The 72,089-nt window shown below is 40.2% G+C and overlaps 1 long non-coding RNA gene and 1 pseudogene across 2 annotated transcripts; one reads left to right on the forward strand and one right to left on the reverse strand.

The window, feature by feature from the left end:
- The first annotated feature begins 17,044 nt into the window (after positions 1-17,044).
- Positions 17,045-17,161, forward strand: LOC124723960 (annotated as a pseudogene).
- Positions 17,162-25,359: 8,198 nt separating this feature from the next.
- Positions 25,360-54,139, reverse strand: LOC124767937. Of its 2 annotated transcripts, none has more exons than XR_007012973.1 (4): positions 54,043-54,139; positions 40,296-40,359; positions 35,335-35,415; positions 25,360-26,994 (listed from the first exon to the last, which is right to left on the reverse strand). It is a non-coding gene; the product is annotated as an uncharacterized LOC124767937 (long non-coding RNA). The 2 variants fall into 2 exon arrangements; XR_007012974.1 differs by lacking the exon at positions 25,360-26,994 and adding an exon at positions 34,278-34,488.
- Between the last annotated feature and the right edge of the window lie 17,950 nt (positions 54,140-72,089).

A 72,089-nucleotide genomic window follows, 5' to 3' on the forward strand; every position in this document is an offset into this window, starting at 1 on the left:
GCTTGGCGTTTTCGCATATACACATCATATTCAGAGATGAAAGAGGACAGAAAATTCCTAGGACGAATTAAGCTCTGAAGCTGGAACATTTTGATTTATGGTACAGGTTCCATAGCAAGGCATATATGTAGCAGCCGAGCTGTAATACTTGAAGACTCTTTATTCAGTTCGCTGGCCTAGCAGCTGTGTTGAGGAAAAATACGTGATTTGGCGGTCGTTTTGTTGGTTGATAGTTGTCGCCGTACTGTAACGGTTTTGGATATCACAATGCTTGCGAGTTTTGTTATTGGTGGCTTGTAGAAGGCGCCTCAAAAAGGGACTTAAAACCTTGAAATCGACTGAATGTAAGTTGCTATTTCTGTGAAATTAAAGTTGATTGGTAATGTGACTTTGTATAACAGTATATAATGTAATAATTTGATAAATGAAGCTATACAGTTATTTGGCAAAAACCGAGACCCGTTTTTTTTATCGTGTAGCCTTCCTGAGAAACCAGCTCTGAAACTGCGCCAACATGCCTGACAACGAAGGGAACTTAAACCGTAGAACAAAGACATATAACGAGTCAGCAACGCCGAAATCATGCATGTACGCTTTGTTGCATTAATTGACGCAAATACGGACGCACTGTAAAAATAGCCACGCAGTGTCGGTAGGAATGGCAAAGTTTCGCGCTATTTTTCAAGCCTACGCACTCTGTTATTTCAGTGTTTCATTCCCTACCGTATGAAAGCATTGGCACGGATTTTCGCACTTAGGCGGAAATTATGTAGTGGTACAAGTAGGTTAGGTCCCATGTTCGGAAACAGTTAAATTAATGATAATTATATTTGTCATGCATAATATATTTGCACTAGAGTACAGCATTTGCAATCAGTTAAGTGAATAGAAGGATTAAGAGTACCAGCAAAAAATATTACATTACAATAGTTTTATTTGCATAAATTTCATTTATGAGGTCTAATCAAAAAATTCCGGAACTTTGCCTCCAGATTTTCCTACTCTTACCTTTACCTTATGAAACGTCCCCTTAGAAAAATTGATGAATGATTGTGCTGGTAAACCCCTTACGTTATTTGATTTTCAAACAGCTGAGCAAAACTGAACATACTCAAACATTTCTCTCTTTACTTATTCTGATCATCACTAAACCGACACACAGTATTTTTAGCGCAACGCAATCCGACTTTCAAAAATTCCTAGAAAAGAATGGCCCTGACTAACAATAACCTATACCTTTCATGAATCACTTACCTCACAAAAATCTTCGTTACTCGAACTATTGCAATGCAGCGAGCGCCAATACTGTCAGCTAAATAAAAGATTCTAACTACTGAAGGCACTAACTACTGATAGGCATAGTTAGCAAATGAAAGATTTTTGTAGAGAACGAACAATGTATTTACCTTAATAGTGCTCAAAAGTCACAGTTCATGACATCCAGTCTTACAAATTTACTGTCTCTGATGGACACACGTCCAGATCATCCGCTCTCAAAACTCCGCCATCTCTCTCCCCACATCCCCCACTGCTGCCGGCTCACCTCCAACTGCGCAACGCTACGCGCTGTTAACATCCAACTGCCCAACACTACAATAGCAAATATTGCAACAATGCCGACCAGCCTCAGACTGCACACAGCACAGTCAGTGATTTTCATACAGTGCGCTACGTCGCGTTACCAACATAAAAACCTAAACAGCCTACTTACACTTATTGTGCATGATCTCAGAAATACTCTCCCCCACAATTGATACAGCGCTCCCAACGCCGTTTCCACTTCCGGTACCCCTCTTGCTGGATCGCGCGAAGCGCCATGTACCAATTTTCTTATTATCTCGTCTATCGTTGCAAATCTTCGTCCTTTCCAAGGGGATTTCAACATAGTAAATTAAAAAAAAAGACCACAGGGACCAGGTCTGGAGAGTACGGAGGATATGGCAGCACACTGGTTTCGCGTTCTGTGCAATAGTCACGCACTAACAGGCATGAATCCGCGGGTGCGTTTCGTGATGCAGGACCCATTAATTGTCTCACCACATTTCATGCCGTTTCCTTCTCACATGTTCTCGCAGGCGTCGCGATACGTCCCGATAGTACCATCAAATGGTTCAAATGGCTCTGAGCAATACGGAACTTAACATCTGAGGTCATCAATCCCCTAGAACTTAGAATGCCGGCCGCTGTGGCCGAGCGGTTCTAGGTACTTCAGTCCGGAACCGCGCTGCTGCTACGGTTGCAGGTTCGAATCCTGCCTCGGGCATAGAGTGTGTGATGTCCTTAGGTTAGTTAGGTTTAAGTAGTTGTAAGTCTAGATGACTGATGATCTCAGATGTTAAGTTCCATAGTGCTTAGACGATTAACAGTTTGTCCTTGTCGAACGAATTCATGATGAACCAGTCCCTCAAAGTTATAGAAAACTATCAGTATGGGTTTGACGTTTGACCGGACCTGACAAGCTTTTTTTGGTCTTGGACAACCTTGCCTGACCCATTGTGAGATCTGAACCTTGTCCTCAACACCATAACCGTACACCCACGTCTCATCACCAGTTACCATTCTCTTAAGGAACAGCTTGTTCTCATTTGCGCGATCCAAAGGCTCTTCACACACTGCCAGCCGAAGGTCTTTCTAATGTTCTCTAATGAGCCGCGGGACGAATTTGGCGGCAACACGATGCATTCCAAGATACTGTGTCAGCACTTCGCGATAACATCCAACTGAGATGTTGCATTCTTCTGCAACCTCTCGGACAGTCAGTCTTCGATTGGCACGCACAATTCCGTTGACGTTCCTGACCTAGCCGTCGCCGGTAGACGCCGAAGAGTGTCCCGAACGTGGGTTACCATTAACTTCCGTCCGGCCATTTTTAAACCGTGTGAACCATTCCTAACGACGAGTACGGCTTAAGCATTCATCACCGTAGGCTTTCTCCATCATTTGGTATGCCTCTGTAAATGATTCCTTGAGTTTCACTCAAAATGTAATGCAGACGCGCTGCTCCTCTAACTCTGCCCTCTAGAAATTCGCAGACTGTACTGAACAATAGCTAACAGACATACAACAATGGAATTTCCGAAAGTTGGTCATTAAACACAGTCGTGTACAGGGATGCCAATGGAATTCCGCTCCAACACACCATTCGCGCGAAATTACGAATATTCCGAAATTTTTGGAACGGTACAATTTTCATCACTATAAAAAGAACATACTAATAAGCCTACTAGGCTGGTTGTATTAAAGCGACTGTCTCAGGGTTGCTTTTCAAGGTTACTACACTACTGGGCATTAAAATTGCTACACCAAGAAGAAATGCAGATGATAAACGGGTCTTCATTGCGCAAATATATTATACTAGAACTGACTTGTGATTACATTTTCACGCAATTTGGGTGCATAGATCCTGAGAAATCAGTACCCAGAACGACCACCTCTGGCCGTAATAACAGCCTTGATACGCCTGGGCATTGAGTAAAAACAGAGCTTGGATGGCGTGTACAGGTACAGCTGCCCATGCTGCTTCAACACGATACCACAGTTCATCAAGAGTAGTGACTGGCGTATTGTGACGAGCCAGTTGCTCGGCCACCGTTGACCAGACGTTTTCAATTGGTGAGAGATCTGGAGAATGTGCCGGCCAGGGCAGCAGTCGAACATTTTCTGTATGCAGAAAGGCCCGTACAGGACCTGCAACATGCGGTCGTGCATTATCCTGCTGAAATGTAGGATTTCGCAGGGATCGAATGAAGGGTAGAGCCACGGGTCGTAACACATGTGAAATGTGACGTCCACTGTTCAAAGTGTCGTCAATGCGAACAAGAGGTGACCGAGACGTGTAACCAACAGCACCCCATGCCATCAAGCCGGGTGATACGCCAGTATGGCAATGACGAATACGTGCTTCCAATTTGCGTTCACCGCGATGTCGCCAAACAGGGATGCGACTATTATGATGCTGTAAACAGAACCTGGATTCATCCGAAAAAAGGACGTTTTGCCATTCGTGCGCCCGCTTCGTCGTTGAGCACACCAGCGCAGGCGTTCCTGACTGTGATGCAGCGTCAAGGGTAACCACAGCCATGGTCTCCGAGCTGATAGTCCATGCTGCTGCAAACGTCGTCGAACTGTTCGTGCAGATGGTTGTTGTCTTGCAAACGCTCCCATCTGTTAACTGTGGGATCGAGACGTGACTGCACAATCCGTTACAGCCGTGCGGACAAGATGCCTGTCATCTCGACTGCTAGTGATATAAGACCGTTGAGATCCAGCACGGCGTTCCGTATTACCCTCCTGAACCCACCGATTCCATATTCTGCTAACAGTCATTGGATCCCGACCAACGCGAGCAGCAATGTCGCGATACGATAAACCGCAATAGCGATAGGCTACAATCCGACCTTTATCAAAGTCGGAAACGTGATGGTACGCATTTCTTCTCCTTACACGAAGCATCACAACAACGTTTCTCCAGGCAACGCCGGACAACTGCTGTTTGTGTATGAGAAATCGGTTGGAAACTTTCTTTATGTCAGCACGTTGTAGGTGTCGCCACCGGCGCCAACCTTGTGTGAATGCTCTTAAAAGCTAATCATTTGCATATCACAGCAGTTTCTTCATGGTTAAATTTCGCGTCTGTAGCACGTGATCTTCGTAATGTAGCAATTTTAATGGCCAGTAGTGTAGATACTTTCACTGTGAGAGGAACGGAAGATTGACAGGCAGAGTCAACGGAAGGGCGTTACTGCCTGTCATTATTAGCAGGTGCTTAGGGCCTGCTGGCGACGAGGAATCTTCCAGCTGCGCCTTCAGAACGAGAGCGCGCTTTCGGGCAAGATTGCGGGCTGTGGCGGTGGCGGCGGCGGAAGACTTCTGACCAGCAGCGTACTGCTTCTCATAAATAAAGATGGTAACATTTGCGTCGTGTCGAAATATCGACTAATAGATAAATCATCTGGATAGTATCTATACTGACGATACATCAATGTTTTCGAGGTCTCGAGTTCTTCGTATGTCAACAATTATAGTTATTATTTTAAAACAAAGTTAGGCTTGACGTAAAAACTTAAATCTAATGTGTGATACCTCTTTTATTTGCAGTGTCAGAAAGCTATTTGCTACATTCATTTCCCTAAAGCCGAAAGAAATGTATGTACGTCACATTTTATTCAAGTTTCATTATATTCTGAATTGTGTGTGTTGTGTTTTTTCCACGTAACGGCTCATGGACGGGAGATTGCGTGACGCTTCTGAAGAAACACCCGTGGCGAATGCCTTGTCGCCAGCTGCAGCAGCGTGTGGAAGGCCGTCGCTCCCCAGAGAAGCGCTCGCATATTGTCCCAGTAATCTCCGACCAATACGTTATTACGAAAAATTAAATTGTACAATTTCTCGTTTCTGGTTGATGAATTTTATCAGTTATCGACGCGATGTTGCTGTGTCACGGTATGAATAAAAAGAAAACATTGGCCTCAAATTGGTGAAGTTAAACTATGTTTCAGGATAGCAGACCGATTTATCAATATCGCGAAGCCTATTTTCAATAAACAACTTATTTAATTTTTTCATGGTGCAAAGTTAAAGTAGTATTTGTACAGCATTCTAACAGGAAGTGGTGGTTGATTTTGTGAAGTGTTACAACGCATTTCAATTGAGGAAAGACTTTTTATTAATGGTAATCCTTGGAAATTTTTTACATATATATACTTTTTGTTGATCTGAGACGGATATTTAACTCAATCGTAGAAGTAAAACCTTAAAGAGCAAATATCACTAAATACAACTTTATTTTGATGACAGGTTTCGGCAGTCTAAGTTGTCATCATCGGATGTGTAAAGCATATAGTTCTAAATTACAAGCATAATAAGATATAACATGGTGTGGTACATATTTACATTATATAGATATATACAACATATTTTATTGAAATACACTAACATGCATCTGCGTCATATGTACAGTATACTGTGTCACATCATAAAAAGTCATTCTAGGAAAGTTAAGAACGTTATATATCGACATGACATTCATAAAACTGTACTACTGGCCATTAAAATTGCTACACCAAGAAGAAATGCAAATGATAAACGGGTATTCATTGCACAAATATATTATACTAGAACTGACTTGTGATTACATTTTCACGCAGTCTGGGTTTATAGATCCTGAGAAATAAATTCCCAGAACAACCACCTCTGGCCGTAATAACGGCCTTGATACGCCTGGGAATTGAGTCAAACAGAGCTTGGATGGCGTGTACAGGTACAGCTGCCCATGCAGCTTCAACACGGTACCACAGTTCATCAAGAGTAGTGACTGGCTTATTGTGACGAGCCAGTTGCTCGGCCACCATTGACCAGACCTTTTCAGTTGGTGAGAGATCTGGAGAATGTGCTGGCCAGGGCAGCAGTCGAACATTTTTTGTATCGAGAAAGGATACTTTCCTCATGTAAGTACATTGTAGGTGTCGCCACCGGCGCCAACCTTGTGTGAATGCTCTGAAAAGCTAATAATTTGCGTATCACGCATCTTCTTCCTGTCTGGTAAATTTCGCGTCTGTAGTATGTCATCTTCGTGGTGCAGCAATTTTAATGGCTAGTAGTGTATATATACTCTTTGGTGATCTGAGATGGATATTTAACTCAATCGTAGAAGTAAAACCTTAAAGAGCAAATATCACTAAATACAACTTTATTTTGGTGACCGGTTTCGGCAATCTAAGTTGTCATCATCGAATGTGTAAAGCATATAGTTTTAAATTAGAAGCATAATAAGGCATAACATGGTGTGGTATATATTTACATAACATAGGTATATGCAACATATTTTATTGAAATGCACTACAATGCATCTGCGTCATATGTACAGTGTACCGTGCCACATCATAAAAAGTCATTTCAGGAAAGTTAAGAACGTCATATATCGGCATGACGTTCATAAAACTAGGTTTATGTAGAACGTCTTACATGTTGCACCGACTACACACGCTCATATTCGTACAACAGATGAATGAAGGCTGAGATCACAAGTCAACAGCAAAGAAGTTATGAACCACCATCAGTGGCACCGTAGTAGTGAATAAACAGAACTACATCGTTACATGTAAAGCATAAGGGTGAAGATGCATACCTACACATATTATGATATACACTTTCGGCATTGTCTCCATATTCATATCAGCTGAACCTCGAGTAAACTTCTGTAAGCTTCTTCGATTGCAATATATTTTCTACATTATGCTTACAAATAACTACTTTGACTGTAACACCGTGACTCGCATCTGGTAATTTAAGGGTGCAACAGTGTATTGTTCCCTTTTGGTACACACACCTTGTGTTACGCTAGACCTAGAGGACGAGCACCATTTTTAGGTTAGAGAGTCTCGGAGAAACACAGAAAGGGCTTCAGTCTCAAAGGGTGCAGGTCGAACACAGGAAGAACACAGATATAGGAACCATCGGTATAACAGTTGTAAATTCTCGTAGCTCTATAGGAAAAGTGCCATAGCTCCAGTCGCTAATAGAAAGCACTGAAGCTCAAACAGCTACAGCGCAGATAAGTTCAGGCGAATTTGTTTGCGAAGGACTTAACGGAGTTCAGAAAGCATAGGTGTGGGTGGTGGTGGTGTGTTTGCTGCCGTTAAAAGTGGTTGGAATGAAAGTGAAGTGTACAGTCCGTACAAGCTAGTACGGGCAGAGGTCATTCTTGGCACCCGTAATAAAATAATAACTGGATCGTTTTACCGAGCACCCAACTCGGGTGATACAATTGCTGAAAGGTTCAAAGAAAAATTGAGTCTCATTTCAAACAGCTGCCCCAGCCATACAGCTATAGTTCATAGTAGCTTCAATCTGTACTCGATATGGTGTCGACAATACTTGTTTAAAATGAGAAGCAGTCATAAAATGTCGCCCGAAATCGTTCTGAATGCATTCTCAGAAAATTATGTTGATTTAATAGTTCAGGAGCCAGTCCTGAGGCGTTCATCCAGTGTGGTTTCTTGCCCATCTGTAACAGAGTCCGTGGTGTTGTGGTGTACGATGTGGTGCTCGCAATGGTCATCGGGAATGGAGATCCGCATCATGCAAAGAAAACTTGAGTCCAATTTCAAACACGCGCCTGACTCATAGAAGTATGGTTCGTGGTCACTTCAGTTTACCCTCAATATGTTGGATGAGAGACATATTTGAACCCGGAGGTACGCATAAAACATCATCTGACATTGTACTAAACGCATTCTCTGAAAATAATTTCGAGCAATTAGCTCATGAGCGCACGCCAATAGTAAACTATTGTGGAAACACACGTAACCTCTTAGCAGCAAATAGTCCTGAGCTGGTAATGTGCATCAAAAAGGATATAGGGATTAGTGAACATATGGTTGCCGTAGCGAGACTGAATACCTTATCTCCCGAACCCACCAAATATAAAAGAAAAATATATTTATTAAAAAAAAATAGATAAAAATTCGCTTGACGCCTTCCTGAGAGACAGTCTCCACTCCCTCCAAATTAAAAATGTAAGTGCGGGCCAGATGTGGCTTAAGTTCAGAGAAATAATATCGACAGCAATTGAGAGATTTATACCAAATAAATTAACGATCGACGGAGCTGATACTCCTTGGTACTCAAAACAGATCAGAATACTGTTGCAGAAACAACGAGAAAAGCATGCCAATTTAAACACAAAATCCCCAAGTTTGGCGATCTTTAACAGAAGGTCGAAATTTAGCGCGGACTTCAAGGTTAGAAGCTTGTAGTAGTCTCCACAGTAAAACCTGATAGAAAATCTAAAGAGATTCTGGTCGAATGTAAAGTATGCTATCGGTCGGACACAATCCATTCCTTCTCTGTGAGATATCAATGGAAACACTATCGATAACAGTGCTGCTGAAGCAGGGTTACTAAATACAGCCTACCGAAATACCTTCATCAAAGAAGACTAAATAATTATTCCAGAATTCGAATCAAGAGCAGCTGTCAACAGGAGTAACTTAGAAATAGGAGCTCCTTAAATCAATTAACAAAAGCAAGTCTTCCGGTCCACACTGTATACCAATTAGGTTCCTTTCAGATAATGCTGCTGCAATAGCTTCACACCTAACAATCATATACAGTGGCACAGACGGCGAAAGATCCGTACCCTAAGATTGGAAAGTTGCACAGGTCACACACGCCTATATTCAAGATAGGCAATAGCAGTAATCCATTAAATTACAGGCTCATATGTAGCAGGATGTTGGAACATACATTATGTTCGAACATTATGAATTACCTCTAAGAGAACGGTCTATTCAGACACAGTCAACACGGATTTAAGAAACATCGTTCTTGTGAAACACAACTAGCTCTTTACTGGCACGAAGTGTTGCGTGTTATCGACAACGGATTTCAAACTGTTTCCGTCTTTCTAGATTTACAGAACGCTTTTAACACCATACCTGACAAGCAACATTTAATTAAATTGCGTGTTAGTGGAATATCGCTTCAATTATGCAACTAGATTCGTTATTTCCTGTCGGAGCGATCACAGTTCGTAGTAACTGACAAAGTCATTGAGTAAAACAGATGTGATTCCTGACATTCCCCAAGATAGTGTTATAGATCCTCTGCTGTTCCTTATCCATATAACTGATTTACAAGACAATCTGAGCAGTCATCTTCGGGTGTTTGCAGATGATGCTGTCATTTATCGTCTAGTAAAGTGACCAGAAGATCAAAACAAATTGCAAAATGATTTACGTATGATATCTGTATCTTGAGAAAAGTGGCAATTGACACTAAATAATGAAAAGTGTGACGTCATCCACGTGAGTGCTAAAAGGAATCCGTTAAACTTTGGTTACACGATAAACCAATCAAATCTAAAGGCTGTAAATTCAACTAAATATCTAGAAATTACAGTTAAGAACAACTGAAATTTAAAAAAAGAAACAGATAGAAAATGTTGTGATGTGGGCGAACCAAAGACAGCGTTTAATTGGCAGAACATTTAGAAGATGCAACAGATCCAGTAAAGAGACTGTCAACACTATGCTTGTCCTTCCTCTTTTGGAGTACTGCTTCGTAGTCTGGGATCCTTACCACGTAGGATTAACGGAGAACATCGAGAAAGTTCAAGGGAGGGCAACACGTTTTGTATTATCGAGAAATATGGGAGAGAGTGTCACTGAAATGATACAGGATTTGGGGTGGACGTCATTAAAACAAAGGCGTTTCTCGTTCCACAGAATTTCAATCACCAACTTTCTCCTCCAAATGCGAAAATATTTTGTTGACACCAACCCATATAGGGAGAAATGACCTTTGTAACAAAATAAGGGAAATCAGAGCTCGCACGGAAAGATACAAAAATGGTTCAAATGGCTCTGAGCACTATGGGACTTAACTTCTGAGGTCCTCAGTCCCCTAGAAATTAGAAGTACTTAAACCTAACTAACCTAAGGACATCACACACACCCATGCCCGAGGCAGGATTCGAACCCGCAACAGTAGCGGTCGCGCGGTTCCAGACGGTAGCGCCTGGAACCACTCGGCCACACCGGCCGGCCGAAAGATACAGGTGATCGTTTCTTCAGCGCACTGTTCGAGAATGAAGTAATAGAGAATTAAGAGTGGAAGTGGTTCGATGCACCCTCTGCAAGGAACTTGAGTGAGATCTGCAGCGTATTCCTGTAGATGTGAACTTAAATAACACCTAGACCTCCTATTGTACAGTTAGTGGTCTACAACACTATGATTTCTATATCGTAGTTTAAGAGTGTAACAGTTAATTGTGCCCTTTTGCTGCCTACGTACTTTATGCCATGTATTTTCTTCACTATCTTCGTATTTTTATTACCTAAACCTCCAGTGACCTTCAGTAAATGTATTTTACCGAAATATTTTCTGCCCTGTAACTGGCTTGATTCAATATGCAGTAGATTAGTACAATTGACATACACCTTTTTCATATTTCTTAAGATTTTCAAGTATAAAAAAATTAAAAATTTAAATACATTTTATAGGGTTTTAAGAAAAGCAATTTTATTATTACATTATACTCTAATTTGGATTATTTGCTTATCTATTTTCACACGAAAGTGTATATTCTGCATTGGTTTGTGTATTCCCAGCATGCATCTTCTCTTTTACGTTTTATATGTTGTGATGTATTTTTGTTTGTTCATGACTGCAGTGCCACCTGGTGATAGTTTGTAACATCTTTGCTGTTGACTTACGAATCTCAGTCTTTATTCATCTGTTGTACGAACATGAGCGTGTATATTCGGTGCAACGCGCAAGACATTTTAAGTAAGCGGTGTTTTATACTTGACATGCCGATACGAGGGTGGGAACTTTAATTGTGGCAGCTTTTTACTTACAGCTCGTACAAAATAGATACGTGTTTCAATGTTTTACTGACCTTCAAAGCAGATACCAGCATTGTGTATAATCCGTTACCAGCGACGTGGAAGTCGTAGGTTACTCTTAGCAGTGCCAGTTCTGTTGACAGTATGAACGGAGCAGTCTATTACCCGACGAATTTGTAGCAGTTCTGAAGCAAATGCCGTGAAGTGTTTCCTTCAGTTTGGAAATCGAGTTGAACTAAGTCAGGGGAATGCAGTATGTGGTATAGCACTTAGCAGCCCCATCAGTCAAACAAATCAGTAACAGCTTGCACTACATGTGCTTGAGCATTGTTCTGAAGAATGATGGTCAGGTCCTGCAACAAGTGTCTGTCTCTATGCTGTTCATTTTTGGAACACAACCTGCGATGAACTTAGAGACAGAAGTGATGACTCTTTCTGCAGGACCTGACTATCATTTTGCAGAACAATGCTCAAGCACGTGTAGTGCAAGCTGTTACCGATTTATTTGACTGATAGGGCTGCTAAGTGCTATACCACCTAATGCACTCCCCTGACTTAAGCCCTCGTAAGTTCAACTTGATTTCCAAACTGAAGGAAACACTTCACGGCATTCACTTCAGAACTGCTACAAATTCGTCGGGCAATAGACCGCGCCGCTCGAACTGTCAACACAACCGACACTGCAAAAAGTATCCTACGACTTCCATGTCGCTGGCAACTGATTATACACAATGCTGGTGATTACTTTGAAGGTCAGAAAAACTTTGAAACACGTATCTATTTTGTACGAGCTGTAAATAAATAGTTGCCACTACTAAAGTTCCAACCGTCGTATATGACGTACTTAATGTTCCCGGAATGACTTTTGAACATATGATGGAGATTCATTGAGGTGTATTTGCATAACTATTGTATATATATCCATGTAATGTAAATATGTATCACATCCTATTATATCTCTCTCATTTTGCTTATAATTTCGATCTACACTTTATAGAACCGATGACAGCACGAACCGGTAATCAAAATAGTTTTATTTAGCTATCTTGGCTGTTTGAAGTTTTTACTTCTATATTTTATATTATTCCAGATCGCCCCTAAACTTGAATAATGTCAAGCATATAGAATATTTAACTAATGGCAGAGCAAGTTGAAAAATTTAATCACTGTCGCCATCGCCATCAATCTTGTCCCACTGGCGTATGCAATGACGAAAAGCAAACTAGGTCGGGAACAGAGATCACAAACAGAAGATAGACGGAACTTCTTTGATGATGGAAATAATTTTGATCTGATCAAATTGCTAGGTCATTTCAAGATTCCGAATAAACATTCGCCAAATAAAAATAAATATTTAAAGTAACACAACGTATTGTTGATTTACACATAAGTTTTGTCACGAAATGTCGATTGTTTGAATAAAAGACCACTTACATTACCTTTAAATTTTTTTAAAAAATTTATAAAACTGATTAGGTTTTTGTATTAGTAGATATCATTGGGACAAAGGTTCCTCTAAAGTGAAATAGTATCTGTAAATCAGCAGCATTAGCATATAGTGAAGTTCTGCTGCATTCTTCGTTGAATGTTGGGATAAAGATGTGATATTCAAAACTACTGTCAGTTTAAACAGTAACAAAACATTGGCAATTCAGAGTAGGCATACTCTTAAATAACTTGAAGATATTTTTGTTTCTCCAGAAGGCTCATTTTTCTCAGAAATAAAAGTTTTGGTTACAACAGTTTTGGCTTAATTTGAATAACACTTAGTGATAGACCAGTTTGTATAATGTGCTGCAGAAGAACAAATATTTAAAATTCTCACAGATTCAGTACTTGAACTTCTTGACACTGGTGGCAGGGTATGTTTAGGGGTGCAAAATCATTGTCTCGTATTTGGGTGCCTTGTGAGGGCATACACTTGGCCCTTAGTTGGCAGATACCATTCAATTTTGTTGTCATTTATTTTGATTTATGCTTTACATTAGGCACTTTGTCCCTACATTTGTCAAGCTACCAGTGTGAATTTATGATTAAATCACTCCCACAAGTTTTCGAATTTTTTGGCAAATGTAACAGCAGTTCTTCTTTTTTTTTTTTTTTTTTTTGGAGCTATATCACAGTACGATCCCCCCATGAACCATGGACCTTGCCGTTGGTGGGGAGGCTTGCGTGCCTCAGCGATACAGATGGCCGTACCGTAGGTGCAACCACAACGGAGGGGTATCTGTTGAGAGGCCAGACAAACATGTGGTTCCTGAAGAGGGGCAGCAGCCTTTTCAGTAGTTGCAGGGGCAACAGTCTGGATGATTGACTGATCTGGCCTTGTAACATTAACCAAAACGGCCTTGCTGTGCTGGTACTGCGAACGGCTGAAAGCAAGGGGAAACTACAGCCGTAATTTTTCCCGAGGACATGCAGCTTTACTGTATGATTACATGATGATGGCGTCCTCTTGGGTAAAATATTCCGGAGGTAAAATAGTCCCCCATTCGGATCTCCGGGCGGGGACTACTCAAGAGGACGTCGTTATCAGGAGAAAGAAAACTGTCATTCTACGGATCGGAGCGTGGAATGTCAGATCCCTTAATCGGGCAGGTAGGTTAGAAAATTTAAAAAGGGAGATGGATAGGTTAAAGTTAGATATAGTGGGAATTAGTGAAGTTCGGTGGCAGGAGGAACAAGACTTTTGGTCGGGTGATTACAGGGTTATAAATACAAAATCAAATAGGGGTAATGCAGGAGTAGGTTCAATAATGAATAAAAAAATAGGAGTGCGGGTTAGCTACTACAAACAGCATAGTGAACGCATAATTGTGGCCAAGATAGACACAAAGCCCATGCCTACTACAGCAGTACAAGTTTATATGCCAACTAACTCTGCAGATGATGAAGAAATTGATGAAATGTATGACGAGATAAAAGAAATTATTCAGGTAGTGAAGGGAGACGAAAATTTAATAGTCATGGGTGACTGGAATTCGTCAGTAGGAAAAGGGAGAGAAGGAAACATAGTAGCTGAATATGGATTGGGACGAAGAAATGAAAGAGGAAGCCGCCTTGTAGAATTTTGCACAGAGCATAACTTAATCATAGCTAACACTTGGTTCAAGAATCATGAAAGAAGGTTGTATACCTGGAAGAATCCTGGAGATACTAAAAGGTATCAGATAGATTACATAATGGTAAGACAGAGATTTAGGAACCAGGTTTTAAATTGTAAGACATTTCCAGGGGCAGATGTGGATTCTGACCACAATCTATTGGTTATGAACTGCAGATTGAAACTGAAGAAACTGCAAAAAGGCGGGAATTTAAGGAGATGGGACCTGGATAAATTGAAAGAACCAGAGGTTGTAGAGAGTTTCAGAGAGAGCATAAGGGAACAATTGACAGGAGGGGGGGAAAGAAATACCGTAGAAGAAGAATGGGTAGCTCTGAGGGATGAAGTAGTGAAGGCAGCAGAGGATCAAGTAGGTAAAAAGACGAGGGCTAATAGAAATCCTTGGGTAACAGAAGAAATATTGAATTTAATTGATGAAAGGAGAAAATATAAAAATGCAGTAAATGAAGCAGGCAAAAAGGAATACAAACGTCTCAAAAATGAGATCGACAGGAAGTGCAAAATAGCTAAGCAGGGATGGCTAGAAGACAAATGTAAGGATGTAGAGACTTGTCTCACTAGGGGTAAGATAGATACTGCCCACAGGAAAATTAAAGAGACCTTTGGAGAGAAGAGAACCACTTGTATGAATATCAAGAGCTCAGATGGCAACCCAGTTATAAGCAAAGAAGGGAAGGCAGAACGGTGGAAGGAGTATATAGAGGGTTTATACGAGGGCGATGTACTTGAGGACAATATTATGGAAATGGAAGAGGATGTAGATGAAGATGAAATGGGAGATAAGATACTGCGTGAAGAGTTCGACAGAGCACTGAAAGACCTGAGTCGAAACAAGGCCCCGGGAGTAGACAACATTCCATTAGAACTACTGATGTCCTTGGGAGAGCCAGTCATGACGAAACTCTACCATCTGGTGAGCAAGATGTATGAGACAGGCGAAATACCCACAGACTTCAAGAAGAATATAATAATTCCAATCCCAAAGAAAGCAGGTGTTGACAGATGTGAAAATTACCGAACTATCAGTTTAATAAGTCACAGCAGCAAAATACTAACACGAATTCTTTACAGACGAATGGAAAAACTGGTAGAAGCGGACCTCGGGGAAGATCAGTTTGGATTCCGTAGAAATGTTGGAACACGTGAGGCAATACTAACCTTACGACTTATCTTAGAAGAAAGATTAAGAAAAGGCAAACCTACGTTTCTAGCATTTGTAGACTTAGAGAAAGCTTCTGACAACGTTAACTGGAATACTCTCTTTCAAATTCTGAAGGTGGCAGGGGTAAAATACAGGGAGCGAAAGGCTGTTTACAATTTGTACAGAAACCAGATGGCAGTTATAAGAGTCGAGGGGCATGAAAGGGAAGCAGTGGTTGGGAAAGGAGTGAGACAGTGTTGTAGCCTCTCCCCGATGTTATTCAATCTGTATATTGAGCAAGCAGTAAAGGAAGCAAAAGAAAAATTCGGAGTAGGTATTAAAATTCATGGTGAAGAAGTAAAAACGTTGAGGTTCGCCGATGACATTGTAATTCTGTCAGAGACAGCAAAGGACTTGGAAGAGCAGTTGAACGGAATGGACAGTGTCTTGAAAGGAGGATATAAGATGAACATCAACAAAAACAAAACGAGGATAATGGAATGTAGTCAAATTAAATCGGGTGATGCTGAGGGGATTAGATTAGGAAATGAGACACTTAAAGTAGAAGAGGAGGTTTGCTATTTAGGGAGTAAAATAACTGATGATGGTCGAAGTAGAGAGGATATAAAATGTAGACTGGCAATGGCAAGGAAATCGTTTCTGAAGAAGAGAAATTTGTTATCATCGAGTATAGATTTAAATGTCAGGAAGTCGTTTCTGAAAGTATTTGTATGGAGTGTAGCCATGTATGGAAGTGAAACATGGACGATAACCAGTTTGGACAAGAAGAGAATAGAAGCTTTCGAAATGTGGTGCTACAGAAGAATGCTGAAGATAAGGTGGGTAGATCACGTAACTAATGAGGAGGTATTGAATAGGATTGGAGAGAAGAGAAGTTTGTGGCACAACTTGACTAGAAGAAGGAATCGGTTGGTAGGACATGTTTTGAGGCATCACGGGATCACAAATTTAGCATTGGAGGGCAGCGTGGAGGGTAAAAATCGTAGAGGGAGACCAAGAGATGAATACACTAAGCAGATTCAGAAGGATGTAGGTTGCAGTAGGTACTGGGAGATGAAGAAGCTTGCACAGGATAGAGTAGCATGGAGAGCTGCATCAAACCAGTCTCAGGACTGAAGACCGCAACAACAACAACAACAACATCACAGTACGATAGTTTCATACCATAAATTTCACTCTACATTAAAAAATGCAGTGTCACTTCCTCATCTGCAAATTACAAGAATCACATCACAAGGTGTTTATTGAACAGCTGCACTGAATAGTTAGAAACACCTGACTGACTTTCGAAAAGTAGGAGAGTTATCATATCGACGCATTCGATAGTTTGAAATACATAATAAATTAACTGGATAGTTTTATATATATATATATATATATATATATATATATATATATATATATATATATGGCAACGGCCTTGCCGCAGTGGATACACCGGTTCCCGTGCGATCACCGAAGTTAAGCGCTGTCGAGCGTGGCCGGCACTTGGATGGGTGACCATCCAGCCGCCATGTGCTGTTGCCATTTTTCGGGGTGCACTCAGCCTCGTGATGCCAATTGAGGAGCTACTCGACCGAATAGTAGCGGCTCCGGTCAAAGAAAACCATCATAACGACCGGGAGAGCGGTGTGCTGACCACACGCCCCTCCTATCCGCATCCTCACCTGAGGATGACACGGCGGTCGGATGGTCCCGATGGGCCACTTGTGGCCTGAAGACGGAGTGCTATATATATATATATATATATATATATATATACGGAATTATTCAACGCTCATATAGAAAAATACACGTGACTATGTATAAGTGATATATCTGAAACGCCATAAGCCGTAAATCTCTTTAAAAATGAGTACTTACCATATGGATCAGTTGAGATGTTATATAGCAATATGTTACAGGTAACAATTAACGAATATTCAGTTTTTTAAATGTATTTGATAGAATAAGCGGATAGCTAAGTAGCCACCTATTCCTAAAACCCAGTAAAATTATGCAGAAAACGAAAGTACAATATGTCGAGGAAATGTGTAAATATATTTAATATGTCGAGTGTATGATTTTGGTAAATGGATATATGAATAGCGCTATTATTTCCACAAAATTTCAATACGTCTGATATACTGATTTATTGTTATCGTTTCTACTCCTGAAAGTTCACGTTGAAGTCTCTCAGGATATCTTCCTGAATGTACTGTAAAACATTCCGTGGGCATATCCATGCGTACGACTGTTAGCTTCTTTTTAGCCCGTTAGGTTATTTAAAAACAGCTTTCGAAGCTGTTATGTAATGCTCTCTTTTTCCCATGCTAAAAGACACTGACCTGAAAGCGTTCTTTCATTATGGTGAGTTACAGTTTCTGCAGTACCTGCAGGTCTGGTCAAAGTGTGCATTTGTTGCGTGTATCTTTGCAAAACACCTTTATTATGCAGAAACGCTGCATTCTTGTAGCTAGCCGAAACAAGGGCTACGTGCGCTGCTGTACCATCGTACCATCTGATCAGACAATGACTCTTCCAGGCTCTCCTGTGCGGCTTTTACTGTTCAGATCCAAGCTCTAGATGGCTCCTGGCAGCCAGATCCTTGTGTTAAGAGTCACTTGGTGTCATATTTGTTTCATTCCTTATAGTATGGCATGCTGTTTGAGAATTTTACAAACTGAATTTCTTAAGCACTATTGCCCTTTTAACTCTCTGCCTCTAAACTGTATGGTTTCATAATTGTTGTCGGTTCTCACTGACATCGTCCTTGGATATTTCTGATGCACCTGTAACATATTTGTTTTGTTGTCGAAGTGCAAGCCTATCTCTTCTAATGAATGTGAGACACATGAAAAGACTTAGACTGTCCAGTCACGTTAATGTGACCACTTGTCAAGAGCCCAAATAACCGCCTTTTGCAGCGTCGACCGATGCGAGGCGCGCAGGAACAGTGTCACTGAGATTTTGGTAGATACCGACGGGGTTATGGTGTCATACGTGCTCCACGAGACTCAGAGGGCCATAGACACGGGTTCCCAGGTAGATGCCCTGTTTCTAGACTTCCGCAAGACGTTTGATACGGTTCCCCACAGTCGTTTAATGAACCAAGTAAGAGCATATGGACTATCAGACCAATTGTGTAATTGGATTGAAAAGCTCCTAGATAACAGAACGCAGCATGTCATTCTCAATGGAGAGAAGTCTTCTGAAGTAAGAGTGATTTCAGGTGTGCCGCAGGGGAGTGTCTTAGGTCCGTTGCTGTTTACAATATACATAAATGACCCTGTGGATAACATCGGAAGTTCACTGGGGCTTTTTTCGGATGATGCTGTAGTATGTCGAGAGGTTGTAACAGTGGAAAATTGTACTGAAATGCAGGACGAGGTGCAACGAATTGACGCAATCTCAATGTAGACAAGTGTAAGGTGCTGCGAATACATAGAAAGAAAATCCTTTATCATGTAGCTACAATATAGCAGGTCAGCAACTGGGAGCAGTTAATTCCATAAATTATCTGGGAGCAGGCATTAGTAGTGATTTAAAATGGAATGACCATTCAGTGGAACAATCCTAAGGAAATGCAGTCCGCATACAAAGGAAGTAGGTTACAGCACACTTATTCGCCCACTGTTTGAATACTGCTCACCGGTGTGGGATCCGTACCAGACAGGGTTGATAGAAGAGAGAGAGAAGATCCAACGGAGAGCTGCGAACTTCGTTAAAGGATCATTCAGTAACCGCGAAAGCATTACGGAGATGATAGATGAACTCCAGTGGAAGACTCTGCAAGAGAGACGCTCAGTAGCTCGGTACGGGCTTTTGTTGAAGTTTCGAGAACATTCCTTCACCGAGGAGCCAAGCAGTGTATTGCTCCCTCCTAGGTATATCTCGTGAAGAGACCATGAGGATAAAATCAGAGAGATTAGAGCCCACACAGAGGCATACTGACAATCTTTCTTTCCACGAACAATACGAGACTGGAATAGAAGGGAGAACCGATGGAGGTACTCAAGATACCCTCCGCCACATACCGTCACGTGGCTTGCGGAGTATGGATGTAGACGTAGATGTAGGTTTATCGGCTGAAGATCCATGGCACGAAAGGTCCGATCGAAGTAGTCCCACAGACTCGCGATTGGGTTTAAATCCGTGGAGTTTGGTGACCATAGCAGTGCTCTAAAGTCATCGTGGTGCTCTTTGAACCACACACAAACACTTTCAGCTGTGTGACAAATTGCATTGTTCTGCTAGCAGATGTCATTGTGCCGACGAAAAACAAACTTCTTGTAGGGGTGGATATCGTCCCCAAGGATAGATTCACACTTGTGTTGAATTGCTGTGCCTTCCAGAATGATGAGATCTCCCAGGGAATGCCACGAAAAGATTTTCCAGATCACAACGATCCGCCGGCCGCTGTGGCCGAGCGGTTCTAGGCACTTCAGTCTGGAACCGCGCTGCTGCTACGGTCGCAGGTTCGAATCCTGCCTCGGGCATGGATGTGTGTGACGTCCTTAGGTTAGTTAGGTTTAAGTAGTTCTAAGTCTAAGTGACTGATGACCTCAGATGTTAAGTCCCATAGTACTTAGAGCCATATTGAGCCATAACGCTCCCTCCTGGTTGGATGGTGTTTGCTTTCAGATGCTTCACGCCGTACACGCCAACGGCTATCTTTGCGATGGAGCATAAAACGCGATCCATCTTGAAAAGGCCACGAGTCACTAGTCAGTGGACGGCCAGTTGCTGCACTGGAGTGCAAATTCCAGCCTTAGCCGCCCACGAATAGCAGTCAGTATGGGTCACAGACAGGCGCATTTTGCTGAGGCCGATACGCAGCAACGTTCGCTGAACGGTCGTTGAGGACTGTTAGTCTCCCCTTGGTTCATGTGGAGTTGCTCTTTGCTCGTTTATTCGGCCTTACCTCCTCCGCAATCATCGTTCATGCAAGTCATCTATGGCCCGTGGTGCGCCACAGTTGCCTCAGCGCCATTATGCTTTGCCCCGTATACTTAACCACAGCGGCACGCGCAGAGTTTACAAACTTAGCTGTTTCGGAAATGCTTCCACCCTAGGCCCGGCAGGCAATGATGACGTTCTTTTGACGTCAGATAAATTGCTCCGTTTCCGCATTAAGACAACGGCTGCAGTCCGCTTTATATCCCTTTCCACTCTGGCCCGCACAATCGTGCGGGTTCGATTATAAATTTTTCGTGTTTCAGCTACATCACGTTTCTGCGTCACTCCAGACTGCAGCGATGGCGCGAGCTCCCAGCTTCCGTTTGGCAGCTGTTTTATTTCATGCTGCGACCACCAGAGTGCAACAGACCATTTAAAACTTCAATGACAAGACAAAGCCATGCGTTACCGAGATAAATGCATTCTGTTTTCCTACATTTCATTAGTTTAAGGAAATTCCTGCATCATTTTAGACTGAGAATCTTTCACTTAAGTTGTGTAAGAAGTCTAGACACTTTCATGAAATGCTACTTGCGTTTTATACATGTCTGAATTTTGAGTAGCACGATAATGCTGGTGACTTCTCGAATAAACTATCACTATGCGAATTTTTTCAGTATTTTCACCTGATTCTACACGTAATAACGTACGGTAATTGGTACATATCAGATAACGTCCTCTGCTAGTGCTGCCGTCTGCCGCCTGTGAATAGTTATTATACGTTGATGTCGAACATAGGCAGTGACTGGACCGTGTGTTATATGAAGGCTAACTCGGCTGGAAGCCAGCGGGCAGTCAGAATCGGTAGACGGTCCCACCCCAGGAGAGATAGATGGTAATGAAAGCGTTGTAACAGTGATGTAAGTAAATACTGCGTCGTGCTGGAGCTTCCAGAGAGAGCAGTGAATCACCTACTCGGCATGGCGCCAAGCACATAACTTTCACGATATATATTTACTGTTTAAATGCTTGTACAGCGTTCTAACACTGCTGAAGACCTCGTCCACAGTGAAAGCTTTATAACTATAATTTCAATCAGTCTAATAAATTTCAGTGAATGTTGTAAATCATTGGCGTGCTGAATAGACCGATCGCCTTGAGCGGGCAGGAGCGAGACAGCATAGCTCCCTAGTCAGCTTAGAACGAACTTCTAGGCAGACGCCATGATGTTACTACGATCGACTATTTCATTTCAATAAAAGTGAGCTAAAGTTTCAAACCAGCCTCTGGGAACATTGGTGGACGATCTCGTACTGCCATCAAATTCGTATGGAGCCCGGGAAAATTGTTAGGTCTCTTCATTGCATATTGGTCAATGTAGCCCTCCACATGAAACGATTCACAAAGAACAACTTGTGCTGTTAGCATGTCTGACATACTAATGTGTCACGGCAGAAACATTCCATATCTCGTCCTAATTATTTAATTAATCAGTTACTTAGGAAGGGGCAGGAAGAGCTACAAAGTGTGCATGTGTTGTGGCTACACGTGAATTGCATTTCATTGCTTCATGACAGTTTTTGCCATTGTGGAATACAGATACTGAAATCATCTCAAAACTGCCGCTACTGCTCACGTGTGGCATGCATATATTGCCCTCGCCGTTCTAAAACTCTAGGTTAAAAAGAAGTGCTGAACGTGCATTACGTATGCTGGAGAGAACGAAAAAGTTTTTGAGTCCCTGTGACCTATTGTCAACTGTCTTTTAGAATCAATTCTGATTACTAACTTTTCTTCATATATGTACTCTTCAATATGTTTTGTAGCATTATTAATCATTCCATCTCCTTTTCCATTCACGAATGGAAGGAGGAAAAGTGGAGTTGGTGTGAGCCTCCATATGCGTCGTATTATTGTCTTATGTCATTCTGTCATACGTATGTCAAGTAGAAACAGTCTAACGCGCTATCTCAAATATCGGTTCTCTCAAGTGAGCCAACCTGTTTTAACAACGCCATCTTCCTTCCGAAAACTTCAGAGTCTTCGCTGAATACCTCTATCAGGCTTTCGACTGGGGTGTAAAACATGTCAACAAGCTAGAGCCGTGTCTTTCGTGCCTCTCATTATGTGGCTCATAAGGATCTCTAGAAAAGACCACAGTAGAATTTTGTATGTAGTTTCCCTAACAAATGCACAAAGTACACTTTTTCAAAGTTCTTTAACGTCTCCCCATTCGCCATGCTCCTTACTAATTTAGTGTGTTCCTTGCATTTCAGTTCGTAGTGTTAAACCCAAATTTTTAAACACCATGTTTGACCCGTGATTTTTACCATTCTGATACTTATACTGCCACGATCTTTCGTAAACCTAAGATAAAGGGAAACTGTGTTTACTAATCTAGTAATATTTTCACTAAAGTGTGCATAAGATTTAGTTTCTTTTACTCAAGGGAACGAGGGTTTATATCGATGTGATACGAGACACAAGGAAATACTAGAATGAAATAAATTCCCATTCCTTGTTTCTTCTTATTATGCTATCAGTTTCTGGGAGTTTTACAAAAATCTGTCATGATTTCTTCCAGCATTTTCACGTATACTGTTTTTACATATACCTGTTTTTTCCTGTTGAAGAGAGAAATATAAATGTTTGTAACGATCGTTTTGTGTGATCTCCAGAGTAGTAGCTGTAAGTAAGTAACGATGATTTAAGTGTTTCTCAAAATATATGTATATGAAATTCACACCACGACGCCACACTTAATACACAATGTCAGACACTGCAATAAATGCTGTACACATACATCCTTTTCTAATACAGATATTGTAGTGCTACCGTACGGAAGGACGTCCAGGAAGAGTGATAGATTGTTTTTCCACTGTGTTAATGAATAAAATGTCTCGTAATGGATTTCAATATTTACCTGGATAAGATGACCCTGGAGACTTCTAACGCTTGTTATGAACGTCAAAGGGATGAACAGGAGAGAAGTGAGATTTAATGACGCTGACGAATCAAGTGCATCCATCCAGGCTAGAGGGAGCGATGGTTTGCTACAAAACAATAGTTGTAAAAGCTTACAGTCCTATAAGTCTGTGTCCCGATCAGAGTGTGCGAAATGCGTTATGACACTGACGAACAAAGTATATTAAATAAATCCTTTCTGACAAACATTTTCCCTCTGTTGCTAATGGAGATCTCCGGACGAAATAATACCGTGTAATAAACAATTGAACAGACAGCGTGAGAGAAACAGCCTGGCCAACCGGAATGAGTCACGCCCCAATTTGATATTCACTAAACACTGGTGAAAACAGAGGTAAGTGGCGTCTGGACAACTGTACGTACATTCTGTTATAGAGTCTGTTACGATGATCCTTGTGTAATACTTCTGTTGCTGTCTTGGAGTATTTTTGTTATGCAGGGTCGAGTGACACAGCGTTAAAGATTGAAATGTGGTTGCCGACACAGAAAATTCAGTGAAAATTGTTGATGTTCGTGAGTATCCATCATCCACAGCTACAGCTCTCAAGATGATGCAAGGCAGCTTGCCACCTTGGTTACTCCGCCAACCTGCGACTAGTTGCTGCAACAGCCACCAGCGATGAACGCACTGTACCAGGCGTCAAGAAACTGGCAAACCACGCTCCACATTTAACGGTCAAAACTGAAAAGAGCTAATTTACGTATATGAATTGTTCTTCAGGAATTTAATTGACATGAGTATTATATTCAACCTAACCATTACAATACTGGTTTCCTTATCAATTAGTAAATGTTCTGTACTGGTATATTGGCCTCAGAAAGAGATGTTATCTAAAATAAAAATTTAAAACATGTGAAATACTAATAGAGTAAATAAAATCAATGTGCTCTTAGAGGTTTATGTGGTGTATATGTATCTCCATACATGGCAGATAACTTTCGCAGTCCCTTGTTTGTAATAAGAATTGATGTTTCTGTCATCGTTTGCTCGTTGTTAACAAAGTAAGAATCAGTGTTAGACCTGACATATATCATTCATTCTAAGAACCTTCAACATCGCAGCGCGTCAGGAATCGTTGGTTAATATATTAAAAAACTAAAAACCCGCCTCGATTGCGAAAAAAGCACCTAGTGTTAAGTGTTTCGGCGTAGATAACTACACCTTCTTCAGAACAACAATAAAACCCACAAGTGCCTAAGAAGACCTTTGTCAATGATTAAAATAACACCATAACTATACATTTATAAACGAAAAAGAAAAGGAAAACACAAACAGTACATATGTACAAACTCAAAACCATTACTTAACTTAATGGTGTACGCTCCACCTCACACCGGCCTATGTTCGATGGGCCATGACCCACCATAAACTCCAGTTTCTTAGGCACTTGTGGGTTTTATTGTTGTTTTGAAGAAGGTGTAGTTATCTACGCCGAAACCTGGGTTAACACTTAACATTAGGTGCTTTTTTCGCAATCGAGGCGGGTTTTTAGTTTTTTAATAATTCATTCTATCATAATAAATTAATTGAAAAGGATGTTATTGTTATATTTATAATGTCACAGTGTGAAAGGGATATTAAAAAATTATTTCAGGGATTAAGTTAAATATCAAGGACTATAACATACAAATGAAACTTGCGGCGTATGTTTGACATTCTAAGTATTCGCTAAATCTAAAGGAAAAAAGGAAAAGAATAAAAGAAGAAAAATACGACGCACCATGAAAGAATTATCCAAATGGGATGCAAATCGGCAGAAGTGACGTACACGTACAAAGAAACAAATGATAACAATTTCAGAAAAAAATTATGATTTATTCAAGTGAAAGAGGTTCACAAATTTAGCAAGTCAGTAACGCGATGGTCTACATCTGACCCTTATGCAAGCAGTTATTCGGTTCAGCATTGATTGGTAGAATCCTCCTGAGGGATATCTTGCCAAATTCAGTCCAGATGGCGCGTTAGATCGTCAGAATCCCGAGCAGGTTACAGCGCCCTGTCCATAATATTCCAACGTTCTCAGCGACCTTGCAGGCCAAAGTAGTGTCTGGCAAGCAAGAAGACAAGCAGTACAAATTGTCGTCGTGTGAGGGCGGGCATTACGGAATTAGCTTGCTAAAATGTAATGCGTCTTTTTATTTTTTTTATTTTTAGTGTCCTTCAATAAGTAGTTATTCGAACACATAAACTGAGAAACAATAAGAATTTATAAAAATATTTAAATTTTGTAAATACCGTTAGGAATACATTCAACTGTAGAGATAAAATGAGTGCATGGCAGTTTTAGGGCAAGATGATGATGTTCCCTGGATGTGAAATATAATTATACACCTTTTCCAATATTTGCAACACGACTAAAAGGTTTTAATAAAATACATAACGCTGATATTATAAAGGTAGAAAGAAAGCGGTTGCATGCTGTAAAATTTTCTACATTTGCGTCCACATACTTATTCCAGGCGAGACCACTGTATGGCATCAGTGATATTACATCATCTTACTGTTGCGTTCTAGAATGTTTTGAGTGTAAAACATCTGCCATTACACCACAGTGCAACTAATGTAGCACAGTTTCAACCAGACTCTTTTTAGTATGACAAATAAATTATTTTAAAACTCTAACTGAACTGAATTTATGGCAAGCAGTTTCTGCTGATATAACCTCTGGACAATGTTCGTTAAAATGGCACCACAATTTTCGATCAATTTCTATTCGCGGTTGTACAAACAGATTGGCACGGTCTGCCTATAATTGCTTGAAATTCTATGCTCTATACACAGCTGTGGCACTTAGAGACCTGCTGTATTATAAGTCTAGGAGATTAAGCACTAAATGAGAACACGTGGAGGATATCGTTTAGCTGTAAGTACTGTCAAAATTCTTTTAGGAGTTAAAACTGTTCTCTACATCCACTAGGAATGTTTGAAACGAAATATGGCTCTATTGGTCAGTTATGTAGCACCCGGAAAGCACCATCTGTAACAGAGCGGGATTGTGGTACGTCTGCATCGCATGGTCACATGTTGTAAGGGCATGCATCTAGATATTTTAGTAGAGCTGCAGAACGCAAGTCAGGACAAAAACAAAGAAAATCTAAGGCGACGAAGTATCGTTGTACATGTCCGTCTGCGTTACCACAGTCGTTGTTTTTTAACCACAACCATAGAGATACGCAAACAGACCGCAAAGGCGTGTTAACACTTGTAGACTCAGGCATTGAGACGGCCTACAGACAACAGTCAGTTACATAATTTCTTCATTGCCTGTAGTGTATCGTCTTTATATGATCATACCGTTGACACAAATGTTACTATGGAATGCCAGGGTAGATATTTTTATTAACACTGTGGAATGTTTCTTGTATAACTCGTGGTTTTCGTTATGATAAAATTTCATGAGACTTGCAAAATGTAAGTAAGAGTAATATGTTCACATTTAGGGGCCTGGAGCGGCCAGTCGTCTCCTTCAATGATCCACATGGCAGCATTTGTGACTCTTAAAACAAAGAGCATGCGATTACTACAAGCGAAAACAAATACAAACAATGAAATGCTCTTGAAAAAGGAAACACATACGTACCATTTTATATAGCTGTAAAAGCAACAGCATATTACTGATAGGGAAAGATAAACCAAATAAACAGGTAATATCTCTTATAATAAGGAAACACCATATTTTTTTCCTTATCTGAAACAATGTATTAATAATTTATTATTTGTAGCTTCTTCTTTTGATGAAACTTAACAACATACATATCGTACGTTTCGCAGGTTGTCATTCCAATGGAACATTTGTCCTCTCGACATGGTAGAGCCAGGTACAAATCAGAACTGTATGAACTACCATATTGTATGAATTTGTATGCCTCTTTACCGTCGTTATGTGAACAGACAGCCAGGGCGTGTAGCACTTGAGTACTGTCAGGCATTGAGAAGGCCTATATATAGCAGACTCAGGTGCACAATTTCTTCACTGTGTGTAGTGTATTGTGCTTACATAACTATTTTATGGCTGGGGCGCATTAAGGAGGATACAGATGAGAGAGGGTAGGAGGGGTCTCGAGTGCCCCCGACCAACATCACAACACGTCTTTCATGTCGCTTTAACACTGTAATAAACCCACTGCAAGATATCTAGGTTTAGTTATCATTTACCATAGCATTGTACTACAAAACTTGATTATGTTTTTTTATCTTCAGTTTAATCTTCCGAATCACTAGAGGTATTAGGCACGACATTTTAAGTAATTCGAAATGTAGTCTGAAGTGTAGGTCAAATTGCACTCTTAGAAAACTTCAGGTTTTACCGAATCGATGACTTCATACACAACTGTCCGCCCCCGGTAGCTGAGTGGTCAGCGCAACAGTGTCAATCCGAAGGGCCCGGGTTCGATTCCCGACTGGGTCGGAGATTTTCTCCGCCCAGGGACTGGATGTTGTTATCCTAATCGTCATCATCATTATTTCATCCCCATCGACGCGCAAGTCGCTGAAGTGGCGTCAAATCGAAAGACTTACACCCGGCGAACGGTCTACCCGACGGGAGGCCCTAGTCACACGACATATATTCATACACAAGTGATTCGGGTTGTACTTAACAATGAGAATGTAAAATGTTGTGCTGAATAATTCAGTGCTGGAAGGGGAGAAACCCTTAATGACGTGGCAGAGAGAACAAAGGTAGTCCCACAGGGGTCAACTATAGGATCACTCCTATTCCTTATATAACTGACTCAGCTTCAACTTAACATGCAACAAGCAAAACTGGTACGTTATTCAGACGATGCTACTCTTATAATAAATCTCACTAGAGAGAAAGTCACAGAAGAGGTTGTTAATGATGTTTCTCAAAGAATTATTAAGTCGTTCTCCGGAAATAAACTGAAAACGCTGTATTCAGTTCTGTACAACAAATGTAGTCATACCAACAATTGAAGTAGCTCATGAAGAGGAGTCAGTAAATAGGATATATACGTGAATCACCTTCCTCTTAACATTCAACAGGCAAAATCGGTACTTTCTCCAGACGGTGCTACTGTTATAATAAATCCCGTTAGACAGAAAGCCCCAGAAGACATTGTTAATCATGATTTTCAAAGAAATATTAAGGCGTTCTTTGAAAACGGACTGAAAACACACTGTATTCAGTTCTGTACAACAAGAAGAGTGTTTCTAACATAGGAGGTTGCACGTGAAAAACATCAGTAAATAGGATATAAAGAGTGGGCCATTGTTCATGACTGGGCCAAATATCTCACGAAATAAGCGTCAAACGAAAAACTTACAAAGAGCGAAACTTGTCTAGCTTGAAGTGGGAAACCAGATGATGCTATGGTTGGCCAGCTAGATGTCGCAGCTATATTTCAAACGGATATCAATTGCGTTTTTTAAATAGGAACCCACATTTTTATTACATATTCGCGTAGTACGAAAAAGAAATATGAATGTTTTAGTTGGACCACTTTTTTCGCTTTGTGACAGATGGCGCTGTAATAGTCACAAACATATGGCTCACAATTTTAGACGAACAGTTGATAACAGGTAGGTTTCTTAAATTAAAACACAGAACGTAGGTACGTTTGAACATTTTATTTCGGTTGTTCCAATGTGATACATGTACCTTTGTGAACTTATCATTTCTGAGAACGCATGCTGTTACAGCGTGATTACCTGTAAATACATTAATGCGATAAATGCTCAAAATGATGTCCGTCAACCTCAATGCATTTGGAAATATGTGTAACGACATTCCTCGCAACAGTGAGTAGTTCGCCTTCCGTAATGTTCGCACATGCATTGACAATGCGCTGACGCATGTCGTCAGGCGGTTTTGGTGGATCACGATAGCAAAATCCTTCAACTTTCCCCACAGAAAGAAATCCGGGGACGTCAGATCCGGTGAACGTGCGGGCCATGGTATGGTGCTTCGACGACCAATCCACCTGTCATGAAATATGCTATTCTATACCGCTTCAACCGCACGCGGGCTATGTGCCGGACATCCATTATGTTGGAAGTACATCGCCATTCTGTCATGCAGTGAAACATCTTGTAGTAACATCGGTAGAACATTACGTAGGAAATCAGCATACATTGCACCATTTAGATTGCCATCGATAAATTGGGAGCCAATTATCCTTCCTCCCATAATGTCGCACCATACATTAACCCGCCAAGGTCGCTGATGTTCCACTTGTCGCAGCCATCGTGGATTTTCCGCTGCCCAGTAGCGCATTTTATGCCGGTTTACGTTACCGCTGTTGGTGAATGGCGCTTCGTTGCTAAATAGAACGCGTGCAAAAAATTTGTCATCGTCCCGTAATTTCTCTTGTGCACAGTGGCAGAACTGTACACGACGTTCAAAGTCGTCGCCATGCAATTCCTGGTGCATAGAAATATGGCACGGCTGGAATCGATGTTGATGTAGCATTCTCAACACCGACCTTTTTGAGATTCCCGCTTCTCGCGCAATTTACCTGCTACTGATGTGCGGATTAGCCACGACAGCAGCTAAAACACCTACTAGGGCATCATCATTTGTTGCAGGTCGTGGTTGACGTTTCACATGTGGCTGAACACTTCCTGTTTCCTTAAATAACGTAACTATACGGCGAACGGTCCGGACACTTGGATGATGTCGTCCAGGATACCGAGCAGCGTACATACCACACGCCCGTTGGGTATTTTGATCATAATAGCCATACATCAACACGATATCGACCTTTTCCGCAATTGGTAAACGGTCCATTTTCATACGGGTAATGTATCATGAAGCAAATACCGTCCGCACTGGCGGAATGTTACGTGATATCACATACGTTTGTGACTATTACAGCACCATCTATCAGAAAGCGAAAAAAGTGGTCCAACTAAAACATTAATATTTCTTTACGTACTACACGAATATGTAATAAAAATGGGGGTTCCTATTTTAAAAACGCAGTTGATATCCGTTTGACCTATGGCAGCGCCATCTGGCGGGCCAACCATGGTGCGAGATGATTTGCCCCTTCAAGCTAGACGAGTTTCGTTCCTTGTAGTTTTTTCGTTTGATGCTTATTTCGTGAGGTATTTGGCCCGGTCTATATCAATGGACCATCCTGTACACACACCAAAACCAAAACGCGACGCACCGCGAAGAAATTATCCGATTGTGATGGAAATCGGTAGATATTCTGTACATGTACACACAAACAAATAATTACAATTTCAGCAAAATTTAAGGATTTATTCAAGAGAAACAGCTTCACAAAATAAGCGAGTCAATAAGACGTTGGTCCGCCTTTGGGCTTTTACAAGCCTTTATTCGGCTTGACATTGATTGATACAGAATTATTGAATGTCCTCCTGACGAATATTGTGCCAAATTATGTCCAATTGGCACGTTAGATGGACAAAACCCCGAGATTGTTGACTGTTCCGTCTATATTGCTTCAAACTTTATCAATTGGGGAGAGGGCCAGCGACTTCGCTGGCCAATGTAGAGTTTGTCAAACATAAAAATAAGTAGAAGAAATTCTCACCGTGTGCGGGAGGGCATTGTCTTGCTGAAATGTATACCCAGGATGACTTACCATGAAGGAAACAAACCGGGCGTAGGATATCGCCTACACAGCGCTGTGCTGTAAGAATGTCACAGATGATAACCAATGGGGTCCTGCTATAAAATGAAATGCCACCACAGACCAGCACTCTTAGCTGTCGGGCTGTACAGCAAGCGACTGTCAGGTTGGTATCGCACTGCTGCCGTTGTGTTGCAGGACACGCCTTCGCTGGTCATCGAAGCTGGACTCATCACTGAAGACAATTCTACTCCAGTCAAAGAGATTCCAGGCCGTAGACTTGTCTGGAGGCGTACCGGACAGCTGTGGGATGGCCATTCGGTCGGACAACCATGGCCTGGGATGCCTTCCTTTTTATAGCACGATCTCTAAGAGCACAGCGGGACGTCAAAGATAACTGTGCCTAGTTTTGTTGCCCTTCCAGGCAAGTCGTCTTGGGCTTACATACCAGCAACATAATCCAGTAGATAGGCAAAATACTGCCCACAAGTGTTCGTTAATGTTCAAGTCAGGGGGCTGTGCTAACCAGAGAAGACGCTGCAGTTCAGTTGCATTCTCCTCATACCACGATTGTACTGCCCTGGCTGTATGAATGGGTGCGTTATCGTCCTGAAATATGGCAACATTTGAATGGTGGGGTGCACCTGATCGCCTAAAATGTTCACATAATCGTTGACTGTAACACGGCCTTTGAGAGTATTGGTGAGACCAGGGGAATACCATGATATGGCTGCTTAAACCTTCACTCTTCCACCTCCATACTTAAGCGTTGGAATCAAGCTTCTTTAGGCGTTCCCCTGCCGTAAACCCGGCCCGACATTGGAAATAACAAAACGTTGATTCGTCGGACCATATGAAGTGTTTCGACTGATCGGCCGTCCAGTATTTATGCTCCTGACACCATGTTTTAGCTTCTTTGCGTTGGTTGTCGTCACTAATGGTTTCGACATAGCAGCTCGTTTCGAATATTCGTTTTATGGGGTTCTCGGCGGACTGTGCCGATAGATAAGGGGTTTCGAAGATGGCTATTGAGCTCTTCAGTCACTTTAGCACCCTTAGTTTTGTGTTCTTTTGACACTATTCGTGTTAGCGTACGACGATCCCTGTCATTTAGTTTTGATTTGCGCCCACTATTACGTTTAGTGAAGAGGGACGCGGAAATCTGCTCCGCAGTTTGCGCTCCAATACCGCCCACAAGGGTTCAATAATATTCAAGTCCGGGGACTGTGCTGGCCAGGGGAGACGCTGCAGTTTAGTTGCATGCTCCTCATACCGCGATTGTACTGTACTGCGTGTGTGAATTGATGCATTGTCGTTCTGAAATATGGCATCTTTGTTGGGGATTTGAATCAAAGGGTGCACCTGATCACATAAAATGTTCACGTAATCGTTGGCTATAACACGGCCTTTGAGAGTAATTATGGGACCAGCAGAATTCCATGATATGGCTGCCGACAGTATCACACTTCCACCTCCATGCTTAACTGTTGGAATAATCAATCAAGATTGTAGGCTTCTTTTGGCGTTCTCCAGACATAAACCCGGCCAGATGTTGACAATAACCAAAACGTTGACTCGTCGGACCATATGACATATTTCCATTGGTCAGGATTTATGCTCCTGACACCATGTTTTACGCTTCTTTCCATTCGTTGTCGCCACTAATGGTTTTGGTATAGCAGCTCGTCCATGAATATTCGCTTTATTGAGTTCTCGGAGGGTAATGTTGGTAGATACGGGGCCTCGAAGATGGCTATTGAGCTCTGCAGTCACTATAGCCGCTGTAATTCTGTGTTGCTTTGACATCATTCGCGTTACCGTACGACGATCTCTGTCGTTTAGTTTTGATTTGCGCCCACTATTACGTTTACACTATGATGTCTTCCGTGTAGGATGTCATAACTATTGAAACAGTTGCTCTTGAAACATTCAATACGTTGGCTGTCTTGGTTACTGATGATACAGCTTTTTGGGCCCGCACAATCTGCCTCTGAATGCAAATACGAAGTGTGCACGACTCGTAAGCAACCTGCACTGATGCCTAGTCCGTACTGAACACGCACAGTCCAACGCGACACGTGTCTTACCTGCGTTGTTGACCGTCAAACACAATCCCCCATTACTGCCATTGTTCACATTATTGTGCATATCCCCTGTACCTGGACGCAGACGATGGGAGTTTCTACGGCTTGTAGCCGTCCTTTTCAAACCATACCTTGGCCAGCTATGTTGCCGAATCTCTCCTAACTGAGAACGTTTCGATCATTATGGGCAGGGCCTTCGAACTCTTTCGGGATTTTGACTGTCTAAAGCGCCAACTGAACAGCATTTGGCGCGCTATCCCTGATGAGGACATCCAACAACTCTATCAATCAATTAAAAGCCGAATAACTGCTCAATAAGGGCCAGAAGTGGACTAACGCGTTAATGGCTTGCTCAGTTTGTGCAAGTCTCTCTCTTAAATAGATCATCCATTTTTCTCAAATTGTATTCATTTGTTTATACATATATTTACATCACATCTCCCGATTTCCATTCCATTAGAATAGTTCCTTCGTTTTTTTAAAATTTTGTCTTAGATTGTATATGAATGAATTTCCTCTTAACATTCAACAAGCAGAATTGGTATTTTTTCCAGATCATGCTACTTGTATTACAGACAAAGCCGCAAAAGTGGTTGTTAATGATGTTTATCCAAGAATTATTACCTGGTTCTCTGAAAATGAACTGAAAACACTCTATATTCAGCCCTGTATAACAAACAGAGTCATACGAACAACTGATGTAGCACATGAATAGGAGTTAGTAAATAGGGTAGAATGTTCTAAATTTTTGAGTGTATACATTGATGGAAAATTGTAGGGGAAGAAGCGTTTTTCTGAGCTCTCAACCAATTAATTCAGCTACATGTGTTCTTCGTATGACTGCTAGTCTTGGAAACAAACGAGTCAACCTCCTGATATATTTTGCGTATTTCCACTCAGTAGTGTCATATGGAATAATTTCGTGGTAATTCACCACTTAGAAAGAGAGCGCCGATTGCATAAAAAGCTAGTTGTAAGAGCAATATGATGTTCACCCGCGGTCATCATGTAGATACATTTTCAAGGAGACAGGCAATTTTATTGCACCGTCACACTGCATACATTCGCTAGTAAAATTCGTCATAAGTAATCATCACAATTTGAGAATAGCAATAACCTCCATACCTACAACACTAGAGGAAAAAAGACCTTTATTATTCATTATTAAAGCTGTCATTGGCTCAGAGAGGAGTTCAATATGCATCAACAAAAATTTTTGATCAGTTACGTAATAATATAAAATATCTGACACTTAGCAGAGAAAGTTTTCGACGTAACCCAAATTCATTTCTCCTGGACTACTTCTCCCGTGTCGCGGACGAATTTCTATTTAAAACCTGTATCCTGAAAAAAAGCGTAATTTTTAAGTATAGTTGCATATGCAGGACTAAAAATAATGTGTTCATTAATGTTAACACTAAGCGTGTATACATATTCTGTAAACTGACTAGTTATATATCATTTCGACAAAAGAATAAATAGTCCAGATGATCAACGGAACATGTAACTGACTAACCAATTAGCTGTAGTGTCTAGCGTTCAATAGGAAATTTGTTTCTAATATGTTATCAGAATAAATACGTCGAGTAACACTAACAATTGAGTAGCTCATGTTACTTATCAATGAAAACATTTTACCAGTTACTTAATTACTAATTATCAAGTAGCATCCACTACTTTTTACATTTTCACATTTCACATTATAGTATTAAATGAGTTAATTTTCTTATCTGTTCGCCTTATTCAGATTGATTCTCTCTCTCTCTCTCTCTCTCTCTCTCTCTCTCTCTCTCTCTGTGTGTGTGTGTGTGTGCGTGTGTGTGTGTGTGTGTGTGTGTGTGTGTGTGTGTGCGTGTGGGCGCGCGGGCGCGTGTTCTGTGTGCTTGGCTTGTGCGTCACACGTCATGAACGTCCTTGTTTGCGTAAGACTGAGTGTTTATGTCCGTATATTTCAAAGTTCAATTGAAACATTATTTGTTTGACGAGCTCCCGCACGTCATCACCTGCAGGATTGTCGTTGCAGAGAGCTCACTACTGCTGCCAGTAAGCTTGCTCGAAGGAGAGGCGTATGATTTACAGTGTTATAAGCGACAGACCGTTTCATTCGACAAATATTAGTTATGAAGCAAGACTGTTCCTAGATCAGTTCGATATTAACTATATAAGTTCACGTTATAGACAGTGGCTCACCTTCAGCATGGACCTTTACTGCAGTCGGCAAGTGTTATAATCTCTGGTTCATGCGTTGTGTATCTGGAATCACTGCACGGACTGAAAGAACATGTAAATATTATAAAAGTACACAGTCTAGCGCCAAAAATATTTTAAATTATTTAAATGAGTGTAGTAGAATTAATTAACTAGAAAATAAACAACCATTGATTCCTGTGTAAATATGATGCTTTAGCAATATTTTGGTAATATTGTCCTCGTGTTACACAATAGTTTAGCACTCGCTACTTCGCTAGCTTTTGCGTTGTAATTACTACAAAAATATTTTTATAAATATACATAAGGCGAACTAAAAAACTAATGTATTAAAGTGCCGTTTCGTTTTCTATCCAATTCTGACAAAGCCGACTCGTCGTGGCGACTGTCAAACAGCTTTCTTTGATTTGGTTCACGAACTGCAACACCTTCTAAACCTTTTACACTAATTAAGGCCATGGAAGCATGGTCTTTTCCGAATGTAGTTCTGACGAAAAAGTGATTATGGTAGCTGTAGTTGGAGGTTTTGAATAATACTGCCTTTTGAGTTCTTGTGAAGATATTTCCATAGAAACTTTCATTTCAAACACACACTTCTTTATTTCTAAACGAGAAGTAAAGTACCAATAGATTTTGCTTTAAATTTTTTTAATATAACGAGATACGAGGGAAGTTCAAAATAAGTAATGCAAGAAATTTTTTTCTCGGCCATTTTCGGTTGAAAAATGCAGAATTTGTTGTGAGACATCGTGGAATATTCCGGCTTCAGCCTCGATAGTTTCATGAAGTTCCGACAAGATGCGGTGCTATACTTGACCTTCAAAATGGCATCTGTAACGGAGATGCTTTCCAAGGAGAGAGCTGTCATTAAGTTTTTTTTTTTTTTTTGGAAACCAGAGCATCTCAGACATTCATAGCCGTTTGCAGAATTTCTTCGCAGATCTGTCCATGAACAAACGCACGGAGAGTCGCTGGGCGAGACATCTGTCTTCACCGTGACAAGGTCACGCAAACCTGTCCGACCTCCCGCGTGCCGACTGGCCGCACACAGCCGTGACTCCTGCCGTGCTGGAACGTGCGTGCGGACACTCTCATTCGAGGTGGTAAACGGATCGCAATCAGACACCTCGCTGCGCAACTGGACGCATCTGTGGGTAGTGGTGACGCACTCGTCGGCCAGTTGGGGTACTCAAATGATGTGTGCTGTTGGGTTCGTTGCCGCCTAACAGAATATAAACAGCAATGCAGGACAATCTGTGGTTTATTACTTGCACATTGCAAGGTTCATCGTAACAAATTTTTATCGAACGTGGTCACAGACGATGAAACATGGTTTCGTCACTTCGAAGCGGAAACAAAACGGCAACCCATGGAGTGGCACTACACCACCTCTCCTCCGAAGAAAAAGTTCAAAGCCGCACCCTCTGCTGGAAAAGTCATGACGACGTTCTTCTGGGAGATTGAAGGGGTTATTCTGTTTGATGTCCTCCCTCATAGTGCAACGTTCAACTCAGGAAATCGAAAAAAGAGTTCAGCGTGTTCGTCGCCGCAGAAATACAAATGAACGTCTACCTCTCCATGACAGCGCAAGGCCTCACACAAGTCTGCGCTCCCCAGAGGAACTCAAAAGACTTCACTGGACTGGTCTTCCTGATCCACACTACAGTCTGGAACTCACATCTTTCGACTTCCATCTGTTTGGCCCAATGAAAGATTTACTCTGCGGGAAGCAGTACGTGGATAATGCGGGGAGGTTACTAATGCAGCAAGTCGTTGGCTCCGACGTCGACCTGTAGACTACTACCATGCGGACATACTGCCCCTCCCAGTGAGGTTGCGTAATGCGTCGCATTGAACGGAGATTATGTTGAAAATTGTGATTTTTGTCGTCAAAAGAGTGAGGAATAATATGGTCTATTGCAATCCTGAATAAAAGTAACCTGGTTTCATGAAAAAAAAGTGTTGCTTTACTTAATGAATGACCTTCGTATTTTCATAAACATATTCATAATCTCACTCTCTTAATATTTGAATTTCCAAAATGACTAAAACACGTATTTTTTTATTTCTAACCGAGAGGGCAAATAAAAATTTTCATAGATTTGGCTCTAGGAATGCTTTCATAATGAAAAATTCCCTTAAAAACTTTCATCCCTCATTTCACCTCCTTATGAGGTGAAATTCCATGAGCGCTGAAACTCATTTCTTTTTATTTAGGGCTGAGAAGCCAAATACAAATTTTAACAGATTTAGCTTTAAAAGTACTTTCATAATGAAATATTTCCATAGAAATTTACATTCCTTAATTTCCAAAACCACCGAAACATGTATTTTTTATTTAGAACTGAGAAGCCAAATACAAGTTTTCTTCGATTTATCTCTAAAAATACTTTCATATTGAAATATTTTCATAAAAATTTTAATCCCCTATTTCACTCCGCCTAAAGGTTGAATTTCCAAAAATACCGTAACAAATATTTTTTGTTATTTCTAAACGAGAAGTCAAATACTAATTTTCATAGACGTATCTTTAAAAAGGCTTCAGTAGTTCCTTCATAATTATTAAGTAAAAAAGGACTTTCATCCACTATTTCACCTCCTTAAAGTTCAGATTTCCGGAAACACTGAAACACACAATTTTTTAATTTCTTACCAAGAAATAAAATAGCAGTTTTCGTAGTTCTAGTTTCAAAATTGGATTAATACGGGTGTTCAGAACGTGTCTCCGCAGTGCCGTATGATTGTTAGCCGCGCGTGCCGTATGCCGCAGTGAATATACCGAAATGAAATACAAATTATTAATTTACTGATATTCATTTTTACTTACAAACTTTCACATTTAATGTTGAAAGTGTCCCCCCTGTTGCTGAATATACAATTCAATCCGTCCAATCATGTTTCCAAACACAAGCTGTAACATTTCATCTGTAACAGACGCAATGAAAGTGGATATTGCAGTTTTCAAGTCATCGATCGGTTTTTATACACAGTTGCTTTCGCTGCACCCCAGAAGAAAACCTCAGGTGGTGTTAGGTCAGGCGATCGTGGAGGCCAAAGTCCCTGTGAAATTATGCGATCACCAAAATCATCAGCAAGCGGTGACATTGAAACGCGAGCTGTATGCGCGGTTGCACCATCTCGTTGAAAATAACCATTTAGTATTTCACTTAACACAAGTTCTCTCATGATTGGGTTGGTTCAAATGGCCCTGAGCACTATGGGACTCAACTTCTGAGGTCATTAGTCCCCTTGAACTTAGAACTAGTTAAACCTAACCAACCTAAGGACATCACACACATCCATGCCCGAGGCAGGATTCGAACCTGCGACCGTAGCGGTCTTGCGGTTCCAGACTGCAGCGCCTAGAACCACACGGCCACTTCGGCAGGCCTCGCATGATTGGGTATAGAATATCACTGCAGTATCGTTGTGTGTTTATTGTTTCGCTGAAAAATATGGGACCCACAATCCGACGTCTAGAAATTGCAATCCAAACTCCTATTTTCACAGAATGAAGTAGTTCCTCATGAATACACAATGGATTTGCAGTACTCGACATAGAATTTTGCGAGTTCATGTACCCGGATAAAAGAAACTACGTCTCATCAGTGAAAAACGTTTCATTAAGGATATCCCTTCCATTTTGTTGAAAGAAATTTTTGACCTATTGACAATAATGCAGTTTCTTGCCATGATCAGTATTTTTCAGTTCTTGCACGACTGTCACTTTGTGTGGAAAAAGTTCTAATTTTTTCCTTACAGCTGTTTTCCGACGCTATCATCGATTTCCTGGGCGAGTTTTCTTACTGACTTGTTCGGACTCATGGACATTTTATTGGAAATATCAAGTTATCTATCCTCAGACAAAACGCTAGGACGACCACTTCTCGGTGCATCTGTCACTGAACCCGTACTTCGAAATTTGTTAATTAAATCTCGCACAGTATCGCGATATGGGAGTGTTGTCTCCGGGAAAACTGAATTAAATGTTTGACGAACTGAAACTGTGTATTTACCGCCAGCTTTGAACACTTGTTCGACTAAAAACATACGTTCTTCAATGGTTAGCATTTTAACAGTGACAAAAACGAAACAAACGAACAAAGGAACCAAACTGAAACGTTCACGTCAACACGTAACGACACACACCAACGATACTACTGACGCTGGCTGAGATAAACGAAACAGTGGAATTCTGGGAGAGTCCACTTGAAGGGAAGTAACCCAGGCAGGCGAACAATCATACGGCACGGGCGGCTAACAATCAAACGGCACTGCGGAGAGACGTTTTGAATAAACCGTAGTTATGTATCTTCAAAAAGCTTTTTTACCCATATTTCACCCCCTTAGGGGTGGAATTTTGAAAAAAAAAAAACCTTCTTAATCGATCCCTACAGTACAAAATCATCATCCTCTCAAAGTTTCAAGTTGGTATCGCTAGCATTTTGAGCTAGGCGTTGATGAGTCAGTGAATCAATCAGGACATGTACTTTCATATATGGAGAAGATTACATTCACATTACCCGTCTGAAATCATATAGCTTACCTAATACAGCAGAAGTCTTGGGTAAGCTTCATTCTAATGTAGAACGAATATTACATGACATTTCATTAGTGTTTGTTTTTTAAAGCTTTCAGTGGTGAAACGACGAATGATTGCGCGTCTGCCCAACGGCATCCACATTGTGGATTTCGCTCTCGATACTCTTACTGTTTCATCTCAATGAAGGTGCTGACAAAATACTCCCTCACTAAGTAAGGCCTACATACCTCAGCATCAGAGCAACACTATTTCTAAAATCTATGGCTGTATATCAGAACCAAATTCAATTTATTTCGATACTCGTCTGGTAAGATATATGAATGGATTCAAATACTCGTATGTTTTAACAGGCAATAGAAATATTCACAGTTGTAGGTGTAGCTCTATGAATGATACTCACAGTCCTATGTTGCAGGGGGTTCTTCGTCCTTCACTGCTGTCGCTGATAACTCCGGGAGCGGCACCTGTGGACAGACTTACACGTAACACTGAACGGTCGGAAGGACTTCAACTCTACTTCATCGCTGTGCACACTGAAGTAGCCACCAAAAACAAAACATAGTTTACAATTCGCGAACGAAGGCGATGTCATATGTACTAATCTTATGGGCTGCGCAGCGATTTTGGAAAGGAAGGTGAAGGGGTAACAGTAGAGCATAGAAGAACAAGAGAACGATAGAATAGTGGCCAAATCAATCACAATCACACCAACAGAAAACCTCATAAATGCATGTTGAGATACTAGTTTAACTAAGTAGTCAACTTGAAATTTGATTTCTACACCAAGCAATGGTATTACTGTGGGAGACATGCCTCTTTTTTTGTGCGTTTAACCTGGCCTAGAGCGGGCTGCAAAGAGTAAAAACTGTAGAGGAAGATTGGGATACACCCAGTAAATAATTGAGCATGTAGGTTGTAAGAGCTACTCTGAGATTTGGAAATCTGTGCTAAGTTCCTATGGGACCAAATTGCTGAGGTCATCGGTCCCTAGCTTTACACACTACTTAATCTAACTCTAACTTACGCTAAGAACAACACACACACACACAGACACACACATGCTGGAGTGAGGACTCGAATCTCCGACGGGGTGAGCCGCGCAAACCGTGGCAAGGCGCCGTAGACCGCACGCCTACTACTCTGAGATGAAAGGAATGGCATAATAGCGGAATTTGTGGCGGGCCACATCAAACCACTCAAAATAAAAATGTTAGGATAATTATCGTGGCTGGCACCTACCATTTCCCCGACATATTTCGGTTTACTATGTGTTTAAAATTACTAGTAGCTGGCTGGATCTGTTTCCTACCCTCACTTGTCTTACCGATACACTATTTACTTGAAATTGCTTTCTAAGATTGTTACTTTTATTCATTTACGTTCATTATCCTGATTTTTACGTGTCCTGTACCGCTTTGACTATTATGTATTTTGCCGTTGAAAATGTTGCCGATCTAGTAGACAAATTTCTTTTTCGTCCCTCGTCTACTGGATACCAGAAAACATAAATTCGAGGAAGAAGAACTAGTTCAAGAAAGGCTTCGCAGGTCACGTTACATTTATTAAATTTTTAGTGTCAATTGATATGTAAATATCGAAAACACAGAAAAGGAGAGGGGATAAGAGAAGTAACAGGTTTACCAGGTAGGGAAGAATCCAACTTTAGGTATAAATAGCAGCTCGTTATCAATAATCTTCACATCTAAAACTTTTTTTAGCCACATGAACACTGCTAGGTGCTATACACAAAAACAAATCGTCAAACTTGCTGGACAAAAAATTAAATTTTACGTTAATGATTTTTAGGTAAGGACCCTCTGTGCGCAACTGAATAAAGACAATTTTTCTTTTGTCAGATGCCTTTCGCCTCAATTTTTAAGACGTCATCAGTGGCCTGAAATACATATACAGTTTCATTTGGATGCAGCACTTTCAACTTACATATTCTGGAATTGAGAATTAAGTTACAAACAGGTCTCTCCTAGACACCTTTCGCTCAGTACCAGTGTATATGTCATATGTAAATACGTATTGATATTGTTCTACAGGTCCCGAGTTCGAGTCTCGGTCCGGCGCACAGTTTTAATCTGCCAGGAAGTTTCATGTGCTCTTTTTGTACTGTTGGTGAATCTGTTACATAAACTGCACACATACACACCCAGACACACACACACACACACACACACACACACACACACACACACACACAATGCTAACCTGTTTTGCTGCGTAATGTTGCCATTTGTGGAATGTCTATGTTCCTGTTTTGTTACATATTGTTATTATGGTGGAAGATTATATTTGTGTGTGCGTGTGTATGTATTTGTCTGTCTGTGAAAGTGTGTGTGTGTGTCAGCTCTTTGGTCGTTATGCGGTTGCATACAGACGGTCGTAATTATAATTACCATTTAATTATATCATTAATATAATATTGACAGCAACTGGTGACTGACAGTTCAACAACATGAAAGAAGTTATCAATGATGTCAGGAAAACCTCATAAATCATTCCCTTGACAATTTATTTATGCTACTTTACAGGTGCTATACAAAGACGTTTCTGTTGCGAAATTCCCATGTCAAGAAGTTTATTTATCACTATACTTCGCCTGTTTCTCCATTTCTACGTGCTTCTGTGTAAATTTCATGTTATGTAACGATACGAAGTGCTTGTCCCCACATCTGTGTTCCCCTTATAAGAATTAATCATGAAATCAAAATTAAAAGGTAATTTGTGCAAATGAAATGAATTTTCCCTTTCCCTCAGTATTATGACAGATTTGATCACCAAACAATAAATAAGAATCACAACTGTTCTTCACCACTAAATCTATGAATATCATAGCCTGAAGAAAGCAACAAATAGAATTTACGTGGAGCAACAGCAATGACGCAGCACAAGGAAAACGTCCTCGAATTTTGGCTCCAGGTGAACTAACTAAAAAAGTTTACACATGAAAATCCAAGTAATAATTCAGTTTAGAATATGAACATTTGCACTAACAGACTTGGGAGGAAGGGCAAGGGTCATCGTATAGGACCAATCCCTAATTCACTGGAGACGTACACTCATCCTGTAAAATATTTCAGCTCTCCGAATTTATTTACAGATGTAAACTTTAGCTAGAAGGTAAATGGACTGGTGATCACAGACATTGGAAAGTATTTCTTTTGTGAAATGCAAAATGAAAAATCCATTCAAGCTGCGATAACGAAAGTAGAATCATTAACAAAACTTGTAACCTCCCCACCGTAATTTTATAAGAATGAATAATATTTTTTAAGGATGCTAATCGACACTGGTCTAGGCGTAACCTGCCCACAATGAAATGTACTGACAATGGCAACAAAAAAATGTGAAATTCGCAATCTGACTCAAATATAAATCCTTCAAAAAATTAAAGTCCATTCAGTGACAAAAAAATTCAATTAAACCGAAATATCGGTCTTTGGCCCTGTGTAAAACAATCAGAATTAAAGTCTTACCTCAGAATAAATGGATGTCACATATCTGCTCTTGTTGTTGCGCGCCGCTTGGAGGAACTGCATTGCAAATAATAATATTCTCTTTTTTTGTGATTCTAGTAAAATTTTTCTTCAAAAGAAGTGGAATGAAATGGGAAGTGCATCGAAATCTTTAGTTCAATAAAAAATTAAATTTTGAAAAAATGCTTTTGAAATAAAAATTATTATTGGGGGACTTGTTGGACAATAATTACAATAAATAAATTTTTACATTATCTAATGATTATATTAATTAATGGTATACCTTATTCACCATCTTGACCAGTGTTGCCGACCGCCTACATCACACAACCGCACTGGGCTGCTACTACTGACCGACCGCTCTGCATGACGACAAATTAGCGTACTGCACGCGACGACTACTGACAGAGTACTGTTCTCAACTAGACAGAGCTACAGACTCGCAACGACTGACTGACTGACTCGCCACGACTGACTGACTGACTCGCCACGACTACTACTAACAGACTCGCTCGCAACACTCGCGCGGTCAAGCGCATACTCTCTGGTCACAGATGCTACAATGCCTCGCCATCGCTGCTGCGTTACATACGTGTTTCAACATAAAGTAAATGTTGTGCACACGCACTAAGTACAAAATATATCAGACAAAGACAAAATGTGAGTACAAAACATAGTAGCAAATCAGAAAAGTATATACAAATTTTTGACAGATAACAAAGTGCACAGGCACTGAAAAAATTCTTTAGCATATGCAGAACAAATAAACAGACTGGCAAGAATAATTAGATGTAGTACATAAAGTAAATGTTGTGCACACGCACTAAGTACGAAATATATCAGACATAGACAAAATGTGAATACTAAACATAGTAGCAAATCAGAAAAAAGTATATACAAATTATTTGACAGATAATAAAGTGCACAGGCACTGAAAATTCTTTAGCATATTCAGAACAAATGAACAGATGGCAAAAAATATTATGTTGACAAGTGACATAAGTGTACTCGCATTGGAGTTCAGCGAATCGAAAAATGTATAACCTATGAACATAAATGATGTTACCAAAAAATTTTTTCTTTATGTGACAAGAATCAGGATAGGAAAGGGAAGGATTGCATCATGGTTGTAGCACTTTAGATTGCACACAGCTGCTCTGAAAGTCCATATCTTTCCATAGAAGTACAACACCAAGTGACACAACTTGAAGATCTTTTCCCATCAGAATTTATCAGTGTAGCAAAGACACTGAACTGTCGTAGTAATGTTCCATGTTTTCATTTTGGCAGTACATTAGGTACACCAAACAGTGGGACCATAATAATGTCTTCATCGCTCACGGTGGTGGACAGCATGTCGTGTCAACACCACACTCTTACAAGGCACACCAACGTAGAATTAGTGCAAAACCAAAGATAGTGCTCCATGATCACTAGGATAAACAGAACATATGGACATTGCAGTAATTCAGGGTAGTCAGCTTATGAGGTGAAGGACATCAAGTCACATAATATTGACAATTAGAGACTTAATCAGTTTGTGGCATTCATAGCCCAGTTATTGAACATTTCTGTACCAAGTATGTAGTATTACAGAAAAATGTTCATTAATTGTTTTACATGGAATCAGTAGCCTTCTTTTCCTGGTTACAAAGCATTATTAAATAATCGCATTCTTTTCAGTTACAGAGTGTAATTAAGAATCATTAACCTTCTCCTAATTACAGTTAATTAATCATTTGTCATTCCAATAATACTCATTATCCTTTTCCTAATTACAGTTGATTAATCATTTGTCGTTAATTAATCATTTGTCTAATTACAGTTAATTAATCATTTGTCTAATTACAGTTAATTAATCATTTGTCGTTAATTAATCATTTGTCTAATTACAGTTAATTAATCATTTGTCGTTAATTAATCATTTGTCTAATTACAGTTAATTAATTAATCATTTGTCATTTCAATATAGTAAGAATTATTAGCCTTAATTAATTACAAAGCATTATTAAACAGTACCATAGTTAATTAATTATGTGTCATTCCAATCTATTAAGAATCATTAGTCTTTTCCTAATTACAAAGCATTATGAAACAGTCACATTCATTTCTGGTTACAAAGTATCAACATTGGAAACAAGAGCTAATCAATGGCATAATTAATAACAATTCTTCAAGTGACATTAATTATTGGCACTCAGTGGCCAGCAAGTATTGAATAGAATCATCATTCAGTATTATTCAGATTATTACGAAGTCATTATTAAAAATCAGTTAATTACAGTCAAATCATTAGTAATCACAGGCATTATAAGTAATATCATTACAATAAACAGTGGCAGTTATCAGCTAGTGACAAAGCATTATTTTGAATATAGTCTCATTAAGAGGTCATTAATCAAGTGACATGCTATTCAGAGTTGATCAGTATTATTCAGAATTATCATAAACTAGTGACATTATGTGGGACTGGTAATACATGTTTTTTGTTAGCAATGCATTGCGTTGGGATCGATAATTAATTGCTGAGGCATAATACTTTTTGCTTTTGACCTATTGCTGCAAATGAGGATAGGTAACGTCATTCGTCATGAGTCAGCTGTAGCAAGATTATGTAACAAGGCAGTACATGTGATCACATTTATAAATGATAAACACAAATGGGTAAAAAATATAAAAATGCAAGTACTAGAACAGGTATAATAAGTAACAGGTTTAGTAAGTGTCATGAAAAACTTCTCCTGGAAAAAATACAAAAACGGATTATTGACCTGAAAGAAGAAACGCACACTATGCTGAAAAGTAGTGAACTTCGAATTAACAAGTAGTGAAATGTGTATAAAATGTGTTCCATAGCTGTCCTTTCCAAAACTTTCCGTCATCCTACTATGCAATGTAACACCTGCTGTCAAAGCAAACTGCAACAAATACTTAAATAACTACGTAGCATAAATACATTACTTCAACATTATCCTCATCTGTAAAGAAAAAACTTCATTATCCATATCATCATAACTTCACCATTATCATCACCTGTAAAGAAAAACTTCATTATTCATAATACCATGTCCTTCATCATTATTCATCAGTATTCACTATCATCTGCAAAAAATCACTTCATTACTCATTATACAACTATTCCTTATCTCTAGCATATTTCATCACTAAAACTAAGATGTGTAGTTCTCTCTGACAGCCTGCATCAATCACCTTGTATTCTGAAAGAAAAAATTAGTTAAGACTGCTATTCTGTGATGAGTATTGTATATTCTTGTTAATGCTTGTTAATCCTGATCCATTTACTCTTCCCCATAAAGTTATTGCATCTTCTTTCGTGTATTCCGTAGGTGAAATTCCCATTTCTGTTGAATTTATCTCTTACACGCATTATTCTTTCTGAAATTGATGAACAAAGATTAATGTCTTGCATTTAAATCATATACCCACTAAATAATGACTGGTTAATGGTGGCACAATTAACCATACAGCATAACATGACAGAAAACGTAATATGTCAAAGGCATTGACAGTGTTCAGAGGCAAAATGTACAGATAATATTACAATCCAGCAGGAAAAAAAAAAAAAATGTAAAACAGTCACGATGTTGAGATGTCATAAGGCAAAAAAAAAAAATGTCAAAGTCGACTGGTGTGTGTTATATCTTAACTATTTCATAGTGCATACAAACAAAACTGGAGTACAATCATGTACACAAAAAAGTGGAAAATGTGCACGGTCTGATGTGTAACGACAAGAAAAGCGACCTGCTAACCTTACCTTGCCGGGCACTTGCCAAGAAAAAATACGATAATCATCAATAAGTAGTCACGTGAATTAATTACATTAGTAAATGGCATCATAGTGTGTTGAATCATACAGTGTCTTCATTCAATAAACGGTTTAATGTTTGAGATATGGTGATTGCCTTTCGATTTTCTGGTTCTCAAAGTTTCGACGTGTACAACATTGGGGTGAGGGATGCTGCGAATCCGATATGGACCTGCGTATAGAAGTTCAAATTTACTGCACTTACCTTTTAATTTGCTGGATAAATAGTGTGTACGTACTAGTATCTTCTGTCCAACGTGAAAGACGCGGCGTGTACAAACCTGTTTTTGCTGTCTTCTCCGGCGCTCTGCGGCACGTTTGATGTTGTTCAGCGCAATGTCAATTATTTCGTGGTGTCGTAGGCGACGACTTTTGGGAAATTCTATTAATTCTTTAATTTTGTTCGGTGGTTCAACGTTTTTCAGTATAACAGTCGGAGATAGCATAGTGGATTCATTTGGAATGGAATTAATTACATCTTGGAATGAGAGTATGTGTGTATCCCAATCAATATGTCTTTTGTGGCAGTATATTCGGCACAGTTTACCAATTTCTTTCATTAATCTTTCACAGGGGTTCGAAGAAGCGTGGTACTTGGATATATAGATCGGAGAAATGTTTCTGGCTCGTAACATGCGTGTCCATACGCTACTACGAAATTGAGATCCATTGTCAGAAATTACTTTCATTACATGCCCTACATGAAATAGAAAATGTTTTACAAATGCTTTCGAAACAGTTTTAGCAGTAGTATTGCGTAATGGAGTGAAAGTAACAAATTTTGAAGTGAGCTCAACAGCGACAAATATGTAGCAAAAACCTCTGTTAGTTCTGGGAATCGGACCAAAAATATCTACAGCGGCCATGTGTCTTAATTTAACAGGTATAATGGGATATAAAGGAGGAATATGTGAAGTGGTGTCTGATTTAGCTTTCTGGCAAATTTTACAAGACGCTAGAACTCGTCGTATACGTTTTTCCATGTTAGTAAAATAACAGTTCTGTCTCAGTATAAGAAAACACTTTCGTGCTCCGTAATGTGCGTAGCTTAAATGAGTGTACCAAATTAATTTGTTAACCAGTTCGTCAGGTATGCATAATAACCAATTGTTGCTGTCAGGATGAGAGCGGCGAAACAGAATGTCATTGCGTACAGTGTAGTGGTTCCTAATCGTAACATTTTTCCTATCTTGCCAAAGGTTTTTAATTTCTTTCCACACATTGTCTTTATTTTGTTCTCGTGCTATGTCCTGTAATGACGACAAAATAAAATTTTCAAATGCTACTTGTTGAATGTACATGACACTGAAATTTGCTTTGCAGAAGTTGGTTGCTACGTCTTGCTGATTGTTGCCGAGAGAACGCGATAGTGCGTCTGCTATAACATTTTGTGTGCCGGGAATGTGGACAATCGTAAAATTAAATTCCTGTAAATACAGTTTCCATCTACTTAATCTATCGTGATTGAATTTAGCTGAAAGCAAAAATTGTATGGCTCTATGGTCTGTGTAAACGGTGGTGTGTCTGCCATAAAGAAAATGCCTAAATCTCGTGAAAGCCCATACAACACATAATGTTTCAAGTTCTGTAACGGAATAATTTCGCTCAGCAGGTGACAGAATGCGACTTGCAAATGCGATGTTTTTAATTACTATTGAACCATCTTCTTCAATTTCCTGGAAAATATGTACGCCTAAAGCGGTGTTGGAACTGTCGGTAGCAATGGAAAAATTTCTAGTAAGATCTGGGTGTGATAAAAGTGGAGCATTCAACAGAGCATTTTTCAGGTTTATAAATTCAGAGTGTGCTTGCTTATCCCAAGACCAAATAGTGTTTTTACCTGTTAATTGGCATAGTCTAGGCGTGTCTAAAGCAGAGTGATGAATAAATTTACGAAAAAAGTTAATTAAGCCCAAAAAACTGCGTAATTCTTTCTTCGTCGTAGGAACACTAATGTCACGTAGAGCCTGAAGTTTGTCTGGATCAGGCGCAATGCCTTCTGCTGAAATTACGTGTCCAAGAAATTTTATGGAAGTTTTGCCAAAATGCGATTTACTGAGGTTAACTGTGAGTCCTTGTGCATGAAAAGTTTGTAACAGTTGTTCAAGAATCAGATTGTGTTCAGACCAGTTAGCTTCTGCGATAAGAATATCGTCTACATACGTCGTAATTCTGTATTTAATGCAAACGTGTGTCGGATGACGTCAAAATTAATAATATTTTCGTGAAGAAGATTCTGCGTGTCAAAATTATTGCTTACGTTATTGGAATATGAAACCTGTACTGTGTCTGGTCAAATTCTGTCGTACGTGCTATTATTTAAGGGAGGATGCTGTGGCATATCCACTATATGAACTGTTCTGTTATTTCTTACTGACGTGTTACGCTATAGATGACACCTATTGTTTGGATCATTCATGATTATTCGTTGTTGCTGATGTTGTTGCTGCTCATAAGATCGACTGTTATTAAATGTACGCTGAAAATTGTGCTCGTTATTTTTACGTCTGTCGTAATAGTCATTCCTATACGGTGTATTGCGATGGGAATTGAAATACTGTCTTCTTTGTACATAGTTGTTTCCTTGCTCCCGTGCGTTACTATTTGTTGGATCTTGAACTATACGTGCACGCGGCGAAACATTAAAGCCTGGTTGACCTTGTGTATTCCATTGTTGGTTAGGTATGCTAACCGGCTGGCTTTCATGTTATTGTGGTGAAAAACATCTATTGTTACATAAATATGGTTCCGATTGCTCAAAATTTTACACATACTGATGATTACGATTTTACCTGTAATTAAAGTTACGGCGGTAGTTGTCATTACGGGAGTGCCTACTGAAAATTGTCACATTCGGTAAAATATTTGTCATATCCGGTTTTCATTACTCGTTTCTTAATACTAGGTAGAGCAATAGTTAAAGAGCAGTTTTGATAGATATAAAGGATAGTAGAAGAAAAGGCAGCAGTGCAGAAAACTAAAGATGAAACAGCACTACTACAGCTCGGGGCCCTATGCTCGCTACGGCACATATTCATTAAAGCGTAATGAATCCCCTGAGGTCAATTACGCACTGCAAATAAGTTTTAGCTTTTGCGTTACAGGCAATGGCAGTAAAATTCCAAAGGCAAATTGTTGTATTCTTGCTAATTCCAATTTCTGCATAATAGATAATGCTGATGAAAATACAATAGCAAATTGTCGCCTCAGATTCAAAGCTAGTTTCTCCATTACAGATAATAGCGGTGAAAGTACAAAAACAAATTGTCGTATACAGTGCAAAGCGTGTACCTGTACGCTGTCATTATTAAATTCCTTACATTTTCTTACAAATGCAAATTGCTCGAAATCTACGTTCTCGTCACTCAGTTTGATAACACGTTCAGGTTTGTGTGTGAATCTGTTCGTCTGTGTCATTTCGGATTTCAAGTTGCGTAGCTTTTCGGATTTCAAATCGCGTAGTCTCTGTAAATTGTTCACATTATACACGCTGCGTGAGTCAGACAAATGTCCGTAAAGTGGCGTCTGTTGTGGTATGTTATTAACTGAAATGTTTTTCATCTCTGTTACTTCTTGTTGTAAATTTGATAACTTCCTACGTAACGTGTTGTTAGACGAATCGATCTCATTAATTGTCTGCTGTAAATTTTGAAATTCAGGTGTTTGGATAAAAGAAACCGGTGCAGTATCGTCTGATTTATTGTCATTAGTATTTTCGATAGCATCAATACGACTGGCCAATTCATCACATTTTTCAGTCAGTATTTTAACCTGATCATCGGTTTTAGAATCAGACGCATTAATCTGTTTTTGCAACTTGCGCGTAGTTTCGCTCAGTTTTTTAACATCACCTTTGATAACATCACAATCCTGTGTTAGATCTAATTGTTCGAATCTATCTGTCACTGTTTGAATATTTACTGTGTGTGTATCTGTTTTTGATTTAAGGTCAGAAATTTCATCCCGTAATTCCGCGTTCAATTGTTCTAAGGTATTAATTTTGTCGGACACTGTAGTAATATTATTGTCTACATACGTCTTCGCTTTCGCGAATATTTTACGTTTGTCCTCTTGTCTTTGTGCAGTGATTGTTTCCATGACTTGTCGTTTTACTTTGTTTTGATCCTGAATAAATCTGCGGAAACGCGTATCACTGTTCTGTATGTGCTGATTAAAGCGCTCGTTAATCTGAGTGTTCTGCTGTTCGAATTTCGCGTCTATCTTTGCGTCCATAGTGCGCGAAAGTTCTACCGTCATTGCTCTAAACTCGTCCCGTAATTGTGTAGCTTTTTCAGAGCACTGTTTGGCGACTCCGCTAATTTCGTCTCTGAGTGTATCTGTCGCGGCTGTTTGCATTTCCCTTAATTCTTGCGCAACCGACTTTATTTCTTCGCTATTTTTTTGTGAACAAGCCTCAATTTCCACGCGCAACTGTTCCTTAGTGTCATGGCACTGCGCGGCAACGGCTGTAATTTGTTCACTAAGTTGTTTGAAATTTTCGTCATTATTGTCAAGTTTTTCATTTATGTGTTTGTTATCTTCCCTAAGTTGTTTGACCTGTTCTTTGAGTTGTCTAAAATTTTCGTTCTGTTCACTAAATTGTTGTTTGAGATCTTCACTCTGTTGTTTACTCATTTGTCGCAACAAAGCCATAATTGGATTCGACTCAAGGTCAGCATTTCTATTCTCTGAGCTGTTCAACAGTGGATCTGGAATTGTTTCACTTTCTGTAACCATATGGTCATTTTGAGATTTACAAAAAGGTTTGTCAGTCAAATGTATACTATCAGTCATTGTTTCGGAATTAAATAAATCTGTCGTACTTTCAGAACACTGTCCATTTACATTAGACAAATTTGTCTGTTCATTACTTGGATTTTCTAAATCGGGTGTGCTAAGCTCGGCAGCGCTCATTACAATAGAGCGTTCTGCGTCATCAATTGTCGTCAAATTAACAGACGAGACAATTGAGTTCGTTTGTTCATTATCAAGGTAAAAATCATCACTAGTGGTTGGAATGCACTGATTGGTAGTGAACGCAGGATTGTCATCATTACACTGCGTATCACATGTCCTATCGGTAAAGTCGTTTGAGCCGGTAATTTCGTTCGTAATACCTCGCGATACACTATTCACAGTCTTTCGCGGCATTTTTACAATAGTCAAAATTTTTCACAAAACAAATAAACACAATGCAAAAGGAACACACAAATACAACAAAGCAACAAATTGCCGTTGACCTGTAGAAGGAAAGTCACAAGATTAATAAAAGCGTTGCGCCAAATCCTAATTATATCTAAGCAAATAAGAGCAGATATCTGACTGTTGCTCAAAAGACTCTCAACGAAATACGATCCTGGACTGGGTGTCGCCAAGTGTAACCTCCCCACCGTAATTTTATAAGAATGAATAATATTTTTTAAGGATGCTAATCGACACTGGTCTAGGCGTAACCTGCCCACAATGAAATGTACTGACAATGGCAACAAAAAAATGTGAAATTCGCAATCTGACTCAAATATAAATCCTTCAAAAAATTAAAGTCCATTCAGTGACAAAAAAATTCAATTAAACCGAAATATCGGTCTTTGGCCCTGTGTAAAACAATCAGAATTAAAGTCTTACCTCAGAATAAATGGATGTCACATATCTGCTCTTGTTGTTGCGCGCCGCTTGGAGGAACTGCATTGCAAATAATAATATTCTCTTTTTTTGTGATTCTAGTAAAATTTTTCTTCAAAAGAAGTGGAATGAAATGGGAAGTGCATCGAAATCTTTAGTTCAATAAAAAATTAAATTTTGAAAAAATGCTTTTGAAATAAAAATTATTATTGGGGGACTTGTTGGACAATAATTACAATAAATAAATTTTTACATTATCTAATGATTATATTAATTAATGGTATACCTTATTCACCATCTTGACCAGTGTTGCCGACCGCCTACATCACACAACCGCACTGGGCTGCTACTACTGACCGACCGCTCTGCATGACGACAAATTAGCGTACTGCACGCGACGACTACTGACAGAGTACTGTTCTCAACTAGACAGAGCTACAGACTCGCAACGACTGACTGACTGACTCGCCACGACTGACTGACTGACTCGCCACGACTACTACTAACAGACTCGCTCGCAACACTCGCGCGGTCAAGCGCATACTCTCTGGTCACAGATGCTACAATGCCTCGCCATCGCTGCTGCGTTACATACGTGTTTCAAACTGCCTCTCAATATTACTTCACATATGGGGACTATCTAAGGAAGAATTAATTACGAAATGGGACGAAATGTTTTCGCTCTGTTGCAAGGACGCTGACTTCTTACTTTCAAAATTGCGTGGAAGAACACAATGTTAACATGTATACACAAAAAGCTGGGAAGTTCGTGTGTCTTAATGTGAATTTCTTAATGATGTACAATGTTAAGACATAATCATGATTGTTACGCGGAAGATACAAAATTTCATAAACTTAAGTCACTCCATGAATATCACATAAATCAGATACACTTGGTTTTCTTATATCTCTCTGTAGGAAACTCTTAATATTAGACGCACAAGGCAAAAAAGAGACTACGGAATAAACACTTTACAGCCCATGATTTCGATCTGTGTTTCTCTTGCTACAATGTTTCAAATTGTATCGGAAAAGTTTGGTTTAAATGAAGGACATATTGTTTTATTCTTAAAAACAGATACTTTTGTCTTATCGCTAATCTGTAGCCGGATCCGTAAGGGAAACAGGGACACTGAGCGTGGGTCACATGAAATTTCAGCAGTAATCGCTACAGACATACATACATAAAACTAGAATCCTAAGGCGCTTACCAGCAAGAGTGAAGAGCAGGCTACACAGAACCACAAACAGCGTCCTCAGAAGAAACTTCATGTCGATGGGTGTAAACGGCTTCTGAGCCTACCGATGGACGGCCGAGCTTTTATCGATAATGGATGGCATCCGGGGAGGATCCCCGATGTCGTCACAGACTCTAACGCAGTATGTCCTCGTGACCGTCTGGGATTCACCGCGCCGACCTTGTCTCGAGTCACGTCTGGCGGCAAAACAAAACAAAGAGATCTTTAACACCGTAAACAAAGCACAAAACAATTTCTTCTGTCCGATACTGCTGCAAATGACAAATGAAGAAAGGAAATCAATATTCTACTGCTGACATGGGCTGTTGCATAATCGACCTCCTCTTACCAGGTTTGTTTCCATGTGGAAGCAGATGTGCCCAGCGGGTGTATTCATTTCAAGTGGCAAAGGGTGCAGCAACCAGTAGCAACGACTGATTGTTTTCTATTTTATAACTTCCGATGTCCTCTTTCCACTGTGTCGAAACACGTTGAGGCAGCTGAAATCTTCAGAATTCTGTAAGATAATGTAGACCAAGAACTTCACTTGACCGACTAGAACTAGAACTAGGCGGACTCTTTGACGTAAATGTATTGTTCACTAACGTGTCGGGAGATAGAATTGGTAATCGTTATGCTTCTCGATTACACCAGCATTCTGCTCTATACTTCTATGACAATCAACTACACTATCTGACAAAAAAAGTGAAATACCCAGAAGGGGATGAGGAAACGCAATGAAACTTCACGGCTTGAAAAGGAATGTGATGCTATTCCAGTGATTATAAATTCAAGTCAAATTTACAAAGAACTAGGCGGTATGAGCTAATTGAGCAATATGACGTTGCACTGATTCGGTTGGAAAAGGTGTCATAAAAGTGTTGAATCTTCTCCTGAGTTGGCCCGCAACTTTTGTAACTCGTCCCTGATATTCTGTGTACTACCATTGGGACAGGGTTGACACCCGAGCTGGTCCTATACATGTTCTATCGACGACAGATCTGGGAATCTTGCTAGTCGCAGTGGTACCTCAAAATCGGGCAGACAGTTCATGGAAACGATCTTCATGTGTGGACGACCACTGTTCTGCTGGAAAAGCACTTTGAATAAAATACAAACACGACAAGGAGCTACGCGACATAAATATAAACATGGTAGGAGTATTTCTACACCTGAAAGATGCTGTCTATTCACATTTCGTGACAGTCGCGTAAGAGAGGGGCTAGTAGTGCCACTGTGAGGATGCAAATCAGATTTGCTTTCAATACACGCTGTAACGGTCGTGAGCGTTCACCACCTTTCAGACTGGACGTGGTGAGTTGATATTAGCCAAGAATGCCTTTAAGGCGACAAAGAGTTTGAACAAGGTCGTGCAATAGGGCTACGAGAAGCCTGATGTTCCTTCTGTGATACTGCAGAGAGATCTGACAAGAATGTAGGCACTGTACATGACTGCTGGCATCGGTGGGCACGGGTACGTACGGTCGTAAGAAGACCGGGTTCCAGACGGCCACGAGGCACTACCATTACGTTCGACATATGACTCTGGCGCATCGTACTGAATCTGCAGTAGCAATTTGATCAGCAGTTGGCACCACAGTGACACAGCGAACTGTTACAAATCAATGCTTCAAGGACAGCTCCGTGCCAGACGCCGTATATCTTCTATTCCACTGACCCCCAAACCACCGCCATTTGCGACTTCAGTAGTGTCAGGCGAGAGCTTATTGGGGGATGGGGGGAGGGCAGGATGAAGGTCTGCGTTGGTGCCAGTAATGGCCACATGTTGGCTAGAAGGAGGCCAGTTGAGGACCTACAGCCCACCTGTCATCATACTAGACGCACTGGACCTGGAGCTGTAGTCTGGGGTGAGGTTTTGTATCACAGTAGGAACACTCTCGTGGTTATCCCATACACCCTGACTGCAAAACTGTACATCAGTCTCCTGATTCGACCTGTTGTGCTGCCATTCATGAACAGCATTCCAGGAGATGTTTTCCAGCAGGATAACGCTTTGTAACCTCCTCCTCACTTATCGACCTTAATGACAGTGAAAAATTAAACCGCGTGTACCTAATGGAAATTTGGGAAAAGCAATCGTCACCGAAGTTAATCTGTCGGTAAAGAGGGAGGAAAGGGTTACATCTAAATGAAAGGAAAAATGCAAATTAATTTTGGAAAGGGGTAAAGTTAATAAAGAATGTAAATGTGCGGCCGTTACGTTAACAATTAGCTAGCGGTAATTAGATATTTGAGATTTGGGAGAAATTACGGTCGCCAGTCCTATGGACAATTACTATAGTTACTGAAAAAGAAAGGTTATTACACATATAATAAGCACTAGAAGCGTGGCAACTGAAGGTTGACACGTGTAGTGTGAAAACTGAAAGTTTGTCAGAAGTAATAAATTTCGCTACACTCTGACTTAATTTAGCAAAAGAATTAATAAAACCGGAAAATTGAAAGTTAATTTACTGACTGAAATTAATAGTGAGCTTTGTTTTTGAAGCACATCGAAATACAGTAAAATACGGTTAATCTTGGGCTACCTCAACAATCAATTCAAAAGCTACTTGAATCTACACAATTCAGAAATAAGAGATTTAACTTTGAACTTGAATTAAATGATTGTGAACAATTAACAATAGTAAAATTTAGAACGTACCAAGCTGAGCTGCAGTCACAGGTAAGCTAAAATACGGTAACAAAACTCGCACTCTTAATTTGTGCTTGTGTAATCTAAATATTGTAGCCAGCTATGAATACATTAACTGAACTTTGAAATTAAAGCAGTGAAATCGAATGATATTACTTTAATGCTGGCGTTTGAATTTCAACGACACTCGGGTTCATTCCGGAAAAGGAAGGGCTCTGCTTGGTAATGCAATTGGGACAATGAGCAACAAAGGTTCATGCTACGTTGCTGTAATTTAGTGAGAAAAAGTTAACAGTTGAAAAGCTGAGGTCTGCCATACAGTTCTAAAACTTTACGTGCTACCAGTCTTCCTTGTTGGTTGATTGAAGGTTTGAAGTCGTCGATCGAGGAGGTGGCGACAGTCACTCATTGTCGGCCGTCGCTACTGCAGAAGCTGGATGTTCTCGACACGGTCTCCAGCCGAAACGGGCTCTTGATGTGTGCCAGCTAACGCTACTCGTCCGCGACACCATGTCAGAAACTAACATAGCAAGTCGAGCGTAATTACATGCTGCCAAACCCCGAAAGCGCGGCAACTCGCGGGAGCGTCACACAACACACCTGCTCAACCGCACTACACCCGCCAGACTCTCTCTGCTCTGCCCGCGCTCCTAAACACATTGGTTCTCCACACGACCTATCGATGTATTCGTTCGACAGCATAGTTTTCCCTAGGTAAGACCCAGCGTAAAATACAAATAATATTTACAAATCAAACCAATTATACATCGACATATATATATATATATATATATATATATATATATATATATATATATATATATATATCGAGAACGTACCGCAAGACCACGAGCTGCGGACCCTGCATTGACTGACCAAGCGCAACAGGCATAGAACTACACCCCAAAAACCGACATCTGGCACCTGTACAACACAGTGCGTGCACGTTTGAGTTCTTGCATTCAACATTCTGGCTTTTATACTGGTTATTGATGTACCTACAGTTCACGTTTGCAATGGTTTAACTCGTGCTTACATTACCTTGTGATATTCCAATATTAATGACTTAAATGAGTTACACAGACAATACATTACCGAAATTTAATTACTCTAAATTAATTATTTTTTGATGTTACGGTTTTTTTTTCCGTCAGTGTATGTTGAAGATGTTTCTACTGTTTAGAGCTAGGATGAACAACCAAATCAAGACATATTTACGCACCCAAGCATGCAGGGTGTACACTGTTATAAAACTTGCAGCAAATTCGACAGCAGTTCGGTTTCGGACCTTTCCTTTTCGCGTTCAACGTTTCAACAGCTTAAGCCTCCCGAACTCGGATCCAACGTTTGAATGCACCAACCTTCCGTTTTGCTATTTCTCATTGCACTGTTCTCTGGCACACAAAGCCTGGTTCCAAAGTAACTATCACTGCACAGCAATCACTAACTAAACGATTCACCCAATAAAGCGGAACGTTTCCGGGTTGGAAAGGAAACTAGCGGTTACATATTTGTCACTACATCGTACGTTGAATGAAACTGTCCAGTTATGTCTGACAAGGGTTTGCCTGTTCTCTGTGGAGGAATAAAATCCTGTAAGAATGAAACCAAGTAATAAAAAAAAATAAAAACATGGGAAACCATGAGGCCTTCCGCATCAAAATACACTACTACAAATAGTGATGTGACAGCTAACTGTGTTTGATGCTCTGCAATTACTTTAGAGTCCATTGGTGAAGTATTCTGAAGCTTTGGAATGTAACACAGTTCTACGTTCCTTAATGTTGACGATATCCTCAGCCACGGACTGCAAGTGCGAACAACCCTTGGCGAATTATGGTAATATAATACACTCCCAGATACCTGTCAGAAGTCTGTGACATCGATTGAAACGAACCACGAGGATTTCTCTGCAGCGCTCTGCAGCAGGCAGTGTATGTGCCGATATGTCAATTTTTGGCATCACTGACAGATAGCCGGCCGCTCTGTCCGGAACCGCGCGACTTCTACGGTCGCAGGTTCGAATCCTGCCTCGGGCATGGATGTGTGTGATGTCCTTAGGTTAGTTAGGTTTAAGTAGTTCTAAGTTCTAGGGGACTGATGACCACAGATGTTAAGTCCCATAGTTCTCAGAGCCACTGACAGATAACAATCATGGTTTCAAGCTCCCGAATGTTTCCACTTCACTAATATTTTAAACAGAGTAGCGCGGTGATAGAAGCAGTGGCTTCTATTCGGAATGACTGAATTTCAGTCCCAACTCGTCTGTCCTAACTTCAGAATTCCATAGTTTTCTTATAGTACCCTGCATGGCAGTACGGTGTTTTGGAAAAGGCAAAGAACAATTCCCTCACTATCCAACATGAACTCCAACCATCCATCTTAGCCTTCCGTGTCTGTTGGCCTCAATGTCTAACGCTTGTAACGTTCTTTTTAAAAACAAAATCTTTAAGATTACGTTGAATGAATGTGTGAACTGTGGAATGGATTCAAAACTCGAATTATCGTATAGGGTGTTGCAACTGCAAGTGGTGTACTTACACTGTGTTATTGTTAGCAAAACTTTACACGAATTGATTCGGCAATGCAACTCCCAATACCAACAAATAAATACAGTCACTGCAAAGTACATTCAGCCCCTTAAGGATTAAATCATCTGGTCCTGTTTAAAACTGATAACTTTCGTCCCTGTACACATAACAAATAAATTAAATTGTCTTACCTCTAAAGCAGCAACGGAATAACGCGATACATTCTGGTCTCTCGAAAAACAAAAATATGCTAGCTATGGGCTCGGCAGTGTGCAATGCTGGCCATAATACTTAAAACGCACATGAAATTCTTTTGGCTGATAAACGGGAACGTTTGCGAAAATCAAACTTATATAAAAAATGTATGACCTGGACAGGGAGGTGATACTGATTATGGTGAATTACTAACACTGAGTTTTTTGGCAAAATTATACTGTAGGTTTGGCTTTTCAAAAACATCTGGCAACTGAAGTTACATTACTCACAACTGATTCACAAACAATGAGATTTAAACAGCAAGTATTGTCTAACCTCATTAACCAGTATAAATGCAAAGCATCAAATTACGTATAACTCTGTTAACAAATCTTTAAAAAATTACAAAAGTGAAATATTTATCTAGTCTTTTTATCAAATCGTTTACGTACATTCTGAGGTTACTCAACCATTACAAATTATCAGCCTACTCATCTGTACTAACGCATTGGCGGAAACAGAGATAATAATTATTTTACATCTTTAACTTGCTTGCACTAAGACTTCTGCTTCCAAGTTCAATAATATTAACATACTTAAAACAATCTAACTGTAGGTGGCTTCACACATCACACCACAAAACCTGCCTACTCCATCGTCTTTACCTCGCAGACAGCTACCTACTACTGGGCGCCAAGCGCTCTCTTACTCCAACACTGTAATAATCTCAGACCAGAAGCAGTATCTCTGGGTCTGCTGTCGTATATAAATGTGCCCCAGTATACTCCTTTCAAGCTAAATACGTCTCTTCTCCATCTTCCCGGAAATTTCATGTACTGAATGCACGAACTAGAACATATACCATTTTATTCAACTGTTAACTTTTCACTGCATGACCATTCCCCATCTATGTAGCTAGAAATGGCCCTCACGAAATTAGGCACCTGAAGGTCACATCCGCTGCCTGCAGTTTACAGGCGCTAAGCGCCAAGATTCGGCAGCCTAATAGCTTTGTTGCCACCTACTCACCGTCAACAGTGCATTAAGTCAGCACCAGCAGTGTTTCGGTGAGATATTGTGTGTTCACGTGTGGTTTCAGTCTCCCGTGGAACAAGGCACTGACGTGTCTTTGGTAATGGGTGAAACGCAGGAGTGACGGCCTACATATAGTGTTGTCCAGTCGGTGCGCAAAAGGGCGAGAAGACGTTCGAAATCAATTTAAAATTATCGCATCGAATACAATGAAGTGTCTTTGCTGAAGTGGCCAACAGGAATATATAAATTTTGTGCAAGTTCACTAAATGAAAACAAGTTCTTGTGGTATTTCGTAATGGATTGTATTCCATATTAACTATGTAGTAACGTGGAAAGAATCTCTAGACGTAAGCATGTGTTTCGAGTCTCCAAGATAGGGATATAAACAAACGGCAATCTACGGAATTGTACGATCGTGACAAAACGATGGTGCATAGAACTGTGCTTCGACATAACGGCAGAAGAGAGTATCCAAAATGGTTCAGATGGCTCTCAGCACTGTGGCACTTAACATCTGAGGTCATCAGTCCCCTATACTTAGAACTACTTCAACCTGACTATCCTAAGGACATCACACACACCCATGCCCGAGACAGGATTCGAACCTGCGACCGTAGCAGCCGCGTGGTTCCGGACTAAAGCGCCTAGAAGCGCTCGACCACAAGAGAGAGTATCCAGCGCCTATAAAAACACAGTGTCAAAAAATTAAGTATTCTCGCTCAGATATCTCCGTCCTTTGTCTACTCCACTCACTTCGTTTTTCATTCAGAAAGCTTAACGATGGACGAAAATTTTTAATGGAATGCAGGGACATTGCTGCAGCAAGAACGAAGTTTTGCGTGCTGATGACACCAGTCTTGTAGTATGCTTCGACAAAACTGGGTTACGCACAAATGTATTTTGCTCGACTTCCACGGAAATATTGGGATAAAAGTACCTACAGTACTTTTGTATTGTGTACATTGGCGATTTAGTTGGTTCAAATGGCTCTGAGCACTATGGACTTAACATCTATGGTCATCAGTCCCCTAGAACTTAGAACTACTTAAACCTAAGTATCCTAAGGACATCACACACATTCATGCCCGAGGTAGGATTCGAACCTGCGACCGTAGCGGTCGCGTGGTTCCAGACTGAAGCTCCTAGAAACGCTCGGTCACACCGGCCAGCGTGCGATTTAGTTGATGAGTGAAATTACGAAGGGTCAGTAGGAGCTGCAAATAAAAATTTTCTGGTGTTAGGGATTATCCTCGGTCGTGTTAAGGAACTAAAATCCTGGCGGCGGCACGCAGGTACGCGTGACTTGTTGCGCACGTAGTCTCTCGCAAATGAAATGCTTTCGTAAGTGACACTATGCACTGAAATTAATTTTACTGTCATCTTAAGAACTTTCTCGTTAGAAGTTTCTGCAAGGTCCATCAGATCTCATATTCATCAGCGACGACGTTGTCAATTACACGGGCGGAACAGTTTCACGCCACTTTCGGTATTTTATTTTTTGTCTCCGAATGTTTCTGTTTTCACGATAAATTATGAATAACATGCACCTATAAACTTTCAGAATGTTATTTTCTTTTCATTTCAAATATGTCAGTGCTTCTGAATTTTCAACAGGCTGAAGTGAAAAATTACTATTGTTCAAAATTTCTTGTAAAGTTGATTTATAACTTTGTTTAATAGCAGCTGTCAAGAACTTTCTCTTAGAAATTACTCTGTCATATTCTAAACTAAAATTAGATTTGTTTGATGTTTTATCGGAATTTTTACTAACATTTGAAATTATTACTAATTAGCAATGCTGTAAGGTGGCGAGGCGACGATGAGGTGCTTATCTTCGTGACGGCCGCTATAGTCAGTATTTCGAAGGAAGAGGTGGTAGGTCAGGTCCGATCAACGAAGTGGTCTTTGAAAACATAGCACAAGCTTGGATTTGGAAAGGATGGGAGAGGATACCCGCTGTGTCCTTTCAAAGGAACCATCCCAGCATTGCCCTTAAACACTATAGGAAACTCGAGATAGCTATACAGGAATGGAAAACGTTGTTTCCTTCAAACGAGTGCAATGTCTTTCCACTGGGTTACCTCGCTCGGTGAAGACTTCGAAGGAGCTAGCACGAGGGGATCATTTGGACTGAGTTTATTTACCTCCAATATTTATGTGATATACCTCAGAGTTTCAATATTCATCAGGATGATTTCTTTGCAGCATACAATTTATTCTACACAAGCATTACGTATGAGTGGCCAAGTAAGTGGTCCTGACCGGTTACTTTGGAATAAGGCTGGGCATCTCGGACATATTCTGAGTCGTGGTCACCTTTGTGCTCAGACGGCAAAGACTACCAAATCCACCGGTTAGTCCCTCAACCGTTAGGGGTAAAACTCAATGGGACCCGGGGCAAGTAAGGCTAGCAACCTGCTTCCCTGGTACTTTAAATATGATGCTTGCGGCAACAATCAGAGCAAAATGCCTCGGACCTTTGAAGGTGACGGAGTCCCACCTCTAACTGACAAACCAGGGACTCCTAAGATACGACTCGGCAAGCGAAAGGTAACGAGATGGGGAGCTATTAATATCAATGGGGGCTACTCTGGGAAGAAGGTAGAGCTGGCAGAGGCTGCAAGTAAGATGGGGTTGGACGTTTTAGCTGTTAGTGACATTCGGGTAAGGGGTGAAAAAGAAGAGGAAGTGGGAGAATACAAGGCCTACCTGTCATGAGTCAAAGCAGGAATAGCACAACGGGGTGTAGGGCTTTACATCAGGAAAGAAATGGAACCCAGCTTAGTTGCAATAAGCTATGTAAACAAACGACTGATGTGCATAGATTTGACAGTGTCTAGCAAGAAAATTAGGATTGTGTCAGTATAGGATGAAGCAAACAGCTTGGTGGAATGGCAAAGTCAAGGCAGCCTGTAAAAGGAAAAAGAAGGCGTATCAAAAATGGCTACACAATAGAACTCAGGTAGACAGAGTAAGTTATATTGAAGAAAGAAACAAAGCCAAACAGATAATTGCAGCTCCAAAAAGAAATCTTGGGAAGACTTTGGAAACACGTTGGAGACTTTGGGTCAAGCTGCTGGAAAACCATTCTGGAGTGTAATTAGCAGTCTTCGAAAGGGAGGTAAGAAGGAAATGACAAGTATTTTGGACAGATCTGGAAAACTGCTGGTGAATCCTGTTGATGCCTTGGGCAGATGGAGGGAATATTTTGAAGAGTTGCTCAATGTAGGTGAAAATACGATCGGTAATGTTTCAGATTTCTATGTGCAATGGGATAGGAAGGATGTTGGAAATAGGATCACATTTGAGGAAGTGGATAAAATGGTCAATAGACTGCAGTGCAATAAAGCGGCTGGGGTGTATGAAATGAAGTCGGAACAAATCAAATACAATGGAACGTCAGGTCTCAAATGGCCACACAGGATAACTGAAATGGCTGGGGGTAGGGACAGGTTCCATCAGATTGGACGAAAGCAGTAATCACACCAATCTTTAAACATGGAAACAGAAAAGATTGTAACAACTACAGATGTATCTCTTTCATCAGCGTTGTGGGTAAAATCTTCTCAGGTATTATTGAAAGGAAAGTGCGAGTTTTAGTTGAGGACAAAATGGATGAAAATCAGTCTGGGTTTAGGCCTCTTAGAGGTTGTCAGGACCAGATCTTTAGCTTACGGCAAATAATGGAGAAGTGTTACGAGTGGAACAGGGAATTGTATCTATGCTTTATAGATCTAGAAAAGGCATATGACCGGGTTCCTAGGAGGAAGTTATTGTCTGTTCTACGAGATTATGGAATAGGAGGCAAACTTTTGCAAGAAATTAAAGGTCTTTACATTGTCAGGCAGCAGTTAGAGTCGACGGTAAATTGAGTTCATGGTTCAGAGTAGTTTCAGGGGTAAGACAAGGTTGCAACCTGTCTCCACTGTTGTTCATATTTTTTATGGATCATATGTGGAAAACATTAGACTGGCTGGGTGATATGTGAAGACAAAATAAGCAGTCCCGCATATGCGGATGACTTAGTTGTGATGGCAGATTCGATTGAAAGTTTGCAAAATAATATTTCAGAGCTAGATCAGAAATGTAAGGACTATGGTATGAAGATTAGCATCTCCAAAACGAAAGTAATGTCAGTGGAAAAGAGATATAAACGGATTGAGTGCCAAATAGGAGGAACAAAGTTAGAACAGGTGGACGGTTTCAAGTACTTAGGATGCATATTCTCACAGGATGGCAACATAGTGAAAGAACTGGAAGCGTGGTGTTGCAAAGCTAATGCAGTGAGCGCTCAGCTACGATCTACTCTCTTCTGCAAGAAGGAAGTCAGTACCAAGACTAAGTTACCTGTGCGCCGTTCAATCTTTCGGCCTACTTTGTTGTATGGGAGCGAAAGCTGGGTGGATTCAGGTTACCTTTTCAATAAGGTTGAGGTTACGGATATGAAAGTAGCTAGTATGATTGCAGGTACTAGTAGATGGGAACAATGGCAGGAGAGTGCCACAATGAGGAAATCAAAGAAAAACTGGGAATGAACTCTATAGATGTAGCAGTCAGGTTACACGCATGGGAGGAGCAAGGTTACCCAAGAGACTCATGGGTTCAGCAGTAGAGGGTAGGAGGAGTCGGGGTGGACCAAGGAGAAGGTACCTGGATTCGGTTAAGAATGATTTTGAAGTAATAGGCCTAACATCAGAAGAGGCACCAATGTTAGCACTGAATAGGTGTTTATGAAGGAATTTTATAAGGGGGACTATGCTCCAGACTGAACGCTGAAAGGCATAATCAGTCTTAAATGATGATGATGACGATGATGATGATGAAGTGTTACACACAGTAGTTTACAAAATTTACTCGTTTTTTGTCACAGAAGTTTAAAAAGAGGTAAAGCTGTCATTAGCCGTTATTAAGCATGTTATTCAGCAAGATTTCCTCAGGTGTGAAACCAGTAGATTCATGAGGCAAGGTATTTATTACATTCTCGAATTCAGACACAAATCTGCCCCATGCTCGACGGTTATGGTGGTAATGATTCCTACATAACCATCCTATTTCCCTTCAGATTACCTGTATCAGGTGGTTTCTTCGGTTTCTTGAGTTCAAAGTCTTTAATTACTTGAGCTCTTCGTTGAAATGGTACTGTGTCATCAGGTGGTTCTTTCTTTCTTTGTTCAATAATGAGGCCTGGATTTTGATTGGAAACACCGCCATTGGTTGATACAACATTGTAGTTAGTTGCACCTTTATTGGTTTCAGTTATACTGGAATTTTCGTCATCCGAGCAGTTGTCCGAAACCGACCATTCTACATCGCTTTCGGAATCTATCATGAAAGCTCTTCTAAGACATACATTTTCTGATTTCTCGTCTCATCTTAACTGAGGCTCGAATTTTTTCTTTTGATGAGCTATCATCATCAGCTCTAATAATGTCCATAGCTACTTCATACTTCGATATCATCTTTATGGGCTCCAAGAAGATTTAGTCAATTTTCTATATTTTCATTATCTTCAAGTGCTCGCCTTTCGGTAGCAGTTAGTACTGTTTGCGAATCGTTAATAGACGTTACTGCACCATTAATGCTGAGGAGAAAATATAAAAATGCAGTAAGTGAAACAGGCAAAAAGGAATACAAACGTCTCAAAAATGAGATCGACAGGAAGTGCAAAATGGCTAAGCAGGGATGGCTAGAGGACAAATGTAAGGATGTAGAGGCCTATCTCACTAGGGGTAAGATAGATACCGCCTACAGGAAAATTAAAGAGACCTTTGGAGATAAGAGAACCACTTGTATGAATATCAAGAGCTCAGATGGAAACCCAGTTCTAAGCAAAGAAGGGAAAGCAGAAAGGTGGAACGAGTATATAGAGGGTCTATACAAGGGCGATGTACTTGAGGACAATATTACGGAAATGGAAGAGGATGTAGATGAAGATGAAATGGGAGATACGATACTGCGTGAAGAGTTTGACAGAGCACTGAAAGACCTGAGTCGAAACAAGGCCCCCGGAGTAGACAATATTCCACTGGAACTACTGACGGCCGTGGGAGAGCCAGTCCTGACAAAACTCTACCATCTGGTGAGCAAGATGTATGAAACAGGCGAAATACCCTCAGACTTCAAGAAGAATATAATAATTCCAATCCCAAAGAAAGCAGGTGTTGACAGATGTGAAAATTACCGAACTATCAGCTTAATAAGTCACAGCTGCAAAATACTAACGCGAATTCTTTACAGACGAATGGAAAAACTAGTAGAAGCCAACCTTGGGGAAGATCAGTTTGGATTCCCTAGAAACACTGGAACACGTGAGGCAATACTGACCTTACGACTTATCTTAGAAGAAAGATTAAGGAAAGGTAAACCTACGTTTCTAGCATTTGTAGACTTAGAGAAAGCTTTTGACAATGTTGACTGGAATACTCTCTTTCAAATTCTAAAGGTGGCAGGGGTAAAATACAGGGAGCGAAAGGCTATTTACAATTTGTACAGAAACCAGATGGCAGTTATAAGAGTCGAGGGACATGAAAGGGAAGCAGTGGTTGGGAAGGGAGTAAGACAGGGTTTTAGCCTGTCCCCGATGTTGTTCAATCTGTATATTGAGCAAGCAGTAAAGGAAACAAAAGAAAAATTCGGAGTAGGTATTAAAATTCATGGAGAAGAAATAAGAACTTTGAGGTTCGCCGATGACATTGTAATTCTGTCAGAGGCAGCAAAGGACTTGGAAGAGCAGTTGAATGGAATGGACAGTGTCTTGAAAGGAGGATATAAGATGAACATCAACAAAAGCAAAACAAGGATAATGGAATGCAGTCTAATTAAGTCGGGTGATGCTGAGGGAATTAGATTAGGAAATGAGGCACTTAAAGTAGTAAAGGAGTTTTGCTATTTGGGGAGCGAAATAACTGATGATGGTCGAAGTAGAGAGGATATAAAATGTAGGCTGGCAATGGCAAGGAAAGCGTTTCTGAAGAAGAGAAATTTGTTAACATCCAGTATTGATTTAAGTGACAGGAAGTCATTTCTGAAAGTATTCGTATGGAGTGTAGCCATGTATGGAAATGAAACATGGACGATAAATAGTTTGGACAAGAAGAGAATAGAAGCTTTCGAAATGTGGTGTTACAGAAGAATGCTGAAGATTAGATGGGTAGATCACATAACTAATGAGGAAGTATTGAATAGGATTGGGGAGAAGAGAAGTTTGTGGCACAACTTGACCAGAAGAAGGGATCGGTTGGTAGGACATGTTCTGAGGCATCAAGGGATCACCAATTTAGTATTGGAGGGCAGCGTGGAGGGTAAAAATCGTAGGGGGAGACCAAGAGACGAATACACTAAGCAGATTCAGAAGGATGTAGGTTGCAGTAGGTACTGGGAGATGAAAAAGCTTGCACAGGATAGAGTAGCATGGAGAGCTGCATCAAACCAGTCTCAGGACTGAAGACCACAACAACAATGCTGAGGATTTCGTCCTGCAACATCCTTCTATACATAACGAACTTTTTATTGGCTGCACGCGAACGTTGCGCAGCGCTTTTTATTTCCTCCTGCTTATTTTCAGTCCACATCACCTTATCGACGTCCCTGTAATCTCTCCTACCTTCAATCAGCTTTTTGTTCGCATATTTTTTCTTACAACCCTCCCAATCGTATTGTGTGATGCACCTGTGCAGATCGTCCATCTGCATACGACATTTTGTCACTCTGAAACCTGATTCTCGCCAGTATTAATACTGCTACTCGTGCCTTCTCTTACGTCTACGAATCCGCCTGTTTCTACCTCGACTACAGAACTATTATTTACAGTAGAGGTTTCGCTTCTGTCTACTGTGATGTTTACATTCTGTTCCGCCGCCTCACACACGCCTCCTCTTGGAACAGTTGGAACATTTGCACCGGTCGTCGCTCTCTGATAACTTATAAGAGTGCTAACGCTGGGCACACTGCCTGCTATCGGTGAATCACTGTAGCTCTCACCTGTCGTTGTACGTGCTGCGTCGTGATTTGCCGCACAACCGCTTCCCTGTTTCAATATTCGGTGACTATTCCAGTAAAAGTTATTTCGTTTGGGCAGGTAAATTCTGTGCGCGTCAATTTGGCCCTAAAATCGGCGGTATTCAGTTTTCCGTATCATTCCGGAGTAAGTTTTGTGCGGAAAAACCTCTACCGTGACCAGCTGAGTGTCCTCTTCCTCTGCCCCTACCTCTACCTCTTTGAATTACATTGACATGATAACCATTGCTGTCATTTTCTTCGTCGTGATTACGGCTGCTTCTGTTAGTATTATTCTGGCGGTTATCCTTGTTTCCTCGCCAGTGATCTTCGTCTTCCACCCTTTCTAAGAACGCTAAGAAGATTCAGTGGTTGCTTCCTTCATATCTTTTAGAATTTTCTGTGAGCTTTTTGCATAGTTCCCAGATAATCTCGTAAATGTGTCAACTTCCAGTACCAGTACTTGAGGAAATATTTTAAAGAATTCCTGCCCCTTATTATCATGGAGTTAAGCCATGATAAACTTCCGCCATAAGCAGTCCTGCTTTTGTTCAGACCAATATTCTTCTGTGAATATTTGTTTAAATTCGTTAAAAGTCATTTGCTCAGTATTCGGATTAAGTACTCAGCGCTTGTCATTACCTGCCAAGACGCTGATCACCAGATTGATCTTTTCCAGACCATATAACCAATCAGGAAAAGTTCTTTCACAATTCTTTACGAAATCTAACAGATGCCATCCATTATGTTTCTTGGCGGGATAGGATCTTTCCTCACCTTCCAACAATTTGCTAAGTGCTGATCCATTACAAATGACACCAGGCCTGTCTCGTATGTTACATTCTAGGTCAGAAATTTTTCCTTGAATTTGCAAAGTGTTTTGATCACAGTTCTGTTTGCAGTCAACAACTTGTTTACTTAAAACTTCTCAAATGTGAGATTTCGTTCTTGCACTCGCCTTCTCTATCAGTTTTCAGACCAAAAGCTTTTTCGTCCACTTTCATCACTATGAAAGGTTATATTTCTTCCTGGATGTTAATTATTTCAACATCAAAACTTTCATTAATATCATTAATTTGTCCCTGCATATTAGCCATGTTTTCATTTATGGAATTAATTCCATTTTTCATTTAAGTGACAGAAGAACTTACAGTACTACATTTTGCGCTACCTGTTCAATCCGTTGACCTAATTTCATGTTATGAAGCTTCATTTGACTTTTAAGTTCATTAACCTGTGTTTTAAACTGGCTTTCAAGATTGGTACCCTAGGCTTTAATCTAGCTTTCAAGATTGTCACCTTGCGTTTTCATTTGATCAGACAACATTTTTAAATAGTCAATTACGTTATGTTCTCCCTTCACAAATGCATGTTGTAACATTACATATTGAAACAGGTCGCCATCCTAATTAGGCATTCTTGTGTCAAGAAAAATGATAAAGCAGAAGGCAGTGCTAAGGCTAACCTAACCTTCCTTGACACACACACTAAACTCTTTCCTTATATCTGTTCACACTACAGAAAAATGTGCTACCAACTAGTAAGTCATATTAGCAAATGGACAATGAGATAGTAAACAGTAACACACGCATCTCTAAAACACGTACCTTAAATGAACTAGGTGAAGAGTTTATAAAACCAGATACCGACACACATGAAACTAGTAGCAATACTAAACAGGAAAAAGCTTGAAAATATTCTGCATTTAAATTAGTCTACTAAAAATCATAATCTATAAATTCATTGCCTAATAAAGGGTCTCTATGCTTCTGCATTAACCAATTTGCATTAGAGTATATAACCCAATAAACATTCTTTCGTAAACTCGGTTTGAAGCAACTAAACAGAATGCAAATCTAACTACCCTGGCTCTAAAGGAGCCTTTGCATTGCTTCAGTAAATAACTAGGCTCATGCATGAGCACCCTTAAACTTTCATGGTTTCAAGAACCATGCTCATTAACAAAACTACACCAGTAGTATGAGAAAAGGTAACTAATCTTATTATTAATTATTAGTTAAGTAAAGCAAAACAAACTATAACTCTTTAAATAAGAAATGTGCTTTCATAAACAGGCTTTTGACCTAATCAGAATTATAACTGGCTGTGAAAATGACAACACAACGTGAAATTTATATTCAGCCACTTTCTCATAATAAATTAGGACACTCGGAATTAAATTCACCAGGATAGGATTCATGCCCAGGTTTGGATAATCAGGAGTGTCAGACATAGTTTTTAGTAACACCACGATTATTATTAACATCAAGCAATTTTCACAAATACCTGGTCTGGTCCATTTACAGATCTCAAAATACAAAACAATTTAGTGGACGGCTGGTAGCACTGGTGGCGCACTTTGCAGTGGCTATTAACCTGGCAGCGATGCAGTCATGGCAGTACTGTTAGGCTCGCCGTGTTACTGATCTTCTTGGCGTCTTAATAATATTTCTATAGGGCCAAAAACCATGTCATGATAATGGTATCACCAAATTCAGCATCCGAGGCCCATAAATACGGTCCTTAAGCTCTTCTGCCCTCAAAACTCCAAAAATATGAGCTACTATGATGCGCTGCTGCTAGCGAGGTGTTAACCACAGCACTGCTCAGCCCAGACTCCATACCCGTCACAAAGGACAGGTCGCTCACTTGTGTGCCAACCACACCTTTTCCACTCCGCCGGGCTACTTCCGTAGCTGCAAGGCTTCCCTACATCTTTTACATTCAACCCTACGTTCCCTAATTACGGCCCAAGTCATTTATAGTACAGTACATAACAATCATTTCAGTAGATATTTAAATCCACTAGCATAATTTAAACAACATCGTTCAAAAATTCACGTAATTGAAAAATGTATTCATAGTCAAAGAATTTCCATGACAGATACAAAATTATACATAAGCAATACTACAAATTGACAGAAATATCGATTCAGATACAAAATAAGTCAAAAATAGGTGTTAGATGTAAAACCTGGTGACTATCTATTTTCTGTTGTGTGTAACAATTGTCTTCAGATCGGTAAACAAGCAAAATACAGAAAAAAGCCTCAGAAAAACCTATTTACAACATTATATTCGCGATAAAAATATTTGAAGAAAAGACAAACTACAATGGTGAAGCTTACTACTCTAGTAAAAAATGGCAGTATATAACATCGCAGGTAGAAAATCATCATACATAAAAAGTCAACGCGCATCACAGTTGACTTTACAGCGCTACACCCATAAAAAAATTATTTTTTTAATATAACCTACGATGCACATTGAACACTAACTGGATATACCAGTAATAAGCAACATGAATAAGGAATTTGATGCTAACAGCAACAACAGATCTGATACAGTACATACACCTGTACGAATACACAATTTTCCATACCAAATAATCTTCGATAAACTTTTAAATGACTGAATCAGAGCTAAAAACCTTTCGTTCATCCTAAATATGTCAACGTATTACGTAGGTAACAAATATCCTACATAATTTTCAGTAGAAAATGAATCCACAAGATTCCAATGTTACACTTACAATCTACAAAATATCCCATACTCGTATGAGACTCATGTTGAAAAAGCTAGTTGCGTCAGTAATAAATCACGGTAAT

This window comes from Schistocerca piceifrons, chromosome 1 (assembly GCF_021461385.2).
Source record: "Schistocerca piceifrons isolate TAMUIC-IGC-003096 chromosome 1, iqSchPice1.1, whole genome shotgun sequence".
NCBI classification, from domain to species: Eukaryota; Metazoa; Arthropoda; class Insecta; order Orthoptera; family Acrididae; genus Schistocerca; species Schistocerca piceifrons.